Below are 72,089 nucleotides of genomic sequence, written 5' to 3' on the forward strand. Positions count from 1 at the left end.
GTTCATTTCTTTGGAGCAAATGCTAGTTCTTTTAACATCTTGTGTTCTCCAGGGCTCATTAGAGTCTTTGGTTGGGTCCTGGGGTATATGTTAAGGCGGTAGGTTCTAATCTCTAAAGGTACCAAAGGAGAGACTGGGACTCAGCGAAAAGACGCTTGATTGAATCTCAGAGCAGTGGGTGGGCTAGAGCCTTACACTCAAACTGGTGTTGCTGCCCTTGAAGAGGAACCCCTTTTGAGGTTCCAAGGAATTGGGAGAGAATCATGAGATGGGTAGTTGAGCTACCAGCTCAGACCTGATTCCTGCTCTCAATGTGGGGGCTGGGGGAAAGGACGCTGTTGAAAGGAAGCTGATGAGAGGTTGAGAGTGAAAAATTATACAGGAGGTGGCTTGGTGGGAGTGAAATACAAATGGGTGGCACGTGGGGCCAGTCAGGCAGACCAAGAACTACAGGAAGGAAGGGGAAAGGGAGAAAGCCAGGATGATGTTAGTAAAGGTGAAACAATTTCAGGAATACCTTCTCCCCCTCCCTCCTTGCAGGTTTTCTTACCTTGATTATGCAGAGGGCAGCCCATCTTGGCACCAAAGGCTGAATCCCCTCTTCCATGGTCTGGGGTGATCCCATGCCTGTGACCCAGTGTGCTGAGATCCTTGGGGTGGGGGGCTATAGGAGGAGGGCATTGAGGGTTGGAAAAGAACTGGGTCAGGGGAACTTCAGTGGAGGGCTGGGCGCTGGGAACCAGGAAGAGTGGGGGGAAGAGCAGAGCTGACTCCAGAGGCGGATCTTCTGGCTGAGGACAGAGCTTGCATTGTCCAACCCGGAGGTTGCTGCAGCTGGGCGGGAGCAGCACAGCTTGCCTCTTCCAAACCCCTTTCTTTTTTGGTGAGGTGGGAGGGTGAGTGAAGGCGAGTCCCCCCCCTTCACTTGTGGCCCTAGGGGCTACGATGGTTGCTGAGAAACAAATTTTATTTGAGAAATAATGCTTCCCAGGAGCAGATGTGTAGCTATCCCACTTCCTGAGAAACCAGATGCTGTGAGCTCACTTAGCACTTGAGGTGACGCCCAGTAACTGGGACCCTCATTGCCTTGGGATCCAGAGCCTAGTGCTTGATTCTGTTTAGGCGACACTAGGCTATGTGGCCTGTTACACACATGGGACTCAACCAACCTAAAATTGATCCTTGTAAAGTAGGATGCCATACCTACACCCTTCCGTTTGCTCAAGATTTGCAGTGGGTTGTCAATCAAGGCTGACCAGTCCTGGGATCCATTTCTGCTGTAGGGCTCCTGAGCGGATGGGGGGGCATACCAGTACCTATCTTTCCCCTTGACTTTCCCCTCTTGGGACGTAGTAGAGGGAGTTCCTTCCTACTCTTTCTGTGCTCAACCAACATGAATCTCCTTCAGGCTAGCCTTTCCCACTTTCCATCACCCAGGCCTCAGTATTGCAGCAAGGGGAGTGGCTCAAAATGAAGGCTTGGAGAGTGACAGGCTGATTCCTGTGGTGCAGAAGCTGCAGTTAAGCGAGCATTGCCTTGTAGGTTCCACAGGCAGCCTGGGCACGGCCGTTTCCCTTCCTACCTAAACCCACACGAACAGGCTGCACACTGAGCTCTTCTTATCCCTCATCTTTGGAAAGATCAATGTGCCAGCAAGAAAGGAGACCAGCTGCTGCAGTTGGCCCAGGGGAAAGCCACTTGTGTAACTATGCTCCCAACTCCCTTAAATTGCTGACAGGTTTCCTGGGCTTTCTGTGCTCCACCCCCTTGTGACCTTAAGGATTCTCTGCCATTCTCCTAACCTCTTTCCTGCCTTGTAACAATGAACAGTCTGTCCCTGCTGTTTGGAAAATTCCCACTAAGTCTGAGTGCTGATTAAAAGTGGTAACCCAGGCCTGGCCAGCATGGTTCAGTGGTTAGCACATTGATGGGCACACTGGAGGGTCTCAGGTTTGATTCCCTGGGTTGCAGGTTTGACCCAGGCCCTGGTCTGGGTACCAGTGGGAGGCAACTAATTGATGGATGTGTCTTTCACTCTGTCGTTTCTCGCCCCTTCCCTTCCACTCTCGGTAGAAATCAATGGAAAAAAATATCTTCACTCCCTGTGAAAAGTGGTAACTCAGCCCTGGCCAGTGTGGCTGTTGGCTGAGCTTCATCCCATGTGCCAGGATATTGCTGGTTTGACTCCAGGTCAGAGCACATGTCCAGATTGCCGGCTCAGTTCCCAGTGGGGGGCATGCAGGAGGCAGCAGATACTCTCACATCAATGTTTCTATCAAAATCAATAAAAAAAAAATCTAAAAAAAAAAAAGTGGTAACCCAGACTCCATTGTGCCTGTGCAGTGCAACCCAGGAAGAGGCAGCCTCTCTCAACAGCTTAAGGGTGGAGGTTTATGGAGGCATTACCTCAAAGACATGAGGCTTTATCCCCAGAGCTCCCATTTCATCTTAGTAAATAAACAGCATAGGAAATGAACTGCAGATACACTCAAATGATATGAAAAACTACCACCAGGCAAAAATGCTGCAGGGGAGTCGACATGAATTCCCAGTTCTCAGGCGACAATGACCAGATGGATTCCCCTTGTAAATCCCACCCTCTGTACTTGCACAAAACGGTACCTGATCAGAGATGGGAAGGCAGGAAAGCAGACTGTTTGTGGGGAGTCCAAAAGGACAGGGAGCATGGAGTGTATTGTCAAAGAATTTCAGCATTATAATGAACTTTAAAGATCAGATTTATTTGGAGAAAACAAAAAACCCACAACCCAAAGGATGGGATTCACATCTCACGACATCTCCCAGGTAGTAAGTCTACAGATTACAAATCATTTTCATAGAAGATATTTTTGTACAAATTTTACATGTATTGAGTAGTAGGACATAAATCCCTGTTTCAACGGGGGGACATGGTAGGGGAGTGGGGGAAAAACGGCTCTTTTGGACACAACTATTTGGAAGTAGACTTGAAGAGGGCAAACCCTACCTTTTCATCAATCTACAGCAAACCTTGGGTATCTCTCTAAAAGCCATTTCCTAGCCATCCCAAGCCAGTTATTAGTTACTTCACTTGTATGTCTTTTATGTCCACTGGGTAAATGATTCATTATGCCCACTGCTGCAGCACTCATAAACGAACACCCCTGCATGGCTGGACAGGACTTACGGGAGAAGGGCTTGCAAACCAAGGTATCATTTTTCTGTAGGTACCAATATTGCCCATAAGGATTCCACCTACTGAGCTCACAGTACAAAGATGCACATAAAAGCAGGCAAGTTAAGCTATTGTGTTGCAAGAGAAACCAGGACCTTGTTAAAGAGTTCTCTCCATTATCATTTATTCTCAAGGGAAGCTAAAAACAAAACAAAACCACACATTGGTCTAGGCCACGTTATAAATCCAAACATTGGTGTGGGATTTTAGTGGAGGAAAGGAAACTTGTAAAAAAACAAAACAAAACACACCCCCCCCCCCCAAATAAAAAGCCCTAAACAAAAACCCCAATCAAGGTCATAAGAAAGGCTCCCAGTTTAACTGTCCCTGTTTATCCACCCCCACTCACCACCTAAGACCATTCTAGAGTCTTCTGAGGTGTAAAAGGGGTCAAAGAAGCAGGAGCAGGACTGAACAGGAGAGTCAAGACTAAGGAGCCAAGATTTACTTGAGAAGAGCAGTGATTCCTCATTTGACAGCTCCCAGGGGCTGATCCAGATGCCTGGGAGACTGGGTGTGGCTTCAAGAGAAGCTGCTTCTTGGGAGGTTACAGGAAAGAGTAGCATGAGGAACAAGACGACAAGAATGTAAATTTTTAAAGCTTCAAGATTCCAACAGAATGTGGGTATTTGAACTTTCAGATAGGATAGTGTTTAAGGGCGAAACCAGGACATACAGAAACTTGGGAATTCCTGCACTCCCCCCCTCCCCCCAAGTGCTTCCTGCTCCAGGAAGTAACCATTCATGTGTTTACTGGAGGTCATACCATTTTCCCCTATTACTGGTGCAAAATAATTCATCACCTCCCCAAAGCTGCTTCTCAAACCACGATTTTCCCACTTATTTTGGTCACCAAGTAGTCCTATTCTTTAGTGGCCCAAAGACTCACTCCCAGCTACCCCCCTGGGGGGTAAAAATGAAGGAATTTCCCCTAGGCTGGCCCCAGTAACTCAGAATTAAATAAGGAGGGGCTGGCAGCCTCCTGGAGACGAAAACTTCAGAGACTAAACCTACCTTTCCAAGGATGGAGAATTTATTCAGATGTTTGAGAATTCATATATGCCACATTAGGAAAGTAAGAATTAAAGGTAGAAATCGCATATTCTTCCTCATACCTGCCTACTGCCCAACCAGATTCCAGACATTGCATCACTGTCACTGTCATTTTCCTAAATGGAGGCCCCTAGGCACTAATCACACAAGCAACTGCATGTGTCATAAAAACACACAACTTTTCCATTAAAATACGTCTTTCTTTCTGGCTATATTGGCGATTTTCCAGTTAGTTCAATACTTTAAAGGCTGCAGCAGCATGCAAAAGAATTTCATTTCATGTCGTTTTTTTGGTTTTTGTTTTTTAAAAAAAGTTAAGAAAGTCTCCAGGAGATGGTGAGTTTTATTTTGTCTTGTCTGGCTAGAGGTTTGGTTTGCTCTTGAATGTTCCAGGGTAGAGAGAGACTCGGAGAAAACACAGGATGTAGAGGTCTATTCGGTGTAATCTTCTCCCTCATTTTCATCTTCACCATCCACAGAGAGAGCAGCATACTTGCTTGCAGAACTAAACTTCTGTAATAGACAAGAGTGATAAAAGTGACCAAGGTCTGGAAATCTCTCATCAAAAGCTAATAAACAGGATTCTGATACTTTAGTCCAGATCGAAACCACCTGCTTGCTAATTAGCATTTTCCACTGAAGCATTTCCACAGCTAGGGAGAGCAGTAGCTGTCAGAGGCAGGCACATGTGTTGTTATCCAAGTCACACACCACCCTTCATCTTGAAAAGGGGATGAAAATAGTGAAAGGTAGAAGAGAGAAAATGCTACACTTTCACTATTTCAAACAAGCAGCAGTGCCTTATTTCCAACCACTCTGTTTCCAGCCCAAATGTAAGGGAGGTTCAACAGGAAAAGCTAAGGGAAGTTGAGGGCAATCCTTTGACACTTACGGAGGCTGGATTTTCTTCAGGTTTCTTTGGCTCAGGTGCAGATCTGGAGTCTTGATCCTTTTTGCCATCTTTCCTGCAGAGGTGCAAGTATGAGACCACATCTTTAGGAGAAGACTCTCCCAACACCCATAGCAATTTTGAGGCACTCAACAGGCACCTCTAGTCAACAGTCCTTGCTATCTGGACACTTTGTTATTTCTAGATGCTCAGAATTGTAACTGTCTGTATTGGTTGACTTTAGTTTGTTCACAGTAGGAGATCTGGCAATGCTTAGAGAACCAAGAACTTCTTAATTACAAAGACATGGGTGTCTAAGCATCAGACAAATGTTACAAATGACTAGAGAGAGAACACGCATACCTGTCTGACTCCTTCCAGTGGTCTTTGTTCCCTCCATCTCCTGGACCACGGCTGGAGTTCCCACTTTGGCCTTTTGGGACACTCACCCCATCTACTTTATTTTCATCTGCTTGAGTGGAAATGCAAAAATAAATTGAAGGCAAGTAAATACTTCCTCTCCTCTCCTAGGTTTCCTAAGGGCTGGAGAAAAATGTGCTCACATGTACTGAGGGAAATTAAACCTCACCCCAACCCAGACTTCCTTCCTAAGCCCTTCTTCCCACGCACTCTCTATATATAACACACACGCCTCCCCCCAAACAAAATCCACGAAAAAGTTCCACTGTAGGATTACGCCACCATGAAAGGCAAACTGGTAATAAGAGCTATGATGCTGTTGTGAGTGACCTTGGCCTTACAGATGGTTGACATTTCTAATCTGTACCAAGCATGTTATTTTCCTTCTGACCCCCCCCTCCCCCCCATCCCGCCTTCAAAGAAATGTTTTACCAGGAAAGGGCAGGGTTCCATGCTTTCTCTAAAGAGACCACTCCTGCCCTCTACTGGCAAGAAAAGGCAGATAATCTAAGAACCTTTAACACAAAACCAAGTACAAAATACACTGGAATTCAGTATGTCATCACTTCTTTATAGGTTTTTTAATTGAGGCCTCTAGGTGAAAAAAAACCTATTCTCCTTTTGGTCTTACCTTTCCTTGCTGGTCCTTCCTCAGATGGTTGAGCTGGAACTACTTTCCCCCCACCACTAGAAGGAAAACATGTAATCACATCATTAGTCATCTTAAGGACGGAAGAGATAAGAAACTTATAATCACTCTCCAAGTGCAGTAAGCTTTACAGAGAACTAAAAATACATAACACCGAGGAACGTTAAAATACGGGAAAGACAACAACAAAAGCAATTACTTGAACACTAAGTGTCATGTCCTCTAGAATCATCACAATCACGCAAGGTTAGTATTATTCTCTATTTTACAAATGAGGATCCTAAGACTTAGGGGTGTAGTTTCCCCCTCCCGCCACTGCCAATATGTGGCTGCTGTGGGTTCTGATTTATAGTATTTGCAGATTTTGAGTAACCAAAGTGATGTCAACTAGCTATAAAAACTCTAGAAAATGGAACAATTGGTGCTTAGGAGCCAGCTCCAGTATTCCAATGAATCTGAACTATGAGAGCAAAGACAGGGATGGATGCTCTCTAAGGCCAACTCCCCATAGGGCATGTTTAATCATGACATCACAATATTTAAGATTCTAGAGCTAACCAACTGCTGCTTCCAAGCTGACTCACCTTGTAGGGGATTGCTGCTCTGTGTCTGAGCTCTGAGATCGAGCAGGAGGGTTAGAACTTCGCTTCACCCAAGCATTCTCCTTTGGTGGAGGGGCTGGCATTACCTTTAGAGGCTGTTCAGGTTTGGGAGGCTTAGAAGTTGGAGAGTGACAGTCTTCTTCCTTATTGAACGTTTCATTTTCTAGAGACTTCTCACTCTCTCTCCTTCGCGCATCTGTGAAGTCAGAGTGGGAGGTCAAATTATCAGGAAAAAGGCTTATTTTATAACCATCTATCAGGATCTCAACAGAGAGGGAAACGGTCCACGTCCACAGTATTGCTATCATTTTTCTTTTTTTTGGTTAACCCTCACCCAAGGATATTTTTTCCAATGATTAAAAAAATAAAAAATAAAATAAAAAATGCTTTATTGATTTCAGAGAGAGGGAAGGAGAGGGAGAGAGAGAAAAACATCAATGTTGAGAATCATTGATTGGCCACCTCCTGCACGCGTCCTACTGGGGAATCGAGCCCACAACCCAGAAATGTGCCCTGACTGGGAACTGAACCATGACCTCCTGGTTCATGGGTGGAGACACAACCACTGAACCACAATGGCTGGGCTCCAGTGATTTTTAGAAAGAGTGGAAGAGGAGGAGAGGGAGAGGTGGAGCAAAAAAGACAGACACACTGATTGGTTGCTTCCTGAATGCGCCCAGGCAGGGCCAGGGATCAAACGTGCAACCCCGGTATGTGCCCCTGACTGGTAATCCAACATGTGAGCCTGCTGTCCACAGGCTGGTGCTCTAACCACTGAATCACACTGGCCAGGGCTATCATTTTTCTTAAATACAGACTCTAACTTGGCTCCCAAAATATGAGAAAATGTTTTACTGATGCAAAAGAAATTGGAAAAACAACTCTCCAAGGATAGCCTTGGACCTTTCCTTAGGAATGAGCAAGTATTCTTTATTTTAGGATTATAGCTTTTCTATCAAAATGGTTGTACTTGGAGAATGGGTGTGTGTGTGTGTGTGTGTGTATAAAAATAAAGGGGACCTATGTTAAATCTCAAACTCTAGGAACCACTGATCAACTTAGAGGCTCAACACACACAGATACATAACTAAACACGACATAATCAAATTTATACACTTATGAAAGCCAGAACGTACTCATGTATTTTTTTAAAAAGCACCAAGTGTCTCCTCAAAACTACGAGCTTATTGTCCTGGCCAGTGTGGCTCAATGGTTAGAACGTTGGCCTGCGGACTGAAGGGTCCCAGGCTCAACTGCAGTCAAGGGCACGTACCTCGGTTGCAGGCTCGGGCCCTGGGTGAGGCAACCAATCGATGTGTGTCTCTCACATCGATGTTTCTCTCTCTCTCTTTGAAATAGCAATGGAAAAATAATCCTCAAGTGAGGATTCAAAACAAAAAACTGAGTTTATTTTGTCAGACTCTTTTTACATTTTAAGGGCAAGCTCTTCAAAAGTAGGGATACAAATCAACCCCTCATCATACTCCTACGTGGGTACAAAGAGGCATTACATCCTGTTACTAAGAACCTACTCCAGCATGAGTAATTTCCAGAAAACTTATACAACATGTGGACAACTATTTCCAAGTTAGCCCAGCCCTGAGCCATGTTTTGAAATGCTCAAGTACAAATCAATTTCGAAGTAGGAGAAGCCTTAGAAAACCACGCTGGCTCAATACTAAGGGAAGGAAGGGGTTTTAACTGAACCATTCAGTTTCCAAAGCACTAACCATGCTTGGGACCAATCAGTAAATTCAAATGAGGAAGGATCGCAAGCAGAGTATCATCACCCGAGACATTATTCTGAATAAATAAAACTCTGAGATTTCAATACATAGAATGTAGGGACAAATGTAACAGTCAAGTATACTCTTTAGTAGAAAATTATTAAACAGATCATTTAAGTCTCTCTCTGGTGCCCATTTCTCAGATTTTTCAGAGCAGGAGATATAAAACTCAGGTCAATCCAGGGAACCCAAATAAAGAGTCCAGGACTGAATTTAACACCCCAAAGTCTCTGCATAATTTGGTTATGGATACGTTATGGAAAAGGGCAATAATATGGTACCCACCCTGGTCTGACTTACTTCTGCCAGAAGTGGCCGAGGTCCCAGTCTGTGATGACTCACTTCCTGTCCTTGATCGTTCCCGTTCCTGAGTTTCTTCACTTCGCCAGCTTGGGTGTCTGTATAAGAGATTTAACAAAATATATATGTCCAGCTCAGTGAAGACCACCTTGAACTCATGCTTACCCCTCAAGAACCATCACTTAATATTTTTTCACACTTGCTTTATCTATGGGCATGTGCATGCATCTGTCTCTTTTTTCCTTAAACCACTTGAAAGCTGCAACACTAAGATACTTTGGCTCCAAATATTTCAGCAAGCATTAGCTAGGGTTAAGAACATTCTCCTACATAATCTACAACACTGCACTCCCTTACGGATAACATAATTCTGCAAGTCATTCAAAACTGGGCTTAGTTGTCCAGAACATTGTTATAGAAGGTTTCTACCCTATAAGAGCCAATGCCACCTTTTAACAATAAATATTCTGTAATGACTCGTTTAGTATCCTATGTAACACTTAGCTAGTATAACCAACGTACACACAAGTAAAAGTAAATGTTTTCTCTCTACTTTATCCCTAGTAAATTGAAAAGATGTAAATCTGCCCACCTCACCATGGTGGGGGTTTTACTTTATATACTACAACCGGGCTTGCAAAATTTTCTCAAAGGCCCAGATAAACTTTACTTATAAAAACAGGCCCAGATCGTAATTTGCTGACTCCTGTATTAAAGTACCACCAATTTATATTTGTTGCAGATTAAACCAATTAGGCCTTTTGAAAACTGTGAGGGATAGGCAACGTAACTGGGTTGAACTGTCCATACACTACAGACCACCTGGCAGCCCCAGCCCATGTACACTAGATGCTGATAAATGACAACCAATTAACATCCATGCAAATTTCCCAAGTGCCCCTGGAGATGTAATGCCCCCACTGGATTCAGAGATGGAAATTTATACTGATGGTAACCTCACCTCTCCCGAGGCCGCCGTTCTAGTTTTGGCTCATCCAGCTGACGCTGCAATTTCTCCTGTTCCTTCTGTAGCCGCTCCTCTACTTCTCGTTCTCTAGCAGCCGTGTCAACAGGCTTTGCTCCTCCAAAGATAGAGGCTGCTCGACTGGACTGGGAGGTGCTAGCAGAGGAATCATCTTCCTTAGGAGTGCTCCGAGGCTTTAGATTCAGTTTGGGTCTTTGGGGGGGACCTAAGTTAAATAAAACTCTAAGTAATAGGTTTTCAAAATCAGAAGCTGATGGCTGAAAGCCAGATTCCCAGACAGAGCTTTTACATGGGATTCAGATTAGTGGCCTAGCCAATCCAGCAGAGAAGGTAAGAGGGAGATTAGAAAGTGGGTGGTTTAAATAACCAAGTCCAATCAATCTTTCCACTACTACATCCATGATAAAGTACCAGACTAAGGGAAAAACTAAAAATCGTACAAATTTACATGATAAACCAATTTTTTATCATGGTTACTATTACCTGAGAAGAAATTTTCAACTACAATAAACTACTACATGGAAGTATCTTGTTCAAATGTCAGCTGGAAGATGGATTACTGTAGTAGGTTAAGGGCTTGTAACAATTATGACAGGGCAGACCTTAGTCTTACACTCTTGTCTCTGTGCATAACAGAAATCTGATGGTGATTCACAGAGCAAAGTATGCAACACTGAATATCTGACTATAAGCTCAAAGGGAGTTTGATTTCTTCCTGGATTCAAGTGGTCAGCATATCTCAAAATAAACTTGAGTGTTTCAAGAGAACTGTGTTTCTCAAATTCAGTGTTTATCCTAAATATTTCAGACATACAAAAGATACAGAAGGTAAAGAAAGCCTATGTGCGCTCTCTGTCCCAGGTGCAAGCTTTCCTTCCCCCACAGGCATGCATCTCCTAAACTCTAAGGGACCCCATGAGGCTTGTAACCAGAGCGCAATGGGCAGTGCCAGCTCATCCCAGGCACACCCTGTGAACCTGTCCCACAACCCCCCTTTCTCTGACTTCTTGTTTCACTGTCCCCAGCTTGAATAAACGTCCTCTAAAATTAAAAAAAGAAGAAAAAAAAGAAAAGCCTTTGTGTACCAACCACCCTGATGTAGTAAAACATTCTGAAAACCACTGAAACCTGAGTACCCTCCCTCTGACGACATGCCCAGCTATGCTGCCTTCTCTTAGCCACTATACTGAACTTGGTATTTATCACTCCCATGCATGTCTTCACACTTACCAAAGGTTAGAAATCTTTATTATTGAAGCAACTCTTACTGCTCTTCCCCCTTTCATAACTTCCATTTATTCATCTACTCAACAAATAACTTGCGCACCTATATTTCAGAAATTGTGCTAAGGCCAGAATTCAATGGCTGGGAAGTTTTTAGTTCCTGTCTGCAAGAAGCCCAATTTAGTGGGAGGATCAGTTAAAAAGAATATAGTATGCTAAGTTCTACAAAATAGGACTTTATCCATATGAAAGGTGTAAGACTGGGGTAGTGTTTGGGGAAGCCTATAAAGGCTTCAAAGTGCTAACATCTGAGTCTTGAAAACTGAACACACAACCACCAGGGCAGATGGGGAAGGGATGGGAGACAACTGAAGAGGTAAACTGAAGGCAGAACAGTGAAGGCCCTTGTATATTACAAGTATCTTTCAAACCATGGAGATACTAGGAAGGTTTTTTTGTGTTTTTTTTTTTAATTAAAAAAAAAAAAATTTTTTTTGATTTTAGAGAGAGGGAGGAAGGGGGGAGAAAAAGAAACATCGATTTGTTGTTCCACTTACTTATGCATTCACTGGTTGATTCTTGTATGAGCCCTGACTAGGGATCAAACCTTCAACCTTGGTGTATAAGGATGACACTCTAACCTACTGAGCTGCCCAGCCAGGGCCTGAGACTAGGAAGATTTTTAAAAGGAGAATAATCTAATTAGATCTTGTTCCAGAAAGACAATTTGGGCCAGTGTGAAGAATGAAGTGAGGCAGAGAAATCTGTTAGTAATGTGGGCATAGCACTGAAGCCTGAACAAAAGCAGTGGTAGTGACTCGAGAGACAAGGGGGTAGGTCAGAGAAGGGAGTAGGTAAGGTTACCAGAAAAAAACCCTCAGGTGTACAGCTATTGGGGGAGGGAATGGAGTGAGAGAAATAGGAGTCAAAGACCTGACGCACACATCTGAGCCTTCACTTTTCTCACAAGTGAAGATGGTAACTGTACCTACCTATGCCAGAAAGAATTCTTATAATTAGATAATACTTGTATGAGAACTCAGCTCAATGTTGGTGCAGAGTAAATGCTTAATAAATGCCAGCTATTATTTATAGGTTTCTTAAATGGAAATAGATAACAACAATGCTTTTAAGAATAAATTAAAAGCTTTGTAAAAAAACTGGAAATGTTATTTTTGTTTGAGGGAGGAGGAAAAAACTTTACTGCAGTGGCATTTCAACACCCCTGTGTTTTGTTAGTTGTCCAGGTCTACTGTCCTTACTTGAAATTACAGTCGATGATGTATATAAAACACCTGGTACCAAGACAGGGCTGACAAAAGGATGTTAATTTTTTTAAATTTAATTTTTATTTAAAATATGTCTTTACTGATTTCAGAGAAAGGAAGGGAGAGGGAGAGATACAAATATCAATGATGAGAGAGTGTTATTGATGGGCTGCCTCCCGCACACCCCCTGCTGGGGATCAAGCCTGCAAGCCAGGCAATGTGCCCTGACCTGGAACTGAACCACGATCTCCTGGATCATAGATTGATGCTCAACTGCTGAGCCACACTGGGTAGGCTGACAAAAGGATGTTAAAAGACTGGTGTTGCTGTCTAAAAATTCTGGGCTAGCCTGGCCGGCATGGCTCAGTGGTTGAGCATTGACACATGATCCAGAAGCTTGCGGTTCCTGGTCAGGATATATTCCTGGGTTGTGGGCTCGATCCCCAGCAGGGAGCGTGTGGGAGGCAGCTGATCAATGTCTCGTCACTGATATTTCTATCTCTCTCCCTCTGAAATCAGTAAATATATATATATTTATATATAAACATATAAAAAAATAAATATATAAATATATTTATATACAAATATATTTATATAAATAAACAAATAAATAAAATAAAATAAAAAAAATTCTGGGCCAGTTACCTTACTTTTTCAACGATATCACTAAAGTCAGAATACAAATGGTGGCCATTTAGTAATACTTTCTAAGAGGTCAGATTTGTAACTCCAGGTTTTTATATAAATGTTATAATAATAGGGTCATAATTTTAGAAGAGGTACACTGGCATCTTAGCATTAATTAATAACTACTGTGGTAATTAATAATGGCATTAAAATCAGCAATGCTTAGTTTTGAACCCAATAGTGTGAATTACTGGCTATGAGACTGTATTATTGCCTTCATTAGAAAGATGGGAATAACACTACCCAATTTAAGTGTAGTTTATTAAATGAGATCACATCATAAAAATGTATGACAATGTTTTTTTCCTTTCCTACTTTGTTTACTCAATAAATTTTAACTGAAAAATCTATATATTAAGGGAAGTTAGAAATAGACTTTGCTTTATTTCCATTATGTCACCTATATCCAATGCTTTCCATTACGCTCTGCTGCACCCTTTACAATATGTAAATTCTACCTGTGCCCATTTAAGGGGTTTGAACATAACTGAGAATTTTCCCATCAGTTTATTCAGTGGTCTGCACCATTAAGCAAGCAAAAGGAAATGATTACCTCTATCATCACGCCTATAATCATCCCGGGAGTAATCATCTCTGGAGCTCCAAGACCGATCATCACGTCTCTCATATCTGTCCTCATAGCGGTCCCCGCCTCCTCTGTAGTCATCGTCCCTACGGTACCCACTACCAAATGCTCTTCTGCCACTGCCTATCCTGGAATCATAGCCTGTAAATAAATACACCCTAAACTGTGATCATCACACTGGAGACGAGAAGGAATTTAAAACAAAGTAATTTAACTTAATGATGTTTTATAATGACCTCTATCATAGTCTCTGCTGCCTCTGTCATCATAGCGATCCCGGCCACTGTATCGATCCATGTCCCGGCGTGGGCCATCACGATAACTGTCCCGATACCCATCACGGTATCGGTCTGAATCATAACGATCTCGATCTCGATACTCTAAAGGGAAGAGAGACAAATAACACCATCTTTTTTGGACACTAAAGAAACAAGAAAGCCAATTAGGTCAATTTGGTTTCATGAGTTTATATTCACTGCTGTATCCATTTTTATAAAAATAAGTTACATTATATAGTGGAAGAATTTGTATTGAATTAAAGTATTCATTTGACCTAAATTTTATCTCTAGTAATCCAATACACATTGCTGGGCTAATTAACAATTTTGGAGGAAGTTAGGGGAGAGAAAAATATATTCCATAATGAATTTCCAAGATTAAAGATTAAAATATTAAAACACATAAACACAAAATATTAGAAGAAAATATAGTTGAAATTTGAAATCTTCTATCCTTGGTGCCAAAGATCCAATCAGAGATCACTTAAAGTTTAGCATGAAAAAACAATATGCACATCACAAATCTGAGGCAAAGAAAGTGAGAAAAACATATGCAACACACGACAATGAGTTGTCTATTACTAAAATGAATAGGGCATCATATTCTACTACCAAAATGGCAAAGATTAAAATAAGTGATACATCTTGTGTTGACAAAGTTTAGAGGAGAAAGTCAAGTCCCACACTACTGATTTTAAAGTAGTATAACTACTCTCAAAGTTGTTTCAGAACTATGTATTAAATTATGTATACACTCTGGGCCAACAATTCAATTTCTAGGAATTTTTCCTGAGCAAATAACTAGACACATGTACAAAAGGAGGTCCATTGTAATGTTTTCTTACAAATAAATTAGGAGGCACCCATACAAAGCAACCATTAAAAACCGAATGAGAAATGTAATTACAAAATGTGTTCACAACATATTGTTTGAAAAAAGTACATTATAAACTATATTTTACACACATATACAAGAATATCAATGCCAGAAGACTCTAAATGCCAGAAATTTGTATAAAGAAATAGTAGCTCAATTGGCAACTGTGGAAAGTATAACTCATTTATAAAAGGGGGTACTGGTGATTTAGCTTCAGCTGACTTGCTAGATCTTCCAATTTTCTGAGAGAAGCTGGGAACCCAGATTTTTATATAAAAAAATTTCAATTTCTAAACATGATTAAAAAACCCCCAAAATACTTTGAATTTAATAATTGATGTGTATATGCCAAAGAGGGACAATAATTTTATGACTGCTTCCTTTTAAACAATCATTTCATTTTGCAAAGAACATAATTTTGTCTATGTGAACAGACATTCTGTGGTAGTTTAAATTTATAAATTAAAGCACATGCTAATGCTAGTCAAGTAATTATATACAGTAGAGCATCTAAAACAGAATTCAAAAAACATACAAAAAAATCTCCTGTGTTTATTTTGAAATATATTTTTAATTTCAGGAGAGGCAGTGAACTCTATACACAATTTTGTTTCGATAATATTAAAATGATTATAAGCTTGTACTACTCACTAAGAAAACAGGGATTAACAGTGAAGAAAAGAAGCACATTAGTACACTATTACTAAGACAGCCAGGAAATATACAAGTTTTTGCTGAGATTTCGCAGTATTTCAGAGTGTGTTTTATGGGCCCAATACTTGGGATAGGAGTCTCTGATCTCTTCACATGTATAGTTTAACATGCTGACAGAGCTGACTATGGGGCCATAACCCAGTCCAACAAACTTGGCAGCTTTGGATAACATCACATTCAACTCTTTCTTGGTATCCATCCTACTTCCTCTAAATTCAAGCTCTGAGGTGAGAAAACAGTTGTGGCCCTTGATTAAAATCAGGACCTTTGGTCTGCACGTCTACTTTTTCTTTCAAAAGCCATTTCTTCCTGTTAACAACAGAACATTTTGCAAAAAAGCCAAAGTGAAGTACCTCAGGTAGTTCTCTCCAAGGCTTTGTTGGGTCATGAAGACTTCACCGTAAAGTCAGATATAAAATTAATTTTGCTGTTCCCTCCGCCCCATCTTTAAACTTAAAAAGCAGAATAGTATTTGTAGTTAAAGGACTCCCTCCACCCTCTATCCACAATCCTGGGGGTGGTTATATCACCATGCATGCATTTTTACAACTTACGTATTAATACTATATTATATTGTTTTCAAATTTCTACATTTTTGCCCCCTCAAAAGGTTTTGAATTTTATCCCCACTGTTACATGGATGCTATGCTATAAAGTAGTCATTACAGGAACAAACCACTACTTAGCCATTTCTTTACTGAACAGTAGGTTCTTTCCATTTTAAAAATACATACATTGATGAGTATTTCTTCACGTATTTTAATCAAGTTGCATAATTTTCTCCACAAACGTTTTACAAAGCTTTTGTCGGACTTAGGTGGTATAGGTCTGACAAAACTCCTACCCCATGACATTCTTTATTCCCCTTCTCTAAAATTATCTTTTATTTGCAGATTGTATAAACAATGTCCAATGAGGACAGGGTTTTTGTCTGTTTTGTTCACTGTTGTAGCCTGAACTTAGAACAATGTCTGGCACATGGCAGACATTTAGTTTCTTTGAAGTGAGTGAATTTTGTTATTTTAAAAGGTATGTTTAAAAATTTACATTTTGACTGATTCTCCTTTCCATTCCTGGTGGGGAAACAGTGCCCTGGAGGAGGAAGGCAGTCCCCCAGTGCACTGCCACTTAGGGAGCAGGGGGACAGAATGTCCTTATCCAAAGAAGCACTGTGTCTGACCATCTGTTTAGAGGAGACAGAGAAGCCAGGAGAGGAAAGGAAGGCCACGAGGTGAGTCAGTGGTCAAGCATGGACGGGGGCCCAGAAGTCCCAACTCCCTTCAAGGTGCATTCCTGCAGCCTCTTAGATGGATGGGGGCAAGCAGCCAGTCCATGCTAACTACAACAGCACTCATACTAGCCCCCCACACCCTCACCTTGCTTCCTGCCCCCTTAGCCCATTCTCCACAGTGCACCTCAGTGACCTGATCTCATTGGTTCCCTATTTAAAATCCTGCAGTGGCACCTTCTGACCCTCAGGATAAAAGTCAGACTCGTCCTTGCCCTAGCCAGTTTGGCTCAGTGATTAGAGCATTGGCTCGAAGGCTGAAGGGTTCCGGGTTTGATTCCGGCCAAGGGCACGTACCTCAGTTGCACGCTTGATCCCCAGCCCTTGCAGGGAGGCAACCAATCAATGTGTCTGTCTCCCTCCCTTCCACTCTCTCTGAAAAGCAATGGAAAAAAATACCCTCAGGTGATTTAAAAAAAAAGTCAGATTCCTCTGGGGCCCACATGGCCTGACACCTGACCCCCTGACTACCTCTCTAGCCTATACCCCGCCATGTCCTCTCTCTGGGCCTCGACCATGCTTGTCTGATCAAGCACTCCAAGCTCTTTCTGGCCTCTACACTTTTGCACATGCTGTTTCTTCTACCTAGAACAATGTTCCTGTCCCTGCATTATGTGTGTCCTCTTAACCTCAGGTCTCAGTTGAAATATTTCTTCCCCAGGGAAGCCTTAACGTACCTAAATAAGAACGCCCACCAATCCAAAAAAAAAGAAATTACATTTTGACTGTTTGCTGCTAGTAATGCAACCAATCTTTGTATAGCAGGTTCTCAATAATGTGGGAACTTAACTCTGTTTCTATCAATTAGCCTATGGTAAAACTGGTTTCATTATATGCTGTTTCACTTAAAGATGCAGAACCCATTGACAACATCAAGTGAGGACTTACTGTATACCACTCTTAAACCATCAATCTTGCTGAACTCCTGTTAATTCAAGTATTTTACTTTGTAGAATCTCTTGGGTTTCTTTATAAACTGTCTCCAAGAAAAGAGAGAAAGAAACACAGAAAAAATTAACTTGGTAAAAATGAACTTACTGTCTCCAAAGCTATCATCACCTCTTCTAGGTGGGTAGTCATCAAAGCTGTCTGTGGCAGGACGGGCCCTCCAGTCTGTATCTGTTTTGTCAGAATCCCGATTTCTATCTCGGCCGAAAGAACGATCATCCCTGTCTATAGATATATAAAACAAAATAAAAACATAAGTGAGCTCACAAAAACATTTTGTGCAGTATTTCTCCCACACACAGAAAACTACCCTCAATTTACTGTATTTCTTGCTCACACCACAGCAGAGTCCTGAAGTTACCCCAGACACCATAAGTACACTCTCCAACTCAACTGAATGATATATTTCCTCATATTTACTCCTACTGGCTTAATGCTTATCTGTCTTAACTTCTGTATAAGGAACCCTGATATATACATAAATTAGGCCTCTTTTGTGCTCAATGTGCTATTGGGTATCTAATCTATTTATTATACATTGAACATTCACCTACCTCAATCAGGGTTCCTCAACCTCAACACTACGAATATTCTGAGCTGGATAATTATTTCTTGTGGGGGGCTGTCCTACGCACTATCAGATTAGTCCCTGGCTTCTGTTGTAGGTCAGTAGCACTCCCCACAGTTATGACAACACAAAATGTCTCCAAACATCAACGAATGTCTCCAGGGGCAAAATCATCCTTAGTTAAGAACTACTGCTCTAGATTAAGGTAGGAAAACCATGATCTATCTTGATTAACATTTTCTGGGAAAGGGCATCCTGCTTTGTCATCCTAGGACAATAACAAAACAGGAGAACTTCTGTCAGCTTTCTTACCTTTATCCTGGGCTTGATCGGCAACGTCCACTCGAATTCTCCTGTTACCTAGAGACTGAGAGCATAGGACCATATTAACCAACCTTTTGCCCCATTATGCACAAATCCCATGAGTGACCTTGAACATCTGGGCATAGCAGAAGCACTGGGGGAAGGAAGATAAAGGAAAAACACTGTAATCTACCCAACACTCCAATTTGTTGGCTAAAGAATCTTTTATAAAGACCTGAAAACTGAGATAACCCCTTAAAATTAAAGTTAAGGTGGGCTTAAATGATGTCAGGTCAATTAACTCACTATTTTTATAAAGCCAAATTTCACAGAATATAGTTAATTTAACTTTTCACCTATCAAAGGCAATTTGATATCAAGTACAATAAATTAAAAATAATTCCCAGACAACTAGCTAAATAAAAGACACATTTGGGTCCAGAGTAATTATTTATTCAAGCACTTCCCGAGCCCTTACAACTATGTATCACAAAGTTGCTTAAATCATGGTCTCTGTGTATAGTCTCAAGTTCTTTCAGTTAATATTACCTTTGGGTAAATCAGTTCCTCCAGGATACCCTCTGATTTCCCATTCCCATATCATTATTTATATACATTGAACCCAATTAATTCTACTGCTGATTTTTCCTCATTTCACAGTAGAATCTATAGTTGAAGAAGGATAACAGTGAATTTTAAAGTATCCAGAATTATATTAAATACTACTATAATAAAATCTCTAAATACAAAGCAATTCCTTAGTCTAGAGCATGGCAACATTTTAATAGTTAATCCAGCAAACTTCAGATAATTGTATGGTATAAAAAAAAAATTATCTTTATTGTTCAAAGTATTACAGATGTCTCCCTTTCCCCCACTGATCCCCTCTCACACCTGTCCCCGCTATGCTATTCTTTTTTAAAATCCAGACTGAGAAGTTAAAAATTAGTAATGTTAATAAAACCTAAAAATGATCTAAGAAATACTTTGGAATAACTTCAGCTTTTCATATATTTAACTAAATAAGTAAATTTTTACTTCTAACTAACATTTTCTTCAGATTATCAAAGTGGTACTCAATTTACAAGACAGGAAAAATTAAGAGGTGTTGATTTTAATCATGTCAAATGGCCGATCTGGACCATAGAATTATGGCACAAATGGCACTGGAAATTATCTTCTCAACAGAGGGATTTCTGGAATTAAAAGAAATTAGAAACTTCCATCACTAAAAGGTAAATAAATGCTTCAATATCCTGCTTGGGCTAGCCTAAGAATCACTATATATAGCACCAATCACATAATAACTGTATTACAGTTAGATTTAACCCCTATTTCCCCCTCTTGTATTAATATCTGAATCTCCTCTCCCTACTTAACCTCTAATGTGTCTGGACAGAAAAACATCTATGGGCAATGTTAAAAAGCAGAAGGACTGAATGTTTACTGTCATTTTTCTGTAAAAGATTCCTAAGAGCATGTATTTATTACGAACTACATTCAAGTGAGAAATGTTTCCGAACCCTCTGAAAATCACAACAAAACAGCATTACTTCCCTGAAATGAGATAATGCCTTCTAACACTAACTTGATTAATATGATTTTTCTACTTGGCTTGATCTGGTCAGATTATTTTGAAAAAGCAAAGCCAGGAGAGCTGAGGCAAAGCTGTAAGTGAATGACTTGGTATGGTGAATTTCTTTGACAATTTTCCACCTAAGTACCTCCCTGAATTATTGGGGCCTGCTGAACTTGAAGTGAGCTGTGACACTTAAGTGTTACATTGCTAAAAAACCCAGGCTTTTCTGCGTAGATATTCTGGGAAACTTTGAAACAGCTACTGACCCAATTAAAAAATACCAGTTTGATAAACACCAGGTTTGTCAGTTCTCACCCTTCAAACTCCCCACTCTTATTTTCTTTACCTCTTCATTGAGGCTCAGGGCATTGAACAAGGAATCCAGGTCCTCAAACTCAGCATAACCAAAACCTTTCAACCTCTCTGGATTGCTGGGTTCACGTGGCAAACGCACTGCACTGATCTGGAGTAAAGAAACAAAACAAAACAAAACAAAACAAAAAAGTTTCCCAAATCAATGTTCTGGTTCATTTGTCTCTTTTGACCACTGTACATTAAATGCAATAAATTTCTTTAAAAACACAAGAACCTGGTTGTCTTCAGGCAGAAAACCACTGCAAATCAGAATAGAACACAGACTTCATTGTATGCCTTATTAAACATCTTTAATCTGAATATGAATTTAACCCTTAAAAATAAGAGTTCAGTAGTTTTTAGTTATTTTGCAATTAATAGCAACTGCCAGTTCCACAATTAGCTTATTTTAGTCTTCTCTTTATGTCTTTACTTTAGTTCATTTAAATACATACTTCCAATTTTTATCTTTCAGAAAGTCAACTCAATTATTGCCCCAAATTTTCTGGGCAGTATATTTTTCAGAAACCTTACTTACCTGAGAACCATTGTCTTCATGCATTAATGAAAGTTTGGTAGAATCAAACATTGGATTGTAAATTCCCTCACCCCTACCCCCTCTGCTGAATTCTGAGATGGCAAACCACTGAATTTTTACTTTTTGAGGAACAGGAAAAACCTTACACTGACTAGGTTTTTATTTGAGGTTAACTTGTGTTTTCTAACTGTAAATGCAGGATTCTTTCCTTTAAAGTTTCATAGAACATTTCCTGGCACTAATTTTTATTTATTAATTATTTACAGCAGGTTACGTACTCTTCATGTCCAATTTTGAAAGTGTTTTCAAACACTTCTGATTATTTTCTTGCCATCTTCTTCCCATCATTCACATTTGTTTTCCTTACCCTTTTGCGTTACTATATTCAAGTTTATCTTCTGGATCACTGATCTGATATTTATTCTGGCTCCTGAGATATAGATTTTGTTATAGTCTTTTAAAAATTCTAGTTTAATTAAACTAATGAGACAGTAGAAAAAGGAACAAAATATGAAAGGGGGGAAGTAGCTAAAGACTAGTTCCAGAGTGTGAAGGTGAAAAGCCTGAATAGACCAGAGATTTTATTCAACATTCTACAGAAGGAGGCCACTAGAGAGAAATCAAGAACAGGTCAGCCCAGCCAGGCGTGGCTCAGCGGTTGAGCATCGACCTAGAATCCAGGCGATCGGGGTTCGATTCCTGGTCAGGGCACATGCCCGGGTTGTGGGCTCGATCAATGACTCTCTCATCATTGATGTTTCTGTCTCTCTCTCTCCCTCTCCTTTCCTCTCTCTGAAATCAATAAAGATATATTTAAAAAAAAAAAAAAAAAGAATAGGTCAGCCTGCCTGGCCAGGAGTGGCTCAGTGGTTGAGCACTGACCTAGGATCCAGGATATTGTGGTTTGATTCCTGGTCAGGGCACATGCCTGGGTTGCGGGCTCGATCCCCAGTCAGGGGTGTGCAGGAGGCAGCCGATCAATGACTCTCTCATCATTGATGTTTCTATCTCTCCCTCCTTCCCCCTTCCTCTCTCTGAAATCAATACAGATATATTAAACAAACAAACAAACAAGCAAACAAACAGAAGAGGTCAGCCTTCTAGTTGGTCTACATAATTAAACAGGAAAATGTGTAGGTGGCAATCAAAAATAATCACATCAAAATACCAACTACAGAACAGGAGGGAGCAACCTCTTAGAAGAAATGTACTTTTTTTTTTTTTTTAAATACATCTTTATTGATTCCAGAGAGAGGAAAGGAGAGGGAAAGAGAGAGACAGAAACATCAATGATGAGAGAGTCATTGATCAAGCCCACAACCCGGGCATGTGCCCTGACCGGGAATCGAACCCTGATCGCCTGGATCCTAGGTCGATGCTCAACCACTGAGCCACGCCCGGCCGGGCAGAAGAAATGTACTTTTTAGTGTTTTCTCATTGGCAAAGACTGGAGAAAAACATAATAGAGTAGAAACCTATTTGTTACTCATTGTTTCATTTTTTTAAGTCCTAAGTATTTTTTTTAATCCAAGTTTGAAAAAAGAACTTCTGAACACCTCTATACTCTGGAACTTTCTAGAACAGCATTTTGAAATATACCATACTACTCAGCCATAAGAGATGAAATACTACCATTGCGACAACATTGACGGACCTTGAGAGTATCATGCTAAGTGAAATAAGTCAGTCAGAAAAAGCTAAGAACCACATATTTCACTTATATGTGGGATATAAAACTGAAACTCATAGACACAGGCAACAGTAGGGTGGTTCCCTCTGGTAACCACCCTACTATTGCCTGTAAAGGGGACCAAATGTATGATGACAGAAGATGATTTGACACAATGCAACGAACAGACCATATCATGGAAATGTACACTTGAAACTTATATAATCTCATTAACCAATGTCACCCCAATAAAATTAATAAAAAATAGTATCTTAAGCTTTTAAAACAAGTTTATAATCACTGTAAATTCTATCATATGTGAGCAAAACTTGTTAATATAAATATATATCTGCTAAGTTAAATGTATTCTTATAAAAACATCAGTAATTCTAATATAAGCCTGAGTGTCATTATCAGAATGGCTGAGTTCAGAGAAACTTTATACCTTTTAACATTTAACCAGGTACCTCACCTTAAGTTTCTTTCTTTCTTTTTTTTTTAAAATATATTTTTATTGATTTCAGAGAGAGGAAAGGAGAGGGAGAGAGAGATAGAAACATCAATGGTGAGAGAGTCATTGATTGAGCCCACAATCCGGGCATGTGCCCTGACCGGGAATCAAACCCCGATCGCCTGGATCCTAGGTCGACACTCAACTGCTGAGCCACGCCCGGCCGGCACCTTTAAGTTTCTTAACGAGGTTTTCGGCTCTCTTTGTTTCAATAAGGTACTGTTAATTTTTCTAAGATTGTCTAATTGGTGTCGGATGAGAACATTCTCAGCTGTAGAGCCTAAACATTTAATCACACATCTGCTTCTTCCAAGTCTAGACACAGCCTTAGAATCTTTCTCAACACGGAAAATCAGAGATAGTCACTATCAATATGCTACCCCCCATATCTAGTTAATTGCCTAAACCTTTAGACTTACATTTAATCCTCTAAAGAATTCCTTAATGGAGTCTTCTGTCACATCATAGGGCAGGTTCCCTAGAAAAGCAGTGTAGGGTGGTGATTTGGGAAGACGGCTCCTGTCAATATTGGGTTCCCGAGCAGCCCGTGGAGCAGTGGGCAGGATGGAACGGTCAATTGGAGGTGCCCTATACACATCATCATCATTACTGTGCCAAGTGGTTGAAACTAGGATAGAAAAGTGGACATAAATTAGAGGAAACTTCCCTCACTGCCACTGTAGAATAAGACGACCTATACTAAGTGCCAACTATTAAATAAGCTACCCTAAGAAACAAACAAGTAATGTAAGAATCAAAATAGCAATGCAGAGACTCAAGTCTATTTGTTTTTAAGTATTTCAAGGCCCAGGGTTTTGTTAACAGAATCCCTTATTCCTTATGTAGGAAAAAAAGAGACCATCAACTACTACTTATGGAATGTTACTATGTGCTAGGTACTTCACATTCATTACAACCCATCTTATCTTTTTAACAATCCTGTGAGACTGTTCCTCGTTCTACAAAGAAGGAAGCTCAGATTTCAGTAACTTGCACAAGGTCACAAAGATGGTAGAGCAGTAGATAGTAATCATGGTAGAGCCAGGATTCTGACCTGGGTCCCTCTCACTCCAAACGCATTTAACCACTCCAACTGTTCTCACTCTTACCTTTCAGCTAAAGAAAGTGTTTTCTTCATGGTTTATTCTCCCTTTATTCTTTTTTAAAAAAGATCAATTCTGTCCCTATGGCACTGCCCATGAATATGCACTTCAGGTATCAACACTTATGTAAAGTACAATCAGTGAAATTTATTATGAAAATAGGTTATAAAAGAAAAAGTATTCTTTAGTCTACAATGAAAGCTTTTAGGAAAAAAAAAAAGGGTAATCAGATTTACGCCATACCCAATGATTTAATAATATAGTTCCTGCCAACACCTTGAAGTATAGAACTTGTCTGAGTGACACCCCAATGACTTCTTTATTTTCCCACCATAATTACTATTCCTATTCCCTTTCCTCAGATCACTTTTATTTATCCAGGAGCACTGTGACTTCATACTAACAGCTCCTAGAATTAATGATTCCTTGGCTCTGAGTATAAAAAGCTTATAGATTACATTGCAGTATCACTTTATGATATGAGGACATCATAGAAGTTTAGACTCAAAAGGAAATAATCTAGTTCTTACTTTTCAAACTAAGAATGAGACTTAAAAGGACATTACCGTAAGAAAAATCTGTTAATGCAAGAGCTAGAACTAGCTCTCCTGAATCACTTTAGTCCCTATTACAAACTCCTAAAGCCTAAACCCCAAATTCCATAAAATACATAAACGCAGATTTCTGGTTCTACAAAATAAGTTCCTTTCAAATTACAAGTGTGAACCACTACTATGGGATAGGTTTTATTTAGAAGGTAACAAAAATTCCAAGAATGATGGAAAATAAAAATTACCATCTCCTTCCAAGTCGTCAGTTTCATCAGCCCAGCTGACTGGTTTGGGGACATAGGTGCTTCCTCCACCAGTCCCTCCATCCTCAGCCAGAAAGTCTGTTAGGGAGATAGTCTTCCCCTTCTTATTCTTCTTTTTTGCTGTTTTAAAAAGGCCAGAAAGATTATTCATCAATACCTGGGTATTTGCAGGGTTGTACAATGCATTACTGTTAAATATATTTATAAAGAAAGCAACATAGCTCCAGTTGGTGTGGCTCAGTTGGTTGGGCCTTGTCCTGTGCACTAAAGGGTTGCTGGTTCTATTCCCCGCCAGGGCACATGCCCAGGTTGAGGGCCCAATCTCTGGTAGGGGACATGCAGGAGGCAGCCAATCGATGTTTCTCTCTCTCTCTCACAAATAAAACAAATACACAAAGCAACATAAAAGTCCATCAAAGGATTGATGATGGCACATTTATATGAATACTATGCAGATATAAATAAGGAGAAAACACAATACACTGGCACAGAAAGTCCAACGAGAAGTAAAAAAATAAAAAGTTGCGGAATACATATTATGTAAGCCCTTTTGTTTAAACACACATTATCCTGCATGGAAAAGGGTCTAGAAAGATTTTCAAATGTGCCTTCTGTGGAGAAAGGCTGGGGTGGGGGCAACCTTTTATTTCCTACTATATTCACTCATATATCATTTGAGATTTTTAATTTAGCAACTACTTGCATTTTAAGACAGGTCACTACATTCACTGCTCCTGGGATACAAAGAAACAAAAACAAAATCCCTACCCCTATAACTTTCTGCATGACATTTTTGAAGATTGTTTGATACTTGTAAAATAACCACAGAAGGTAGGAATCACTGCTATCAAAATTTACAGAAAAGGAAACTAAGACTCAGAGAGATGAAATGATTATGCTGAAGTTACAGAACTATCACATGGCAGAGCTAGAATGAAACCCAGGGTTTTGCATACCAAGTCTTGAGCTTTTCCCACAGGAGTCCCAGCCTCTAAGAAGCTTGTTATTAGTTCTATGGCAGATTATAATAATTGTGGTAAAATGCTGTACTCACTGTCATTTGAAAGTGTTAAAATAGTAAGATTCATATAAACAGCTGGATCTCTCTGCCCTCTAGAAAAAAAATTATCTCCTTCCCTATCTTAATACCACATATGAAAACGAGATATTATACTAAAGGGAATAAATAAGAAATCCCTAAGAATCAACACATTTAAATGTTTTCCATGGTTATGAAATCTTCAAGAATCTCCAACTGACTCCATTTAGTGGACTGACTTTGGCTCTTAGACTATCTAGTCCTCAGAACTTCTGATGGCGCCAATCAACAGCTAATGTAGAAGAGCTGAAAGGACTAATTGAAGTTCTAGAACCGGCCCCCAGAGCAATCACTACATGGTTAAGAAAAAAAGTAAGAGCTTTGTTGTAACCAAGATTAGTTTCATGGTTTTTATAATCATGAGTTCCTCCTGCTATGTTCCAATTCTCCTATAATTTTCAATCCAGAAGACTAAGAATTTGTAACTTGATGTACCATTTGCTTAACTAAAAAAGGCACTCTCTCACTTGGTACTTGCCTTTCTTTTAAAATCCAACTTATTCCTATAAAGTCTTGTTTGCTATGAACAACCTCTAGGACACAATAAGAACTTGAAGTATTATGGTCTCAATGTGCAAACCAGATGAACTTAGCTGCAATAATACAGGGAAAAGATGGCCTTGAATGTGAAGTTTCCATGCCTCTCTCAAGTGAACTAATACTACTCCTGCTCCAAAAGTATAATTTATGATCAAGCAGGTTATATGTTGGATCTAGTCTATGCTTCCATAGAAAGTGGTTATGCAGAGGTTGGGTACTATAGCAGTGATACTGCTCCTGGCTCATACGCAAAGGCTAGGGGAAAGTCTAAAAAGCTAATTTGAGTAAGACATAAAACATACCTGTGAGGTAGAATGCTTATAGTGTATAGGCTTATTTTAGTTTTCTCTACATCCTAGATCTAGTTGAAAAATAGTGTCTGGGACTAGTAAGATGCTAGCTAGAGAGCCTTACTCTCATAGGACTTAATTTAGTATCATTAGCTAACCCAATTATTAACCTGCCTGGGCACTGGGACAATCAGAATAGAACTAGGTGTTAGTCCATACAATGAGGTCAAGTTCAACATAAGATTATTAAGAATTTGATTAAGGTATCCCTTTCCCCTTTGTTCTACATACATATCTAATAACAAAACCGCAGAATCCGAAATTAACTTGCCCTCTGGCCTGATTTTGACTTAAGTCAACTTTCTTTATCAGGATTTCTCAATTTTTACCCCTTGACTCTTGATAAGTCTCCTGCCATCCTTTAATGTTATTTGAAGTTTTGAAAATAAACTACATATGACTAAAAAAATTATAGCACTGTTTTAGAATACCTTTTCAAATCATACATCTCCATGTCCCCTGATTGTGTCACTGCTCCCTCTAAAAATTTCTGGTTGAGAAATCCATGCTGGATGATGATAGATTTCATTTAAAGACAGGTTAAAATTCTTTCACAAGATTTCTAACTTAAGTTCCTTTAAATCTAGCAGCACTGACTCAGTCACAATATAAGCAGCAGATTTAAAGGAACTAGCCTGTAAATAGTAAAATCAATAAATCCAAAGTGGGTGCCAATGTTTGCTTTACTCCATTTTATTAAAAAAAACTGAGAAACAATGTTATCTAAATCCTCTATGCCCTTTGCTCCTCCAATATATAGGCCCACAATATGTTTAGGATTTCAACAATGTTCTCTTCTTTATAAGTAAAACATTATTTAATACCCTAGGTTTATCAATCTCCTGCCACAATGATTGAACTGATCCAACTCTTATTTTTCTTTAATTGAATTGGTTAAAAAGTTAAACCAACAACCTCACAAAAGAAACAAAACATGCCCCAATTTAAGATCAAACCCACTTGGACTAAGGTGGGGGGGAATGTATGTCCCAGAAACGTTATCAAATCCTCTAACTGCCCGATGCCTCAATTACAATTGTAACTTATTGATCAAGCACTAGGTACAGTTATCTCTAGGTATCCATGGTGATTAATTCCAGCCATGAATACCAAAATCCTCAGATGCTCAAGTCCCTTATATAAAATGACAGTATTTTAAATCATCCTCCAATATACTTTAAATCATCTCTAGATTCCTTATACCAAAAACAACGCAAATGCTATGTAAATAAACTGTATTTAGGGAATAATGACAAGAAGAAAGTGTACTTTGTCTGTATAGATGCAACCACTGCGGACTTAATTACATAGTACATGCCAGCAAACATAACCTTTTCTCCCCTAATATTTTTTCTGTGAGCGATTGGTGACATCTGCCAAAGTGAAACCTGTGGATATAGAAGGCCGAATGTACTTGTGAAGCTCTTTATATACTCATATTGGTTAAATGAAAGATCTTAAAAAGAAGGGATTTTTTTCAAAACTAAGACTATAAGACCTTAAACAAGAGACAATACATCTGTAGCCTAAATAGTTTGTTATGATATATACAAAAATAAATACAACCAATCAACTTAACTCAGTCAGTTTCTCAATTTCTACACCACTGACATTGTAGGCTAGGTAATTCTGTTGGGGGGACTGTCCTGTGCATTGTAGGATGTTACCAGCACCTCTAGCTTCTACTCATTAGATGCCAGGAGCAAAGTCCCCACCTGACTGTGAGAACCAAAAGTGCCTCCAGACACTGCTAAATTGACCCCAGTTGAGAACCACTGTTCTAAGTGTTATTTTCACATCAATAAATAAAAAGACAAATAAAAGGAAATGTTAGCCCTACATAAAGTATAGTTGCAGAAGTAATCACAATAAACCAAGTATTCAGGATTATCAGGCTGCAGCATGTAAAAAATACACTTTATTTTTCTCAGAATGTTTTCCTGTTATTACTCCATTGTATTGGTAATAAAAACATCAATTGGCAGATATTGGAGTGATAAAATCTATAGACTGGCTGCCAGTTCTATGCTTCAAAACAGAAGACATCTTAAAGTACTTATAAGCAATCAAGCTTTTCAGATGTACAATGCTGCCCCACTCCTGCACCTTTCTTAATCTAGTACTTCTTATTTAGGAAGGGGAATTCACATAGCTCTTAACATTCAGATGAGGCTTTGTCAAAAATTATGTTTCTTGCCAGGCTAGGTGTGGCTCAGCAGTTGAGCATTGACCTAGGATCCAGGAGATTCCTGGTCAGGGCACATGCCCGGGTTGTCGGCTTGATCCCATCAGGGGGGCGTGCAGGAGGCAGCCAATGACAGCTCTCTCATCACTGATGTTTCAACTTTCTCCCTCTCTCTGAAATCAATAAAGATAGGTTTAAAAAAAAAAAAATCAAGTTTCTTAATTTTAGATCTTGTCAGAATAAGTCCCACTTATTTTATAGGGTTATCAACTCTTCTGAATGTTTCAGTAACCACAGCCCAAGAAAGTCAGAAAGTGTCATAAAAACCTGTGTAAGATCGTAGCAGCAGTATTCATAATAGGCAAAAAACCTGGAAACAATCCAAATGTCCATCATCTGATGAACAGATAAACGGCCAGACAATGTGGCAATAAAAACTGAGTTCCCATACATCCTACAATACAGATGAACCCTGAAAACATGCTAAGTGAAAGAATCCAGCAACAAAAGCCCACATATTGCATAAGATATTCAGAACAGGTAAATACAAAGAAACAGTAGATTAATGTTGGGAGGAGGGGTGAGGATAAATAACTGCTAATGGATAAGGTGTTTCTTTTAGGAAGTGAATCCTGCCAAATCCTCCAGAATTAAAACTTATTAATGGTTAGCAAATGTTTCCTTAAAGAAAAAGTATTGTATAAACGCAATCAATGCAACCAAATACAAGAGTGCCTAGAACTAGAGTAATTATACTGTCATTTAGAGCCCAGACATTAAAAGAGGTTTCATACAATGCAGTATCATGATGTTGAGAGGCCTCACCTTTACCGCATTATAGTTCAGCGTAGTAGAGAATAAAGACTAAGTCAGGACTAATAAGCTCCACCACCTTCAACCCGTGTTCAGTTATATATGACCCCCTTCTCTGCCCAATTTCATCTTGAAACGTTCTAAGGAAAATGTCCACTGCCTTTTCCTCACCTCCCAGACACTCAATGATAATTTACATTAAAAAATAAAAAACAAGCACCTAATACACATCATGCTAACCAATACACAAAGTACTTGGAGCATCTCTGTAAGAGAGGAGCAATAAAAATTCAAGAAAAACTTCTTGCTTTGGGCATTTTCCTACCATTAGGGCCATAGCAATATCTATCACAAATCTAAGAAACTGACTTTGGTGTGTCCATTTTCAAATGTACATTCACATACTTAATTACAAATAAGTGCTTGGTTAAAAAACAAACAAACAAAACCACCTGAAGTTCATTCTTCCCCACACTACCATGAAAAGAGAGAATACATTCTAGGATGTTTTGAGACCAATACCAAGTAGTAGGGTATTCTATCGCAAACCATACATATATGGGATGTAAATTATATGTCAAAGCTGTTTAAAAGTATATATTTAAATGACATTACTTAAAAACACTTTTACTTTGACACTACTCTCTGTATTTGTACTTGAATTTTCATAAGGTGAAGTATATTGAAATTACACTCTGAAATTTTTATAGTTTTATCACTACATCCATAGTGGTTGAGAGACCAATATCTGGGAACACTGGTCACTCAACAAAGTCAATGCGATTGATTGGAAAAGATTCAAAGCGGGGAAAGAAATTTGACAAATCCCAAATTCAAGGGCAGACTGTCAGATACTAGCATAGTGTCCCTTACACATAGTATACAATCTGGAAAGACTTATGGAATTAAAGGAGATGAGGGCTTCCAAGGAGGTACAGTAAATATGGAACAGAAGGAGGCATCACTAAGCAAATCCCGTAAACCAGTCCCGTTTTCACTCAGCTCTGTAAAATGAATGACACAAATTATTAACATGTCTTCCACTTCTAAAAATTCCATAAAAGTTACCAAGAAAGGGAGTATAACTTTTTCACTAACTATGACACTAAGCCCTCGTGATGGCAAATCCAGGCTGAATAAGCACTTTGCTTCACATGAAGCTTTTGGGCAGCACCCCAAACTTATGACATGGAAGCCAACCTTGTTATTTCCAAGTTGATAATGGAGAAGAGTCAGGAGTCTCAAAGATTTCGACTTTGCTCTGCCACCTGCATACAGTGTGACCTTGAACAAATAATTTCATCTTCTTCAGCTGGGAGATACCACCATCTGGCTACATTTATCTCAGCGCATCAAATAAGACAAGAGACATAAAAGTTCTTGGTTAATTGACTAGTGCTACATCAATGAAAAGGTATGATGTTCAAATGCACCTCAATTCCCTCAACATTTTCCAAAGACATACACAATCCTTAGTCTCCTATGTAATAACAACAGAGATGATAGGTTCTCGGTGATAAACGAGTGTCCAGAGATAGCAGGGGTTCAATAAATGTTTTGTATAATGCAAGATGGTGCCAGGGAAAAGGAACTAGTCGATCCTTGGTACTGTAGGGGGTAGGTTCCAGACCTCTGTGGATATCAAAATCCTCATATGCTCAAGTCCTTTACATAGTATATTGAATGGCACAGTATTTGCACATAACCTTCACACATCCTCACACATCCTTTAAATTATTTCTAGATTACTTACAATACCTACTACAATGTATATGCTATGTAAGTAGTTATTACACTGTACTGTTTAGGGAATAATGTAAAAACTCTATATATGTTCAGTACAGATAAAATTATCATAGGCTAACTACATAGCACAAGTCAGCAACAAGACATCTCCCCCTACAATATTTTCCATCCCCGTGGGTTGAATCCTCAGATTTGGAATGCCCACTGTATAGGCCCAAAACTAAAATTAATGCTACAAAATGTTGCATAGCTCACTGCTAAGTTCATTAGAAATGCAGAGACTTGCATGACTTCTTCCCTCCCCGCAAGAAGTCTATAAACAGAAAGCAACTCCAGCAACTAGTATTAATCTAAAAATCACCTCCTACTAGTTGTGCAATTAGCTTAGAAACTTTTTTTAAAAAGAGCTCAATCCCACCATTGAAGCTATAAAAATTCAACCAAAATGGAAGCAAGCTGTCAAGGGATCTGATCTTGTTCACCATTTTATCTCCAACACCATGAACCGTGTCTAGCGTAGTTTGCGCTCAGTAAAAATGTGTTGAATTAGAAGAAATCTAGGTCTCCACCCTTGCTTCCTCTTCTCCAACACGTGGAGCACCACAGTGGGTTTGCCACTCCTACCTAACACTAGTAACTTCAACCTCCAAACCTAACGCGTACCCTTGCAATATACAGGCCAGGCCACACTCTCAAAGGGGAAGAACAGAAAGTGGAAGGACATAAACGAAAACACAGACGCGTGAAACCTTGCCGTCTACGCTCTCGCGCGTGCTTTTAAGGCGCGCCCGTCTCCACTACCCTCGGCTCTCCGACCGCGCACGCGCACCACTGCCATTCCCCCCGCTCCTCTAGCGACTCGCGCTCGCGTTCTAACTGCCCCCCCCTTCATTCCCCTGCCCCCACCCCCGTCCGCAACGGCCTCGCGCCTGGGAGACCTAGGCTAGTGTGCACCCGTCCGCGCGCTAACCGCCTTCTTTCCTCCACGCCTTCACGCTGGCACTGTGCTTCGCGTCTATGAGAAGGCCTCCGGCCTCCCGCAGATCTTTCTGTGCCTCCTCTTCATTCCAACTCAAGCCAGAGTCCATCATTACTCCCCGCTCCAACCTCGCGCAGATGGGGTGAAAAGGGTGTGAGGGGGAGGGTGTCCTTCCCCTCCCCCCAAATATCCCGAGGCGATAACCTAACAGGGCCAAGTCGCCAGCCTGCCGCAGCCCCCAAATCCGAAGGGAAGCAGTGCCGCCCATTCCCCGACTCCAGGGAATCAGGAGATCAGGCTCGGAGTGTGGCTCGGGAGCCCGGTCCTTGGACGCACTCGGCCGCTCACTCACCTGAGGCCGCCATGTTGAGAGAGGGAGAGAGAACGCAAAGGACCCGGATGAGGCGATCACGTGATTATAGCGGGAGCGCCGGGCTAGGAGACGCGAAACTGGGAGGGGGCGGGGAGGTGAGGAGTGAGACAGGAGGCGGGGCGTCGCTGCTCTAGGTTCGTAAAGCAGCGCGAGGAGGTGGCGCGGCGTCCTACTGGAAGACCTGCGCGACATGTGGCCTGAGGGGTGGGGCCTGGGCTGTCGCGAACCCCGTAACGCTTTACGAAGGATTACGTGCCGACCAGGGGCAGGGTGTGAGCTGGAGGCGGGATCTCCTGATCCGCGGACTTCCTGTCGGTGGGGTAAGCGGAAGGGGCGGGGCCGAGGTGGTAGGGCCGTGTCTCTGAGACCGAATGGCAGCGAGCTGGAACCCAGAATGGGTGTACCGCAATTGATTTTCTGAAAGCGAAGATTCTGAGTTTTTAAATTTATTTTTGTTGAAGCAAAACAAGCCCATGATCCTGGGTAAGGATGGTCTTAATTGGGCATGTTTAGAAGGAATAAGAAAGTAAAAGATATAGAACACAATTGCCAGGGGCTTTGACCTCAGCTAGGTTCAGTCACACTCAAACTCAAGCCCCATTATTTCACAGACGAGTGCTATCCATGCTTCTCCAGCGAATGCTACATTGTATCGTATATTATTTGTCATATTAGCGTTTCATTCAATGAAAAATTTCGCTGAGTATCTACCATGTGTCAGACACTGATTGACTTTTTTGAGTACAAGAGATAACAAAACGCGCACCAAAGCAGGTTATAGTCCAGTGAGGTGAAGATAACTACTTTAGGTAATTAAGGTGATTTTGATAAAAGGTGACTGGATGCAACTTTAGTTTGCCTTGTCAGGGAAGGCAAGCCTCTGAGGAAGTGACGTTTAAACTGAGGTCCGAATTACAGATAACCAGCCCTGTGAACACCTTTAGGAGGAGCTTTAGGAGAAGGCTGAGGATGCGCAGCTAGGTCAGAACTCCAAGGCAGGAACATCTTGGGAAGTTGAAGAATTTAAAGGCTGGTAGCTGGAGTATGGTAAGGGAGGGGTACAAGATAAACTTTGAGAAATAGGTAGGGTTTGGATCACCTGTGGTTTTGTAAACCAGGTTTAGGAGTTCGATTTTATTCCAAATGGGTTGGGAAAGCATGGAAGGATTTTATATAAGGGAATGTCATGACTTTTTTGAGAAGGGTATCTGGATATGGTTGGTGGTTATGACTGTATGTTTATGTAAAAATTCATCACATAGTACACTTAAGATCTGTGCAGTTTACTTACAGAAGTTATACTTTAATGCAAAAAACAACCACAAACCACAACAAGATTATTCAGGCTATTGAATGGAGAGTGGGTTATACAGATGCAGTAATGGAAGAGAAAGACCAGTTAGTTAAAAGGTTGTTGCTGCCAGAGCCCCATTTTTACTTTTCCTAGACTCTAGGCACTTTTGCCTTCATAGACCCCTTTCTCCATAAAAACAATATTAAAAATATTATATTTTATGATTGTTGGTAGAAAAACAAATATATTAACAGTATACATGAAAACATTTTCTTTAACCTGAATGTTTGTTTTTTTCTCATAACTTAAAAATAAAATATTTTTTGACGTCTCCTAAAAGCATGGTGGGGCCTAGGCACTGTGCCTGCTGTCCTACTGGATAAGTCAGCCCCAGCTGCTATAATCCTGGTGAGAGAAGATGGTGGTCCAGATGTGAGTGTAGAGGTGGAAAGGGATAGATGCAAAAATGTTTTGGAAGTAGACATGGTAATTGCTTAGATATGGAGGGCACAGCAGAGGGAGCTATCAAAGAGGACTCCCAAGTTTTCGGCATGAACACGTGGGTGATGCCATTTACTTAGATGGCAAAGCCTGGGGTAGAGCAGGTTTGGAGAGGGTGCGTGGGCTCTGTTTTGGCCATATTAAGTTTGAGGTAGCTACCAGTTCAGTGCTTCCCACATTTTAATGTGCTTACAAATCACCTGGAGAATTTGTTAAAAGCCATATTTCAATTTAGTAGGACTGGAGTGAGCCTGAGATTTTATTCTGGTTTGGATCATTACAATGGAATGATATCTGAGAATTAAGGAAAAAAAGCATCGACCCAATTACCATTGGGGACAGTAGATTTCAGAAAGTTATGAGGAAAGTCAAATAATATAGGGACATATAGGTTAGGGAGAGACTTTCAATTACTAAGCACCTATATATTTCACAATAATAAAGGCATTTAAAAACCTAGTTTGTGTAGTTCTCACAATGGGTCTCTAATGTTAGTATTATTAATACTGTTTTAAAATAATGACTCAGGCCCTGGCTGGGTGGCTCAGTTGGTTGGAGCATCATCCCGTACACCAAAGGTTTTGGGTTTGATTCCTGGTCAGTTCACATACCTAGGTTTTGGGTTCTATCCCCAGTCTGGGTGCATAAGGAAGGCAACTGATCAATGTTTCTCTCCCACATTAATGTTTCTCTTTTTCTCTCTAATTAAAGAACATATCCTCAGGTGAGGATTAAAAATAATAATAGTCCGGCCCGCATGGCTCAGTGGTTGAGCATAGACCTATCAACCAGGTCAAGGTTTGCTTCCTGGGCAGGGCACATGCCTGGGTTGCTGGCTCAATCCCTAGTGGGGGCATGCGGGAGACAGTCGATCAATGATCATTGATGTTTCTGTCTCTCTCCCTCTCCCTTCCTCTCTCTGAAATCAATAAACATATTAAAATAATAATAATAATGACTTGGGTTCAGAAATAGTAAATACCTTACCCAAGTGCACACAGCCAGCAAGTTACCAGGTAGAGCAGTGGACCCAGAGCTCACTGCTTCAGGTCCACATTCTTTCCAGTTTCTCAGAGATGTCTTCCCCCCCCCCCCCAATTTTTAAAATTTATTTTTAGAGAGGAAAGGAGAGGGGGAGAGAGAGAGGAACATTGCTGAGAAACATCATCAGTTGGCTGCCTTCTCCTCACCCCCTGCTCTGGACTGAGCCTGCAACCTGGGCATATGCCCTGACCAGGAATTGAACGGTGACCTCAGTTCCTAGATGGATGCTCAACCACTGAGCCACATTCGCCAGGCTCCCAGAGACTTCTTAAAAAATAAAACTGTTCCCCTGGCCAGCGTGGCTCAGTGGTTAGTGTGTTGGCCCACGCATGGGAGGGTCTCAGGTTCGATCCCAGCCAAGGGCTCATACCTGGGTTGCAGGCTCGATCCCTGGCCCTGGTCAGAGCACTTGAGGGAGGCAACCAGTCCATGTGTCTCTCTCACATCAATGTTTCTCTCCCTCCCTCCTTCCTTCCCTCCCTCCCTCCCTTCCACTCTCTCTAAAAATCAATGGGAAAAAATATCTTCTGGTGAAGATTAACAAAAAACAAAAACAACAACAAAAATTGTTAAAATCTCAAGATAAGTCTAAGAACAACCACTTTGTAGCATTTGTTCTGAAGAAATCCAGAAGAAACAAACTGGTAGTTATCAGTTGCTGTATAACAAATTACCCTAAAACAACAAACATTTATTATCTCAGTTTCTGTGGGTCAGAAATTGGCTATTGAAAATCACTCTCCAAGTCCTGACATTTGCAATGTCTCTGATATTATCCTCTTTTCCATTTTCCTGTTATTTCCCTTGTCATTTTTCACCCTGACCACTGTATTAGTCTCCTAATGAGTCTCTCTGCCTGCTGTCTTTCCCTGCTTCAATCCATGTAATGTATAGCTACCAGATTTATTTTCCTAAAGCATAGATCTGAATACATTCTCCTGCTAACAAACTTTACATGACCCTGTTCATGGCTTAGGCAGACATTGAAGACTGGTATACTCCAGCCTCAAATCACGTAGTTTCTACTCTCCTCCCTTGTCTGCAGGTATGTTCCAGCCATGCACATCTGTGCTTTTCTAACTTAGTCTTTTTTTGCCCTTTGCTCTTTCTTCTGCCTGGAATACTCTTCCCTCCTTCACTACCAAATGAGTCAACAATACAAGGGCTCTTCAGATGTCACCTTTTCTAGAAAGATTTTTCCGAGCTTTCTCTGAACCCTACCAAGACTCGGCCTGTATCTTCTTTTGGCATTTGTCACTGTCCTCCTTGAATTGCCTTCACTTCTCCTTCAGCTCCTCAAGGGCAGAATCTATGTTGATTATCTGTGTTTTCCATGCATTAGCATCTGGAACATTGTTGGTGCTCAGGATATATTTGTTGGTGCTAAAGTCATACTTTCAAGGAATTCCGTTCATTGAGAAGGTTATCATAGCACATATTGATTTATATGCCTGGATTCATTTAGTGTTCATAGAACTGGAAAATGTAGCCCTTAAAGGCAATGGTTTCTTTCATAGGAAGAAAGCAAAAAAGATTTCCTGCTTTAGACTTTTTCAAACTGAAAAATGTTTGGAAGCTAAGTTAAAATAAAGCAAACCAGTAAATGCATGTAAGTTTATTTGTTTTCCAGAGTCTGAATTTACTAAGCTAATTGGCTTAATATTTGAGGTTCTTACAATAATTTGGTTGAAATTGTCCAAATTTTCTTTTGAAAACCATGTTTTTGAAAAAGTACATATTATTGATTTCAGAGAGAGGAAGGGAGAGGGAGAAAGAGATAGAAACATCAGTGATGAGAGGGTCATTGATCCGCTGCCTCCTTATATGCCCCTGACTGGGGATTGAGCCTGCAGCCCTAGCATGCGCCCTGACCGGGAATCGAACTGCAATTTCCTGGTTCATGGGTTGACACTCAACCACTGAGCCATGTCAGCTGAGCGTAAAAACCATCTGTTTTTACACACACACATACATAAATAACACAAATAATTATACCTGGCAGTTAAAAAAGTCTCAACTACAGCCTTGACTGGTGTAGCTCAGTTGGTTGGAACATCGTCCTATACACCACGAGGTGGTGGGTTTGATTCCCAGTCAGGGCAAATACTCAGGTTTCTGTTTGTATCCATGGTGGGTCAGTGGGGGCATATGTGGGATTGATGTTTCTCTCACCTACCTCTCTCTCTGTCTCTTTCTCCTCTTTCCTCTCTCTAAAATCAATTTTAAAAAAGCCCATGTTTCCTTTCTTTACCAAAAAAAATCTCAATTACATTAATAAATTTTAGTTAAATAAAGCATTCTCTTGTCCCTCTCTGAGCCTTAGAATTCTAATCTGTAAAAGAAGGGCATTTAACTAGCTGATTTCAAAAATCCTTTTTGTCATTTTATGAATCTATGATGCTAATTGTGGGTATCATGATCTTCCTTCTGGTAAAGCTGGCAAAGACATTCTTCAGATAACCAGTACTAAGCTAATCCATTAATAAGAGGATATGGTTCATATGCCAGTTACTTCTATTTTGTTCAGCTTATGCAGCTGAAATAATAAATTATCATTGTTTTCAGCTCTATGTTCACACAATCCAAGCAAAGCATATCACAATTTTAATGATATGTATTTCTCTAAAGTAAGTCTTTTTATCACTGAGTTTTGAATGTGTAAGATTAATTTTAAATGTATATCAAGATTATATAGGAGTTCTATTTTTAGTATGGTAAATAAATTCCCAGTAGATCAACCCTCTCATAGATAATAATAAACTCTGGGCAAAAATAAAAAAACAAAACCCACATCTATGTGAAAGCTGTGGAGAAAGGCCAAGTAGATTTTGGAGGGGAGATGAAACTTGGAAGAAGGTACTGATGTGGGGTGGCATAGCCCAGTGTGGCTGAAGCCTCCCTAGAAATCCTGCCCCATTTCTGCCGTTAGGAAGGCATCGCTCAGGGCAGTCATTTTCTGCTCTCAGAAAGTGTGTGTGTGTGTGTGTGTGTGTGTGTGTGTGTGTGTGGTTGGGGGGCACGGGCGAGGAGGTGGGAATCCTGTAAAGAAGAGAGCCAGAGCTCTGCTGCAAACAGTTCAGCCGAGGAAAGAAAAAAGAATTATACAGATTTGAACTGCTGCTATCTACCGCAAGTGAGAGAGAGTTTGGGTCTAACCAATTTAATTGCTTGTTAAAATAAAAGCACAAACATCTTTGGAGGATGTGTTAGTTTCCTGTTCCTGCTATAACAAATTACCACAAGCTAAGTGGTTCAAAACAACACAGATTTATTCTCTTACAGCTCTGAGGGTCAGAAGTCTAAAATGGGTTTCACTGAGCTAAGGTCAAGGTGTAGGTAGGACTGTGCTACTCCTGGAAGCCCTAGGGGAGGATCTGTTTCCTTGTCTTTTCCAGCTTCTGTATACTGCACACGTTCCTCTACTCGTGGTCCCCGTCCTCCATTTTCAAATGCAGAATTATCAGGTCGAATCCTTCTTATATTGATCACTCTGACTCTCACTTTTCTTCTGCCTCCTTCTTTCTCTCTTAAGGACCCCTGTGATACATTGGGTCCACCTGCATAATCCGGTATGATCTTCCAACTTTAAGGTCATCTGGTTAGCGACCTTAATTCCATCTGTAGCTTTAATTCCCTTTTGCCATGTAACATAACACACAGGTTCCAGGGATTCAGATATGGATATCTTTGAACATTACCATTATTCTGCCTATCACAGAGAGACATAACAGAATCTAGAGTCTCCACCACGTAACATTCACAATGTACAGGATTCAGTCAAAGTTATTTAACATATGAAGAACGTGGAAAATATGACCCATTCTACAGGGACAAGATAATCAACAGAGGCTAATGCTGAGATGATCCAGATGTTGAAATATGATCATACAGGGACTTTAATGCAGCTATTGTAACAGTGCTCATTGAGATGAGGTAAAATATACTTGAATGAAAAGGTAGGAAATCTTAGCAGAGAAATAGAAAATATAAAAAGAATCAAATGCATATTTTAGAATTAAAATATCTGAAAAAGCCTGGCCGGTGTGGCTCAGTTGGTTGAGCATCGCCCCATGCACCAGGAAGTCACCAGTTTGATTCCCCAGCAGGGCACATGCCCAGGTTGCAGACTCAATCCCCAGTAGGGGGCGTGAAGGAGGCAGCCGATTGATGTTTCTCATTGATCTCTCTCCCTCTCCCTCTTCCTTCCTCTCTTTGAAATCAATAAAAACATATTTTAAAAAAAATCTAGTCATTTCCCATTAAGAGCAGAATAAAGATGATAAGAGTCTCTATACCTGAGGGTCAATCAATAGAAATTATCAAATCTGAAGAAGAGAGGGAAAAAGTGGACAGAGCCTTAGAGACCTGTGGGCAATACCAAAAGATACATGTTATTGAAGTCTCAAAAGGAGAGGAAAAGTTGACATGGGGTAGAATAATATTTGAAGAAATAATACCTCCAAGCTGCCCACATTTGGTTAAGAATGAAACTCAGCAAACCCTAAACAGCATAAATATGAAGGAAACTGGATTGTCTTGTCATAATCAGAATACTAAAAACTAATGACAACAAGAAAATCTTGAAAACATTCAGAAAAAAAGTGATATCACATACCAAAACCAATATGAATGACCATGGGCTTACCATAAACTCTGGAGGCCAGAAGACAGAGGAACAAGATTTTTGAAGTGCCAGAAGAAAAAAAAAATTGCTCTAAGGTGTAAGCACCCTGGAATTCTGTATCCAGAGAAAATATCATTTGGCAATAAAAAAGAATGAAGTATTGATACATGCTACAACATGGATGAAACTTGAAAACATTTTGCTAAGTGAGAGAAGCCAGTCACGAAAGACCACATGTTGCATAATTCCATTTATATGAAATGACCAGAATGGTAAAATCCATAAAGATATTATGTCAGTGGCTGCCTAAGGCTGGGGGATGGAAGTAATGAAGGATGACTGCTGAAGGGTGTGGGGTTTCTTTTTAGGGTGACACAAATGCTCTAAAATTGTGATGGTAGTTGCACAACTCTATGAACTTAACTAAAATCCACTGACTGTGCACTTTAAAATGGGTGAATTATTTGGTATGTGAATTACATTTTAAAGTTGCTAAAAAGTGAAGGCAAAATAAACACATTTTCAGATTTAAAGAAAACTACGAGTTCATTGTCAGTAGACCTACATTACAGTGAAAGCTAAGGGAGTTCTTCAAGCTGAGGGGAAATGATACCAGAGGGAATTTCAGATCTTCAGGAAAGAATGGAGAGTATCGGAAATAGTAAATTGCTGGGTAAATATGAAAGACTTTAATATACATCTGACTGTCGAGCCCGGCCGGGCGTGGCTTAGCGGTTGAGCGTCAACCTAGGATCTAGGCGATCAGGGTTTGATTCCCGGTCAGGGCACATGCCCGGGTTGCGGGCTCGATCAGTGACTCTCTCATCATTGATGTTTCTATCTCTCCCTCTCCTTTCCTCTCTCTGAAATCAATAAAGATATATTTAAAAAAAAATATATATATATATATACATCTGACTGTTAAAAGCAAATATTAGAACATTGTCTTATGGGCTTTATAATGTATTTAGATGTAATGCATGTACAGGGCGGGGCAAAAGTAGGTTTGTATGGAAAATAATACAATAATTAATAAATAATTATACAAGAATAAACTGTGCTTTGCATACTCACAACTGTAAACCTACTTTTACTGCACCCTGTATTACAACTATAGCATAAAGATGATGATTCTTCTATCTGAAGAGATAAAATATTAACCCTAAGTAAGCTGTGAAAAATTAAGGCTGTATTCTAAACCTTAGAACAAGCATTTAAAAATAATGCAGCCCTAGTTGGTTTTGCTCAGTGGTTAGAGCATTGGCCCATGGACTGAAGGGTCTCAGGTTTGATTCCGACCAAGGGCACATATCCTGGTTGCAGGTTCAATCCTTGCCTTGTCGGGGTGCATTCAGGAGGCAACGGATCGATGTGTCCCTCTCACATCTATGTTTCTTTCTCTCTTTCTCCCCCTTCCACTTTCTCTGAAAAGCAATGGAGAAAATATCCTCAGGTGAGGATTAAAAAGTAAAAGTGAAAATAAAAATAATGCAAAGAATTATAGTTAATTTAACAAGTTAATGTGGAATTCTAAAAATTATTTAAATAATCCAAAAGAAGGCACAAACAAAGGAACAGATACTGATAATAAAAACCCAGAGGGGAAAAATAAGATATATGAAACGAGCACTTTTAAGGGACAACACATACATTGAGTCTCCCTGAGTAACGTTTTTCACGGGGCTCTGTACTGTCCAGAGCCTAGTGATACAGGTTCTGGTTGCAGCTCTGTTCGCAGAACAAGCACAGTGCAGGGGGAAGTAAAGTGGATAGAGTCTAGGAGTCTTCTTGACTATGAGGAATTTGAAATATGCAAATGGTTGTAAGATAAGAACATTTTGAATCTTCACCTCTGGAGAAGAAGCAGGCATTCCTCAGTGGGAATGCCCAGGAGAGTGGGAAAGTATGGCTAGGTCACCTCCCAGGTTCTGTCACAGCAGCTACTTTAGGGGGATGAGGAAGGGCAGGAAGACACCTGGCCAGTGTAGGGTTCTGTTATGATAGCTACTCCCTGGTAGCATTTCATAGGGTTCTCTCTCCAGCCTTCCTCTCTTTTGGTACTCAAGGCGGCAAATGCAAAGGGCCTCCAGGATCCCAGCAGGTAATGTGAATGACTTAAGCAGACTGGTGGGCATTGTGGCATACTGCAAGCAAAGCACATGCTCCCTGTGGCAGAGACATTTACTGCTCACTAGTATCCAGGAGCTTCCCATCTCGCAGCCCCCTGCTGGGGGGCATGTGACTAGTTCTGGCAAATAGATTGTCAGTGGAAGTAACTTGTGTCCTGTCAGGTCGGGAGCTTTACATACTTTTGCTCCCTGCCTATGTGACCATGGAGAACACAAACTGAAATAGTAGAACTATAAGGTGTAAGCAGCCTGGATCCCTGAGTCACTGCTAGGAAGAAAGCTGCCCAGGAAAGTTGCCTGATTCACCCTGGACTTTGCTTGAACAAGAAACAAATCTTCATTGTGTTAAAACCCTTCTATTTTGGTATTGTAGCTTAGCTTACTCTGTCCATCTTCTTTAAAGGCAGTGGTCACAACTCGGCCCAGAATCCTACTATCAAGTGAAATGTGGGCCCAGTGTTGCCAGGTCTTCCACTTTTTAGATCAACCAGAAATAAAGATTTTTGGCTGAAATTCCAACACCTCTCCCCTCCTTACATTATGTACCACCCCGACTGTCTGCTCTAGTTATGACTCTCCCTTCCTCTCTGGACCGCTTCAGGAATTATTCCCCTTCGTCTCCAACCAATCTACTCAGCACACAGCGCCTGGATCAAATTTCCTAAAACAGGGCTCTGTGATGGTTAATTTTTGGTGTCAACTTGACTTGGAAGAGATGCCCAGGTAGCTGGTAAAACTTGATTTCTGGGTGTTTCTGTGAGGGTATCTCTGGGAGGGATTAGCGTTTGAATTGGTCGACGGAATAAAGCAGCACCTTCACCAGTGCTGGTGGGCATCACTCAGTCTGATGATAGCTTGAACGGAACAAGGCAGAGGAAGGGCAAACTCACTGTTTCTGCTTGTGCAGAGACATCTATCTTCTCTTGACCTTGGACATCGGTGCTTCTGGCTCTCGGACCTTTTGACTTGGACTGAATTATACTACTGGCTTTCCTGGTCTTTCTGACAGCAGATCAGGGGACTTCTCAGCCTCCATAATTACATGAGCCAATTCCTATAGTAAGTCTTGTCTTATATATCTCTATATAGCTTATTGGTTCTGTTTCTCTGGAGAACTCTAATATACATTCCATCTCTTTCCAATGCCCTACTCCCTAGCATTGAAAGCACTTCATAATCTGCCTGTAGTTTGCTTCTCCAACCTTATCTGTTGCCCCCAACTTCTGCCTTGCACAGAGCAGACGCTGGGCTTTCCCACTGTTACTATTCTCTTCACTTAGAATAGCTAAACCTTCTCAATTTTGCCAAATCCTATCTATTCCAACACATTGGCCCAAGTCATCTTCTTGGCCTGGTCTCCTATTTAGTTGTGTACTTGGTTTATTGCATCCTCCTAATTAGGTTATAAGCCCCAGGAGGTATTTTTTAAAACAATATGTTTTTATTGATGTTTAGAGAGAGACAAAGGGAGAAGGAGAGAGAGAGATAGAATCATCGATGACATCAATTGGCTGCCTCTTGTGTGCCCCCTACTGGGGACCCAGTCTGCAACCCTGGTGACCGCCAGCTGGGCCCCCAGGAGGTATTTTATACAGGTTTTTTTTCTTTCTCCTTCAAGGTCTCCTACCCTGTAAATGTTCTTTTCTTTTTTTTGGTTAATCCTCACCTGAGTATATTTTTTTCCATTGATTTTTTTTTTTTAGAGAGGGTGGAAGGGAGGGAGGGAGTGGGAGAGAAGGAGAGAGAAAAAAATATAGATGTGAGAGAGACACACGAATTGGTTGCCTCTGGGATGGGCCCTGACCAGGGCCAGGGACTGAACCTGCACCCAGGTAGTGCCCTTGACAGGGAATTGAATCCACTACCATTTGATGTGTGGGCCAGTGCTCCAACCATTGAACACACCGTCCGGGGCTATAAATGTTCTTTTTTAAAAAAATAATAATTTATTTGTCATTGTAATTTATAACATAAATGAATGCATAATTTATTTGGAATGTTTTGCAGTATTCCAGTAAATGTTCTTTTTGATGAGGATTTCTGTTCGAGGAGTGTGGATGTGATTTTTCTTGCCCAAATCCAACCTCCATCACCAAAGATACCATAGTTCCCACTTCCTGGGTTGGAGATTGTTAGTCAAAGGAGGAACTAGGGAGGACTTTGGCTCGAGATTTGCCATGTAGTATTTCAAACCTGAATCCAACTCTGGACCCAGGCAGGAGAGCAGTCCGGGGTTGCTCATTAGGACAGGTTTGTTTGACTGTAGTAGGCTCAAGTTATCTCTCTTTCCCCTTTCACTTTCCAGTTCAGACTTTTTAATGCTTAAGTATGTTTGAGAAACAACTAAAGGCCCGGCCCCTGCCCTCAGGAGTTTACAAATCTACAGTTAATTGTGTGCTTTTGGCAGGAATTGATAAGAAAATAATTCAGCTAATGTTTTTATTAAATATTTTTATGTTATAAATTACAATGTCTGTGGGTAAATGAGAAATGAATAGTGAAGTACTCTTTAATAGACAAATCAAAGGTAAATGCAATAGGGGGCAGAGCTAGGGATGAAATAATCACAGAGCCTGGTCAAGTTGTACTCTTTCCCATCTTGACCTTGCCTTATTTGGAACAATCTTGTCCTTCTCTTTCCTTATCCAAATCCTGCTTGTCCTTCAGCTAACACCACTCCTCCTCCAGGAAGTCATCCTGGATGACTCCAGACTCCATTGGCCTGTTTGAATACGAAGGTTAATAACCTTTGCCACAGTGTCCTTGGTAAGATTAAGATTATAGCTACCTACACATTAAAAATACCTGTAAGTAATGGCTGCATCTGGAGTGAGGTATGGGTCTCGGCATCTGGGCAAGGAGGAAGACTTACTTTTCATTGTATATCTTTTGTACTATTCAACTTTATAATTGTGATGATTAATTTTATTTGTCAACTTGACTGGGCTAAGAGATACCCAGGTAGCTGGTAAAACATTACTTCTGGGTGTGTCTGTGAGGGTGTTTCTGGAAGAGATTAGCATTTGAATCAGTGGACTGAGTAATGATTATCCTCACCAGGGAAGGTGGGCATCATTATTCTGTTGAGGACCCAAATATGGCAGAAAGGCAGAGGAAGGGCAAATTCACGCTCTGCTTGAGCTGAGACACCCATCTTCTCCTGTCCTTAGACACAGGCGCTCCTGATTCTTGGGCCTTGGATTCAGACCAGGACTTATAGCATTAGGCCCTGATTTTTAGGCCTTTGGACTTGGACTGAATTACACCACTAGCTTTTCTGATTCTCTAGCTTGCAGAAGACAGATCATGGGACTTCTTGGCTCCCATGATTGTGTGAGTCAATTCCTGTAATAAATCTCATATATATCTCTATATATCCTATTGGTTCTGTTTCTTTGGAGAGCCATGACACAGTAATCATAGGGCAAACATTACTCATTCAATAATGATACTAATTAACCAAGAAATACATGACTATCCATAATAATTCTAGTAAATATCATATCTAAAAAAATGAAATTATGTCTTTCTCCAGTGGTATACCTAGAGTATTTGACACTTTTTCCTCTAAAGGCCAAATTATTTTTAGAAAGAATCATTATTTTCTTGATTCACTTTTTAGCTCTAGAACAATGAACTATTTAAAAATATTATTTGACTTAAAAGATACTATTCAACCCTGGTCAGTGTGGCTCAGTTGGTTGGAGCATAGTCCTGTGCAGGGCACATACCTAGGTTTTGGGTTCAATCCCCAGTCAGGGTGAGTATGGGAGGCAACCAATTGATGTATCTTTCTTACATTGATGTTTCTCTCCCTCTCTCTCTCTCCCCACTTCCTCCCTCTCTCTATAAAAAAAATGATATTATTAAAATCCAGTAAAACATTTCATGCATGAACTAAAGTTGACATTGTTAAGCAAAAATATACCTTGCAGTTTGCACTGTTACTATTTTTAATTTCAAACACAAATGAAAAGTCTAACTGTCCACATAGAATGGCAGAATTGGAGTAATTAAGAGTTGTTTCTTTTACAATCACTGTGTGTGCAGTTGTGTATTTCTCACCCACTGTTTAAACCCAGTAATATGTATTATCACAAGAGCTGGCTGAGTGAGTGCTTGGATAATTCTGAACTGTTACAAACTTTCTCAAAATGAATGGGTGTAGTGGAAAACATTGGGTATTCACTCTATATAGAATACTATGTTTATAAAAAGGTAAATAATGAAAGTGTGTTAATTTGAAGCTTACCCATTTATTATTAAAACTCAATAGTAATTACAGCAACTGTTTATGACTTATACCAACATAAGATGTTCTCATGGAGTATTTTATCACTGACCTTGTTTAGAATTGCCCACACATGAAGATAATAAAAACAGGCTTTTAATCAGTTTTATTGATAGTTTTAAAATTCTCTATAGGCAATGCACTGGCTTATTTCCTAATCCAGGGTGGACTACTTCCACAGCCCTGCCCTCCTTACAAGGTACTTGTTATTAAAGGTCAACTGGGATGATATTTTCAGGGGTATGAAATTCAAATGCCGTCAGGGTTCAGAGAGTCAAGCATGTGAAGTGATGTAAGTCACCGTCACAGAGTGGTGCAGACTGTGAAGACCAAGGAGTGCACGCCCTGCCTAAAGGCATTCATGCTCAGTGTTCTTATTTGAGACACATCTGTGGGGTGAACTGACAGCTTGTGCACTTGATCAGTGAACAATGCAAACTTAGGTCTGGGCTGACTTCAAAGCTCTTTCCACTATGCCATTTGGCCTTGCCCTAAACCCCAGGTTCCTCTTCCATAAAATGGGGCCCCTAATACCTACCTATCTTGGGAAGCTTAGGGACAATGCATTTCAAATTCTAAGCACAATGTCCGGCACACAGTAAGCACTCAAAGAGTAACTGGTAGCTTCATATAGAACAGTTGATAAACTGCAAAACATTATTCAAGTATTAGGCATTATTATAAAGGACCTAAACACCAGGGTAAAAATATCATCTTACTTTGAAACGAATTTATAGATGGATACTGATTTATGTCCAAGGTAAGAACAGAGTAAGAAATATGGGAGCCCTGGAGCAGCTGAGAGCTGAGGTGTGTGGGAGTTAGATTAGAAGGGAGTCTGCTTGTCCCAGTGCTTACAGAGGGGGGAAGTGAGGACGGACTAGGACTGTATTGACTGGAAATGTGGCTCTGCATCAGGGAAAGAGGCGTGAGTAGGTCTTTCTCTGCGGTCCTCACAGTTTAACAGGGTAATGTGCCATCCACATGAACATTTACAATTTACTTTAAAAATGGACACAAGATGTCTGTTGCAGTTCACTTTATAACAGCAGAAAACTAAAAGCAATGTAAATATCCAAAATGAGGGACTGGTTAAATAAAGTATGCTCTAGCCATTCATTGAAGGAATGCTATTATTTCAATTCTTAAAAATATTACTAGAATCTATGTAGACGAATATTTATTGACGAGGAAAGAAATTCCCATTATATATGTTACGTGTAAAAAAGATTATAAGACGATGAATACAATTCAATCTCACTTTTGTGAAACAGAAACAAGTGTATGTTAAAAGATCTTGAAAGACCTGGCCGGGTGGCTCAGTTGGTTGGAGCATGGTCCTATACCAAAAGGTTGTGGGTTCAATTCCTGGTCAGGGCACATACCTAGGTTGTGGGTTTGATCCCTGGTCTGGGTGAGTATGGAAGGCAACTAACTGATCAATGTTTCTCTCTCACATCGATGGTTTCTCTCTCTCTCTCTCTCCCCCCTTCCTCTCTCTCTCATATCAATAAAAACCAAACAAAAAACACACAACATATCCTCAGGTGAGGATTTAAAAAAAATCTTGAAGGACATACATCAAGGTATTAAGAATGGTTATTTCTAGGTGGTGTTATTCTGGAGATTTTAAACATTTTATTATTTCTGCTCATCTGTGTTGTCTAATTTTCAACAATTAACATGCCCTGCTGTTATAAGGAACAACAACATTTAAAAAAAAATCTTTATTGATTTCAGAGAGAGGAAGGGAGAGGGAGAGAGAGAGATAGAAACATCAATGATGAGTCATTGATTGGCTGCCCGCAACCCGAGCATGTGCCCTGACCGGGAATTGAACCCCGATCTCCTGGATCCTAGGTCGATGCTCAACCTCTGAGCCACGCCCGGCAAGGCAACAACATTTATTTTTAAAAGCGTGGTGAGAGTCAAATGGGCAAGATCAAAGATTGTGTTAATATGACTGAGCTAATCTGGAAAAGTACCCACTGGGAGACCCTGATTTTCCGTGCATGGTGGAGTATGAGAGGTGTGTGGGGAGGACCAGAAGGGGGGAAGGACCAGGAAAGTTGGGATAGCTTGGGTACAAGGGATGTCATGGGTTGGGGGCCCCACTCCTGGCATTCATATTTGCCAGTTCCTTGATTGCTGGACCGTGGTCATTTGCCACTCTAGCCACACCTCTAGCATGGCTCTCCAGAATGAACTTCAAGCATGGGATAAAGCCCTGGGTGGGACTTCAGTCCACTAATGTCATATACACTCTGGGAGGTCATGATTCTATGAACTCTGCCCTTTGGGAACATTGAAAAGAAAGTGGAAGTGAACGCAGGTAGCGAAGCCAACTCTTAGCAGCTCTGGCCAGAGGGTGGTGCTGTAAGACAGACAATCAAAGCAGAGCGCGGTGACGCCGGGCTGGGCGGGAACCGCCGTCGGCACCGGCACGGCCGCCAGGGGGCAGAGGGCGATTAAGAACCGCGCAGCTTCCCGGGCCAGCTGGAGGCAGCAGGGCCGTCAGCCGCCACTCAGTAACAGGGAACATTGTAACGACGAAGCTCCAGGGACAGCGGAGAATGAAACAGGCGCAGGTCTGGAAGCTGAATGCTGAAATGGGCAGCTTAGCGCGCCCCCCGGCTCGGCCCTCAGCCCTCAGCCCTCAGCCCTCAGCCCTCCCCTGCTGGCTCTAAGCTTCACCCTCTCACCCTGTCTTTCCCTTCCCTCCTTCTGGCCTGCCTTCCCGCTCCCGTATTCACCCGCGCCTTCTGCGTGTCAAAGCCTTTAGCCAGGGCCTGGGGAGGTGAGGGAAAGACCCTGCGGAGGAGGTGGGAGGGAGCCAAGTGAGGGGCGATGTGTGTGCGTGGAGTGGACCTTATCAAGGGTGACTGGCAAAGAGGACCACACTCCCGAGCCCTGGCCCTGGAAAAGTGTGGCCGGTTAGAAGAACCAGGTGAAGGCCAGTGGGGCTGAGGACTGGTCATCAAGGGGGAGACTGGAAAAGCTGGGGCTGGAGAGAGTCGGGGGCTTGAGACCATGGAAGGATTCTAAGTAGGTGGGGGACACCGCGAGGTCACATTTTAAAGAGGACTGCGCTGAATGGTGAGTGGAGGCTGGTTAAGGGCTTGCTGGTGAACACGAGGAGACCTTCCGCTAGGGAGGCGTAGTACAGAGGAGAGATGGCTGCAGCCTGGACAAAACGTAGAGGAGGAGAAGGGGACAGGTTTGGGTGTATTTTGGAAGTAGACTTGCACTTCATAATTCATTAGATGCAGGGGTGGGGTAAGAGAGACGGAGGGGTCAAATATGATTCCCTGGTTTTGAGTGTGAGCAATTGGATACATGATATGTTATTTACTAAGGTGGGCAATAATTAAGAAGGAGCTGGTGGAGAGACAAAGGTCAACAATTCAGTTTTGTTTGTTTTTTAAATCCTCACCCAAGGATATCTTGTTTAAATTTATTGTTAGAGAGAGAGGAAGAGAGAGAGATATATATATGTGAGAGAGAAACATCAATCAGTTGCCTCCCATATGTGCCTCAACCTAGGTAAGTGCCCTTGACCGGGAATCAAAACCTCAACCTTTTGGTGTAGGAGATGACGCTCCAACCAACTGAGTCACCTGGCCAGGGCTCAATAATTCAGTTTTGAACAGGCTAAATTTGAGATGCCTAAGAGACATCTGAAAGGAGGCATCAAATAGAAGATTCCATAGACTGTTCAGGAGCTCAGAAGGAAGGTCTGGGTTGGACACCTAAATTTGGGATTCTTTGGTGTATAGAAGATGCGATTACAGCCATGGCAATGGATGAGATTACTCAAAGAAATAGTACACAGTAAGAAGAGAAGAGGGTCCAGGACCAGCCAGAGGAACATCAATGTTTATGAGGAACATCTATGTCTATAGATTGGATAGGAACATCAATGTTCATAGACCAGATAAAGGAAGTGAATTGGGGGAAGGACTGAGAGGATATGTCTGGAAGAAAACCTGAAGTGAGGTGTCAAGGAGGCCAGGGAGAGAAAGTGTTTCAAGGAAGGAGCATTCAGCGGCTGAAAGCTAAGAGGTCTAGGAATATAAGGGATGTCAAGTGTCTGGTGATTTTAACAGCGTGGAGTCTCTGGGAATCTTAGCTAGTGCAGTTTCCCTGGGGCGATAGGAACCCAGGCCGGCCTGGAGTGGGCTGAGGTGTGAACAGGGGCAAGGAAGGGGCGAGCCTGTGAAAAGGGAGAGATAGCTAGAGAAGGAGCTGCTGGGGAAGGTGGTCCAGAAAGCTTGTTCTAAGGTGGGCAGCACTAGAGCATGTTTGAATGCCAACGGGAAGGACCAGCAGAGTGAGAGAGAAGTCTGATGTAGGAGGAAGAGGAAGGCCAATTTATGGTGTCCAGTTCTTTGCTCCTGCTTTACCCTCTGCCTGAGATGCTCACCTTGCATGAATCCTTCAAGGACCAGCTCATATGAGACTGCTTCTGGGGCATCTACAAAACAAAACTTTGTCTCCACCCACTCACAGCATGGTTATAGCTGGATTCTAGCTTTTATCATATATTATTGAGAACGGAGACTCCCACAGAAGTGTCTGTACTCCAGCACTGTGCCTGACACATGTACAGTAGACCCTAATAAGTGGTTTTGAATGGACAGCCGGATGAGGGAGTAGATGAAATGTCAGCATAGTGGACATCACGGTGGTAGAGTAAGAATGATGTGTGTGTGTGTGTGTGTGTGTGTGTGTGTGTGTGTGTGTCTGAATGAGAGAATCTGCTCTTTCTCTTAGGGGCTATTTCTGATTTTTTTTTTTTTCCCTGCAGGAGTGGAGCCCTGATAGTTTCCAGACCCTCTTACATTATCTGCCAAAAAGAAAAAACAAAACAAACTAGCTTAAAGGATCAACCCAAAGTAGACAAAGAAACAGAAACACAGATACAGCCCCTGCTCCCATCGGTCTATCCACATAGCATGCCCAGAGGTCAGAGGTGAGGGGAGCAGGACTGGGAGTGGAGGTCGGGAGAGGCACCTGAATTCCTTTCTCCCAGCACATAGCTGGGATTCTCAGGTATTTTCTAATTAAGGGAAGAAGCAGCAGCTGGGGCCTCTGGAATGTAAATATCAGATAAGATCAGGACCCCTCCTCTCCAGAACTTCGTTGTTTTTTTTCTTCTAGGAGGAGTATCACATTCTTTCCCAGGAACTAGTTTCTGTCCTCTTTAGTCCCTGAAGTTTATCTCCTTCCCTGGGGGGGGGGGAGACTTGCCTCCCATATTCTTTCTGTGTCCCCTACCTCAGCCCTCATCTCCAGCTTTGGGTCTCTCTTTTCCTTTAGGGCTCCATCAACTTGTACAAGGCCTACACTTCTGAACCTGGGAGGAGACCTTTCATTTAAAAAAAAAAAAGAATTTGTTGGAGTGACACCAGTTAAAAAAATTTTATAGGTTTCAGGTGCGCAATTCTACAACACACGAGACTTTTCATTTTAATCATTATGTAGACATCTCTTGGGTTCAGGGTTGTTGACCCCTGCCATGGGCTTCTCTACCCTGTCTCTTCTAGAGCAGGTGCCATGATTGGACCAATACAATGCCCATTTTAAATAATCAATGCCATCTACATATGGGGCCAGGCACCCCAAGTCCTAAAAAACAACTTTAATGTGTGGTGCTAATTCGAGGTGTCCAGAGAAGAAGAGGACACCAGCAGCGGGTGCTAGAGTTATGGGGAAGGTTTCAGGGAGAGGTGTCATTTGTGCTAAGCCTTGAGGGAAGTGTGGGATATAGGAAATAGAGGAGCAGGGGTACACAGAGGAAGGGGCAGAAGACAGTTTAGGAAACCTTGTTTGGGGTCAGTGCAGGTGGAGCAGAGGGTTTAGAGAAGGAGGAGATTGGAGCATTAGGTAGGGAGACAAATATTGGAGTGACCGGGGAGATGGAATGTAGGGGCAAGGAGATCAGATTCTGTACTTTCAACAATGGGAATCCATCAAAGGTGTTTACAGTGAAGGCAGGTGAGCCTTGATAGGGGGACAGATGCGAATTTAAAGATAATTCTGGAGCAAAGTATGGACTGTGGCTCATGGTAGAGAAGTGAGGGTCCCAAGCTCTCTTATCTCCCCCACTCTTTACCCTTAGCTGTTGTCACTGTCTCAGCAGGCCAGGAAGGAGACACGGTCCCTCATCTCCCTCCTAGTCTGGGATTCTCAGACCTTGTGTCTATACCTGTCCAGGGATTTTGTCCACGGTGGAACTTAGACCTCAAAGCCTTCCCTGCCTCCTGGGAAGCAGAGGACAGGACGAACTGTTCTGCTCCCAGGGAAGAGCTCAGTTCACTGTGTGCTACCTGCCTTCTCCACGCTGTCACCTTGGCCCAGCCAAGGAAAGTGGGAGTGGGGAATGGAGGAGCAGAGGGCAGAAATTCAAAAGCAAAGGGGTTGGTTTGGAATGAGCTCATTGGATCTGTGGGGACATCCCAGAGGCTCAGCTCACCCACAGAGGCTCCCCTGAATGTCTCCTTTCTCTCTTTGTGACATCCCAGACCCAGGCCTCACTGCCCTCCACTCCCCTTTCTTCTTCTCCTGCTCCAGAAGCCAGGGTGGGGGTGGGGAAGAGTCCACTGGAAAGCAGACCCACTCTGATTCCTCGGTCTGGGGGAATGCCTCAGAGGAAGGGGGATGGAGACAATGACCTTTCTAGAACTCTTCTTTTGGGGGTGTTGGCTGAGCTCTTTGACTTCTCTCCAAGGATATCTTTCTGGGAATCTGGGACTGGACCATTTGGAGATGCTATTACAGGAAGGGGGGAGAACGAGGTATTTGCATGATTAAATCAGTGACCTCTGCTTTACCTCTGGAAGGGGAGTATTTATGGACCAAGGCAAGGGACTCTCCAAGCCCTTACTCATGGTGCTCCCATCCCCCTCCTCTGCCTCCTACGTTCCACTCATCCTTACCTACCAACATGGTGCCCACCACCTCCAGGAAGCCCCTTCCTCTGCCTGTCCTTCTCTGTAACCTCAGTGTACCTCTCCTCTCTGGCAATGAAGCGGAGCAGAGTCTGCGGGACCTTAGTCCCTCATGGTTTCCTGTGGATGGGTCAGCCACACTTTTCACTCCTCAGGGGCAGCAGCTGCATGCCCCACTGGAGAGGGGAGTGAGGACACAAATTGCTCCATTAACCCCTGCCAGCCCTTGTTGCCACTAAACCCCCACTGATTATATTCTGCTCTTTGGTGTACAATTTGCATTTTATGTTTTATGTGCACAGATGACTAGAGGTTCCCCTCCTTTAACATCCAGGAGCCCAGGAGGACATTTCTGCTCTCCACCCAGGGTCCTAGGCCCCAACACCTCCTTGAAGACTGGAAGTTCCTGTCTCGCTGTCTTCTAGACCTGTCCCAAGGATGGAATTAAATAAAATTGCCACTTGGTAAGATGGCAAATGCTCTGCAAATACCAGGCCTCTCTTGAGGTTCAGCTTATGGAATCCTAGACCCTTTGGATGGGCAGGGACCACATGCTCATCTGCTCTGGCTCCCTGCCCAATGCCCAAACTTTGGACTCCCGCTCTGGGGTGAGGATGAGGCAGGCAGCCCTCCTGACTGTAGAGAACATTTTTAAAAGCCCTTAATTTGAGCAGAAATCTGTCTCCTGTGACTTCCACACTTTGGTTTTGTTTGTACCCCTGGGAGTCACAGAGACTAAGTCCAATTTCTCTTCTAGATAATAGTCCTTCCGACATCTGGCATCACAGAGAGTGGAAGGGAACTGAGAGGAGATTGAAGGCTAAGTCTCCATGTTGTCGACGAGGAACACTGGGCCCAGAGAGGAAAGGATGGTGTTATGGTTGCACAGTGAGTCAGCCTGATCCAGCCTAGGTCTCCTGACACCACCCAGGGCACATTCTTAACCCCCAAGCTTCCTTTTCTCAAGGCCAAACTTGACTGTCCTCTGAAATCTGACTTTAATCTACTCAGCCCAATTTGCTTCTAATTGTATGTGCACATTCTGTCTTTCTGCTTGAGTACACGGTGTAATTTAAGCATTGTCTTGCCCCCAGGGGCCTAGATAGTGCAAGTGGTCAAGAAACACTGGATGAAAGAACAATCCAAGTAGCTGCTACTCACTGAGTTCCTTGAGTGTGCTATTTGCTTCAGTTCCTTTCATCCCCACCCAGAGCTTCATTTAAATGTTGAAGGAAACAGGTGAGGAGATGAGTGTGTAGTCTGGCCCCTGGAAGAAGTGAAGCCATGGCTCCTGGGCAGCTGGTATACCCGAGCTACTCTTGTAAAAGCACTGAAACACCACACTGTGTCCCAGTTGGTAAGTAGTCACTGCCTGAGCTGTCCAAGTCCACCCATTCCACCTTGTCTTCCTGGGAGCCCTCCTTGCCACCAGCTCTGAGGAGCAGGCATTCAAGCTTGAAATCCTTTTGCTGTAAAACCTAAGTCTGGGCTTATGCTGTAAATCCACAATCCCTTCACCTAGCCCTTGGGCCCAGATGACTCTTGGGATTCAGAATTTTTCTGATTTCAGAAAGGACACATAGTGCATATAATGTATAAGGAAAACCACAGTGGTGTTTGAGGTGGCACCTGGAAGCACGGAATCCGACATTAATATTTCTGCAGTGAAATGTATGAATATTCACACTAAGTGGGATACATGGAAACTATAAATAGCCTCGTGTAAGTGATTTACGAAGAACTTTTGGTCTTTAGAGCTTTTTGGAGTTTGGAATTTTTGGATAAAAGAATGAACAATATGCTGCTGCCTTTGAAGGATGATTTGTGTATTACTTGATGGGAGCTTGAACAAGCCAGACAACTTTCTGGGAAGGGCTGGGGTGGGGTGATAGAGGCCTGGAAGTGAGTGGCACGAGAGAGGCAGTTCCAGGGAACCCCAAGAAAGATTTGATTTGACCAGGACTGTGACAGTCCAGCTATCCTTAGCCCTGTCAACACACGAACCTGATAGCTCTGAGGAACAGAGTGTGGCTGGGCCTGGTGCCAGACAGGGCTCCAGGCAGTGCCAAGGCAGGCAGCTGGCAGCAGGCCTTTGAGACCCTGGCTGGGCAGAGCCATGTTCTGCAGGCAGAATGTCACCTTCTTTTTAGGCCTGGGCCTTGGGGCAGCTGGAGAGTTGGCATCCTGGATAGCTGCAGCAGGGACAGACCTTTAGTTAGTGTTTTTGGTGCAGCTCAGCCCCACCTATGCCCCTGCTACTCCTGCCAGCTCAAGGTTATCTCCCTGGTGATGTACTGCCTGAGGCTTGGCATCTGCCAACCCATGCTCTCTTGTCACTGCTACAGCCAAGAGCAGACTCGGATTCTCTAGGGCCCTATTCACTCAATGAACGAACATGTATTTGTTGAGTACCTGCTATGTGTTAGGCCCGCAGTTGAGCCTTGGGGACTTTGTTCTCATCGTCATCTCATGTGGAATGCACACCTCTCCCACTGCACAAGTCCTAGCATTTCTCAGGTGCCTCTTCTGCCATGAATCATGATCACCATCCTTCCTTTGAACGCCAGGAGCATTGAATGCCGGCTGTTCTTTGACTCTAAATTCACCTTGTGACCTTTCTTGTATTCTTGTCTTGTGTTTTGTTGCTTGAATTTTTATTTGAATGTTCTGTGTTTTGAATCAGTTAGGGCTAACCTGCCTCTCCTTCCTTGAACATGTGTGGAATGCAGGGATGACCCCTTCAAAGGTGCCCTTCAGAGGTGAGGTGAAAATGGTGCCTGGGCCATTAAATATTGCACTGAGCATTCCTAAGTGACAGCAAGACTTACAGTTTAGCACCTTCCCATTACAAAGGCTGTCTAAGTGACTGAGGGAGGTTGCAGTAATTCCTGTACCTGGGACATTTTTCTTTTTTAAAATGGTAGTAACTGCATTACATGAATTTAGTATCCATTCCACATGCTTTGATATTCATTCAATAGTTTTTGTAACATACAGGTTTTTCCTCTGGCTAGAATGACTTATGGGGCCTGTTGGAAAGCCCCTGGGATTTCTTAAAGTTGTGAGGGGTGTGAAGTGAGGCAAAACACCAAGGAAGTTCAGCCATTCTCCTGCTAGGTTCTATTTCTTATACAAAGAGGAGCTACAAAGGAAGAAAGATACCTGTTGACAGCTTAAAAATCCCTCTACGCCATGGCCGGCGTGGCTCAGTTGGTTGGACATCGGCCGGAGCATCAAAAGGTTGCCTGTTGGATTCCTGGTCAGGACACATGCCTAGGCTGCAGACTCGATCCCCAGGAGGGGGCACACAGGAGGCAGCCGATCCATGTTTTGTTTTGTTTTTAATCCTCGCCTAAGGATATTTTTCCATTGCTTTTCAGAGAGAGTGGAGGAGAGAGAAACATCGATGTGCGAGAGACACACCAAATGGTTGTCTCCTGCACTCGCCGGAACCGGGGCTGAGCCTGCAAAGGTACATGCCCTTTGGCTGGAATCGAACCCTGGACCCTTCAGTCCACAGGCTGACGCACTAACCACTGAGCCAAACCAGCTAGGGCCCAATCTATGTTTTGCTCTCACATCTCTGTTTCTCGCTCTCTCCCTCTTCCTTCCTCTCTCTCTAAAAATCAATTTAAAAATCTTAAAAAAAGCAATGATCCCTCTACTCTCCTTCTTCCTCCTGCCCTTGGGTGTTCTGCATACAGAACCCCATCCTGGTAGGTTATTTGCTCATATATGTGTTCATCTATTCATTCACTCATTCACTTTATTTTTTTCCACTCATTCATTTTAAAGCTAGCAAGAGCTGACTGTTAAATTCAGGAATTTTTCTTGCCAGAGCTAAACCACTAATAGTTTGAAATTGACCACAGTGGGAGTATTTACACCATGGAAATTGGCAAATGCTACAGGTCAGGGAGGCTTAGTTTTGTCTTAAAAACAACTCCTCTTGCTGTTTAGTTAGTGGTGATTTAACATGTGCTGGAACTGTGCCAAGTCCCAGGGGTACAACAGTGAGCAATATAGCCCAGTTTCTGCCCATAGAGAGCTTATAGTCTAGCACTGCACTGTTCAATATGGTAGCCATTAGCCACTTGCTACTGCTGTGGCTATTTAAATTAATTGAAATGAAATATAGTGAAAAATTCATTTCCTCAGCACACTAGCCATATTTTAAGTGCTCAATAGCCACTTGGGATTAGTGGCTACCATACTGGACAGCACAGATATATATTCCATTACTGCAGAAAGTTCTGTTGGACACTGTGTAGAGGGAGGAGAAGGAGGAAGAGGAACGGACAAGACAAATGGGTCATATATGTAGACTCAGACTAGACCTTTAAATGAGAGAACCAAGTGCTCTAGACTGTGGCTTTTAAACTTTTTTGATTAAAATCCACAGACATCTATCTATTATCTATCATCTATCTATCACCTACCATCTATTTATCTAACTCTATCAAGAGTTTCATGAAACAGTGTAACAGTAGTGTTCACCCTTACCACATGAGAGACAGTCTGATCTAGTTGATTCTACCCTACTTTATTCGTTTTATTAAAAATATATTTATATGCTGGTTAGTCAACTCTTCTGCTCATACTCCTCAGTTTGAAAAATACTGCTTTAGACATTAGTGAGGTGGGATAGGTTGATGGGGGCACAGAATGGAGGAATGATGAGGTGAGGGAGGCTTCCTGGAAGAGATCGCAGTGGCTTTTGGAAGGAGAAGAGGGAAAGGAACAGTGTAAGTCTGGAAAAGGGAACTAACCTGGGGGAAGATCATGGGCCTCAAGGGGCTGAAATTCACTCCCCACCCTTGGGAGGCTTCAAAGCTTCTGTCTAGCCCATCCCTCCCACCGTTGGCTCCCCAACCCTTTTATCTGGCCTTGAGTGTAAATCATTAGCTCTAGCAGTGGAGACAAAGCAGGAATGAAACTCAGGCATGTGTGGGAAAGGCCTTAAGGAAGCTCAACAATGTAAATAAATGTCTTCAGATTGCTGAGAGGGTGATGGGGAAAGGTCACCAATTAGACCCTGCTGTCTGGGGTGGGATCTGGGGAGAACTCTGTGTATGTTAGGCTCAGGGCATTGTAATGCCTTAGAATCCCCAGAAGTTTACCTTAAATTCCTTCTGCTACAGCACCAGTCATTTCATTTTTATTTTTTTTACAGGAAAAATTTTTATTGTATATCAAGATATACCTGTTCTTGATTTATTTTTTATTGTTTTTCTCAGAAATTGAATGGATACAAAAGAGTAATTATACCATGTGTATAAGGTATGATGAATTACAGTAAAATTGACAACCATGTGGTCACCACGCAGGATAAGAAATAGAGTGTTTTGGGCACTTTTGAGGTCTTGCATGTGCCACTCCATGATGTCATACTGCTCCTTCCTGGAGGAAACCTCTACCCTACATTTTGGGTTATCATTCCCTTCCTTTTCCTTGTAGTTTGTCACATATGCTGATACCTTCAATCTGTAGTTTAGTTTTGAGTTGATAGAAATGGAATCACTGATTTCGTCAACAACTTGATTTTTTCACTCAATGTTATTTTCTGAGATGCATCCAACTTGATGTGTGTAGGTATATTTTCTCTTCAACTGCTGTATAGTATTACATTATTTTAAAAAACCCATAAGATGAAAACTTGGCTGTGAAATAGCACACATCTTCAGGATTTGTTGTTTAAGAGAATTTCTATCTTCATTTCCATTTTAAGCCTTTGACTCAACTTTATGTTTCCATTTGCTCATAGCTAGGGTTGGTAGGAGGCCTCTGCTCCACATGGCCATTCAGATACAGCCCCTTTCTTTCCTGTGCCTCCATTCTCCAGGTTCTGGAAATTCTCTTCATCTTCCCTATGAATGGAGTAAGAGTGGAGGATCCACTTCATCATGTTCTGACCAGGGCCTTTGGGAGATGCCCAAGACCTGAAGATCACTAATTCCAATTCCTTGAGATGTCCCTGGGTAGAAAACGCTTCCCCAGCTCATCCCCAGGCACATAGGGCTGAGGCCAGCAGTGGAGCAAAATCCTACATGGTGCTCGAGGCTCCTTTATACAGATTAGGAGAATGGTAACCACTCACATATGAAATCTTATGGAGGTGGGAGTTCTGTGTAACTCTAGTGGGCAAAGCTTGGTCTAGAAGGTTAGAAGGAGGCAGATTTTCACCCAGTAGGAGAAATAATGTTCTAATAACTAGAGTGCCCAAATGACACTATCTTAAAGTGACTTAAAACCTATCTTAAAGTCTTCACACAGAGGCCATATATCAGGAAGGCTATAAATAAAATTCCTATCCCGAGAGACCAAATTTGAATCATCCATTCACTCCACATATTTTTCGACCACCTATTAATATGCACTGTGCTAGGTGCTGGGGCCATATCTGAGTACAAACAGACAAAAGTCCTTAATCTCCTGGAGTTGACATGGATGGTGGGGAGAGGAGCAGGAAGATAAGCACTGAGTGAGTTGGAAGGCCTCCTGTAATTACCGGATTATAGAATGTATGGAACTTTATGGAACTTCATGACTCACTTCCACCTGCATTTTGTCAGGCTGATTGTCACAACCCTTAAAATAGTTAGGGCAGGCCAGGCCAGTGTCATATATATAAATGTATGCTCAAGAAAGGAAAATCTTTATTTCACTCATGAAAAAAATGAGGCCCAGAGGGTGGCTAGCTTGGGGTCACGAAGATAGTGACAGGGCTGGGACAAAGATTCAGATTTTAGAGCTTCCTAGCTTTGCTCATTCTGGTGTGTGACTCAGACCAGGTGAGGTCAGAACATTTGTCTTTTTACCTCTCTTCACCAAGGAGAGCTGAGGAGTTCCCCAGGGTTGGGAGAGGAGAGGCACCTGGGCCAGGGTAAGGGGACTGGCTTCTCATTCTGGTGGACCAATGAGCATAAGGGGATTGTGACAGGACTTCCAGAGAGGGAGGGGGAAAGGGGCAATAATGGAATCTGGGAAGAGGGTACCTGAATTCTGGTGCTTAAGTACTTATAGTAACATCAAGCCTTATACAGCACTTAGTGTGGGCTAGACGGGGTCCTACAGCTTTGCATATATTAATCCACTTAATCCTCCCCAACCCCAAGAAATATGCACTATTTTTAGCTCTATTTTGGGAACAGGGAAACTAAGGCCCTAATAAAGCATCTGCCTAGTCACTCAGCTAGTGAGTGGGTCGCCAGGGATTTGAGCCCTGGCGGTGTAGCCCGACGCCTGCCTCTCGGGGCGCTGGGCTCGGCCACTCGGGGGTCAGGAGCCCGGCCTCACTCCCCATCCCCCTCAGGGGGGCCCGGCGGGCGCGCTGCCCTGGCGCCGGCTGCGCCTCCGCCACCTGCTTACACCCGAGGCCTCGTCCACGGCAGCGTTCCTCGTGGGCGCGCCGCGGGGCGCGGGGGACTGCGGGACCATAAAGCAGCGTCGCGTCAGGGTGGGAATCCCCTGAAAGCCACGGCCACCGTGGGAACCGGGAGGGGTGGGGGGAGCACCCAGAGAAGACGCCGAAGTCCTGGAGCGCGAGGCGCGCGGGGCTGGGCGGCCACGACCTGAGCGGGGACGGGCGGAAGCGGGAGCCTGGATCCCCAAATGCTCCTTACAGAAGCCCCGGAGCTGGGGAAGCTGCTCCCGGCTCCGCGCTGCCCGCCGTCGCGGCTCATTTCCCGAGCCAGCAGCGTGGGGAAGCCGAGTCCGGCCGGCTCCCCGCTTTCTGTCCGCGGCGCTGGCAGTGCACCCGCGGGGCGCTGCGCCGCCCGCCCTGCGCGCCCACGTGGAGTCGGCAGGACGAGTCCAGGGGCACTTGCAGCCTCCTTGCTGTCTCCTAAAATAAGAAGGGGAGTCTTTCCTGTCATAACACTCAGGAGGAAACATTTCGGTGTGTGTTTTAGGGTAAGAGTTGAATATTTTTAAAAAACCTTGAATTTTTTTTAATTTTTATTTTGGAGAAAATAAATGCAAAATATTTTACATATTCATTTTAAAAAGATTAAACTTTTTTTTGGGGGGGGATAATTGTAGACTTGCATTCGTAGAAACAGCACAGAGAGACCTTCATGTACCCTTTACTCAGTTTCCCCCAATGGTGACATCTTACAAAGCTACAGCACTATATCACAGACAGGATACTGACATCGATAGTGTAAAGATAGAAAACATTTCCACATCCACAACATTCCTGGTATTGTCCTTGTATGTCCACGTCCACCTTCCTCTGGCCCTATCTCCTCTTTAACCCCTGGGCAATTACTAAACTGTTCTCCATTTCAATAACTTTGTCACTTCAAGAATGTTATATAAATAAGTGGAATCATGCAGTATGTAATCTTTTGGGATTGGCTTTTTTCACTTAGCCTAAGTCCCTGGAGATCCATTCAGGCTGTTACATGTATCAATAGTTCATTCCTTTTTATTGCTGAGTAGTATTCCACTGCATGGATGAATCCCAGTTTAAGGTTCACTTGTTGAAGGACATCTGGGTTCTAGTTTTTAGTTATTAAGAATAAAGTTGCTTTTCCTGTACAGGTTCTTGTGTGAACATGTTTTTATTTGATAAATAAATAATATAGGATAAATGCCCAGGAGTGCAGTTGCTGGCTTGCATGTTTAGATTGTTAAGGAACTGCCAACCTGAGCCAGATCACAGAGGGGCTGCACCTGGCCCTATGGGCTCCACCTGAAGGCCCAAATCGTTCAGCCTGATCAGATAGGGGCACAAGCAGGGGACAGAAAATAGACACTCAGGAGGCAGAATTCCCTCCCAGCCCGCCACTGAGATGTCCTGCCAGGTGCCTACCACATAGGAAACCTTGAAGAAAATCAGTTTCTAGAAGCTGCTCTTACCTCTTGTTTACAGTTACATATGCTAGATATGAGTTATATATATATAAGGTACCGTTAACTGCTATTAAAAAAAAAAAAGGGGACTGCCAAATTGTTTTCCAGAGTGGCTGTGCTGTTTTACAGTCCCACCAGCAATGTATGAGTGATCCAATTTCTCCACTTCTGTTCCTGTGTTTGGTGTTGTCTATTTATTTTAGTTGTTCTAACCGGTGTGTACTGATATCTCATTGTGATTTTAATTCATACTTGCCTAATGGCTAGTGATATCGAGCATCTTTTCATGTGCGTATTTGCCATCTGTCTATCTTCTTCAGTGAAGTCTCTTCGTGTCTTTTGCCCATTTTCTAATTGGATTGTTTTGGTTTTGGTCATTGAGTTTTGAGAATTCTTTATATATTCTAGGTACTAGTCCTTGTAGGATGCGTGGTTTGCAAATATTTTCTCCCAATCTGTTGCTTTGTCTTTTCAGCCACTAAACAGCTTTTTTCACAAAGCAAACATTTTTAACTTTGATGAAGTCCAACTTATTAATATTTTTCCTTTTATGAATTATGCTGTTAATGACAAGTCTAAGAATTCTGCCTAGCTCTAGATCCCAGATTTTCTTCTATTTTTAAAAAATTTATCTTTATTGTGGAAAGTCTTACAGCTGTCCCCCCCTTTTCCCTGATGACTCCTTCTATCTTCTATTTTTTTTCTTATTTATTATTTTTAAAAAATATATCTTTATTGATTTCAGAGAGAGGAAAGGAGAGGGAGAGATAGAAACATCAATGACGAGAGAGTCATTGATCGAGCCCGCAACCCGGGCATGTGCCCTGACCGGGAATCGAACCCTGATCGCCTGGATCCTAGGTCGATGCTCAACCGCTGAGCCACGCCCGGCCGGGCTCTATTTTTTTTCTTAAAGTTTTGTGTTCTATACTTGCTTGTGATCAATTTTGAGTTAATTTTTGTATAAGGTGTGAGACTTTGGTCAAGATTGTTATTCTTTTTTTTTTTGTCTGTGGATGTTCAATTGCCCTAGTACCAACTTGTTAAAATATATATATATTCCCCATTGATTTGCTTTAATGCCTTAGTCAAAAATCAGTTTGGCACATTTGTGTGGATCTATGTCTGGGTTCTCTAGGGTGTTCCATTGATATACGTGTCTATCCCTCCACCAATGACACACAATCTTGACTACTATAGGTATATAATAAGTTTTCAAACCATGCAGACTGATTTTTCCCACTTTTTCATAATTGTTTTAACTATTCTAGTTTCTTTGCTTTTCCATATAAATTTAGAATAATCTTGTGTATATCTACAAAAAATCGTTTCATTGACGCTATTGGTAATTTGTGTCTTCTCTTTTTTTAAATTTGTCAACCTTGGTAGGGGTTGGTAGATTTTTATTTGCCTTTTCAAATAAATAGTTCTTTGTTTCATTAAATTTTCTCTATTGTTTTTCTGTTTTATTTTTGTTATATGCTTTTATTATTTATTTTTAGAAAGAGAGGAAGGGAAAGGGATAGAGAGATAGAAACATTGATGAGAGAGATACATCACTGATTGGCTGCCTCCTGCACACCCCCTACTGGGGATCGAACCCGCAACCCAGGCATGTGCCCTGACCAGGAATTGAACCGTGACCTCTTGGTTCCTAGTTCGATGCTCGACCACGGAGCCATACCAGCCAGGCTGTTTTTCTGTTTTAAATTTCACTGATTTCAGCCATTTTTATTACTTTCTTCCTTTTGCTTCCTTTATTTTGCTGTTCTTTTTCTAGGTTCTTGAGGTGGTAGTTGAGATGATTAATTTGAGACTTTTCCTCCTTTCTTTCTTTCTTTCTTTCTTTCTTTCTTTCTTTCTTTCTTTCTTTCTTTCTTTCTTTCTTTCTTTCTTTCTTTCTTTCTTTCTTTCTTTCTTTTAAAAATATATCTTCATTGATTTCAGTGGGAGGAAGGGAGAGAAAGATAGAAACATCAGTGATGAGAGAGTCGTTGATCAGCTGCCTCCTGCACGCCCCGGACTGGGGATCGAGCCCGCAACCCGGGCATGTGCCCTGACCAGGAATCGAACCCCAATCGCCTGGATCCTAGGTCGATGCTCAACCGCTGAGCCATGCCCGGCCAGGCGCCTCTTTTCTAATATAGGCATACATTTCCCTCTCAACACTGCTTTACCTGTATCCCACAACTTTGCATTTTAATTTTCATTCAGTTCAATGTATTTTTAAAATTTCCTTTACGATCTCTTCTTTGACTCAGGGTTACTTATTATTATTATTTTAAAAAATATATCTTTATTGATTTCAGAGAGAGGAAAGGAGAGGGGGAGAGAGAGAAACATCAATGATGAGAGAGTTGTAATTGATTGATCGGCTGCCTCCTGCACTCCCCAACTGGGGATTGAGCTGGCTACCCGGGCATGTACCCTGACTGGGAATCGAACTAGGATCTCCTGGACCCTAGGTTGATGCTCACCTGTTGAGCCACACCCGGCCAGGCCTGGCCATGATATTTTGAGGGCTACTATGCTGAACGGCATAGCAGTGAGGGCTGCAGCTCTCTGTTGATAGCTGGTAATGAGTCTTGTCCTCAGCCTCAGACTTCTAAGCACCTGGCTGCTATAGAAACCATGAAAGTGAAGCATATTTTGATTCTACAAATAAAATTGATTTGGTAAAAAAACCCCAACCAATCAAACAAAAAAAACCCCAGACTAAAGAACAGTATGGACAGACCCTTGCATTTGTACAAGGTATAGTAGGAGAAGAAGCTCCTATTATTCAAATTTCTGCTCAACTGAAATATAATATTAAAGTCTGTGAGTACACAGTAAAGAAATTCTAGTACCCCCAAGAAACTTTATTTCAGAACCCCAACTTATTGTTATTAGACCCTTAGAAGTCAACAAACCTGGCTGTGAAGTTGATGACCTTAGGGGTGTGGCCTGAGGTAGTATCTAAAAGGAGCATTAAAGGGGGCCAAGAGAGAGAAGTCAGACCTGGTATTGTTTCCAAAGATAGTGAAAGAAAGAAAACTCATATGTGAACTGATCTTTTCCAAAATTGTATCACTGTTTGTGGAGCATAATGATCTTCAGTAGGCTCCTCCTGGAGGTCTTATTGGAGTTGGAACAAAAATTGACCCCACTTTGTGCCAGGCTGAAAGAACAAACGGTAGGGCAAGTTCTTGGTGCAGCTGGAGCTTTACCTGAGATCGTCACAGAATTGGAAACCTCTCATCTCCTACTTAGACACCTACTAGGTGTGTGCCCCGAAGGAGACAAGAAAGCAGAAATGGTGCAAAAGTTATCTAAGAATGAAGTGCTCATGGTGAGCATAGGATCCCTGCGGACTGGAGGAAGAGTTAGTGCAGTCAAAGCCCATTTGGGTAAAATTGGTTTTAGCTAATCCCGTTTGCACAGAAGAAGGAGAAGAAACTGTCCTTAGCTGAAGAGCTGAGAAACACTGGCGTTTAATTGGTTGGGGTAAAAAAATAAGAGGAGTCAGGCCAACAGTAGATGATGACTGAAGAATTTCAGTTGAATAATACATTTGGATAAAGTCAGGTTTTCTCTTAACAACCTAGGAGTATATTTTCAAAGCAGTACTGGGGAATGGATTTCACAGCTCATTATCTTAGTGGCAGCTGTTATTCTCATTTTTTGGTGATGGAAATTTAACCTCTAGCGTCTAGTACTAAAATAGAATCTACAATAAATGCAAAAATTGGCATAATGCTGGACTGGATCTTCCAGAAATTAATCATCCCCAAATAATGTCTAATTTATGTATCAATGCAGGTTTGAAATGAAACTATTTGCTACAACCAGCTTTTGCTGTAGCATGCATACCATCAAACCTGTTTTCAAACAAAATTTTTCCCCTTATTTTCATGATTCATCTTTGAGTAGCCCTAGGCTTGAAAGGGTTGTTATACCAGTAAAAACCTGAAGACAAATTCTTGAAGACCAGCTTCCCTTTGCCTTATATTTTATGGTTTTTGGTTTTGCAATTTTGAGTGAAGAGAAATGAATAGATTCTACTAAATTTATCCTTTAGAGCATGCAAACAAAAACAAAACAAAACAAAAGCTCTGGCTGGGTAGCTCAGTTGATTGGAGTGCTGTCCCATACACCAAAAGGTTGTGGGTTTGATCCCCAGTCAGGGCACATATGGGAGGCAACCCATCGATGTTTGTCTCACATTAATGTTTCTCTCTCTCTCTAAAAATCAATAATAATAATAATGATAACAAAAAGATATCCTCAGGTAAGGATTAAAAGATAAAAAACCCGCAAAGTAAAACAAAGAAAAGAAAAACATCTCTTACCCGTGTATTTCCCAATGTTGCAGTGAAGGGAATATCCCCTAGGGCCTCTTAGAGAAATTATTTAGGAGCAAGTGAGTGGGTTGTACATGATAAATCTGCTCCAACATATCCCTCTCCCTAATTCTTTGGATTCCTTGCTCTGAATCATGCCGTTGGGTTTCTGGTAACTCAGCTTCGTTTACTGTACGCCACTACCGAGTCCAGGCCTTAGCCAGTCAGTGAAAGAAAGATCGAATCGGTCCAAGTCACTAGAGTCCGAACACTGAGTTTGGAATCTCTGAGCCCTTATAAATAAAGCCGTATCAATACATTCAGCCCCATCTAAAACTGTGTTTCTTCCTTTCTGGTTTAGCACACTTAGGACCCAACCCCACACATATTCCTCAAGTTTGTGTCTGTATAAATCAGCAAAATCTTTTGGTTTGTGCATCTTCTCCTCTAGAGTCAGATTTTGTACTTGTCCCTCTACTTATGCACCCAAGGCATCCATTGCACATTAGCTACCACAGGTGAGGCTCTTAGAGTCTTTTTTTTTTTTTTGCAATCCTCACCAGAGGATATTTTTTCCATTGCTTTTCAGAGATAGTGGAAGGGAGAGAGAGAGAAACATTGATGTGAGAGAGACACATTGATTGGTTGCCTCCAGCACGCACCCTGACCCTGCCAGGTATCGAGCCTGCAGCCTGGGTATGTGCCCTTGGCTGGACTCGAAGCCTGGACCTTTCAGTCCAAGGGCCGATGCTCTAACCACTGAGCCAAACTGGCCAGGGCTGGCCCTTAAAGACAGAGAAGGAGAGGCTATCCTTGCCAGCCAGTGAGATTTAGCGAGGTCTGGGTAGTTAACATCCTGAAATATATCCCAAAGCCCCTTTGCCCATTCTTAGGATCCTCCTCAAGGCCTTGGATTTAATGTAAGACCTGCTTGTGATTTGAGCTTATGATGTAATTCAACAACCTGCAGCATCCGGTTTCTAGTATATCGGCCCTGTGACTGCAGGAGTTGAGAGATTCATTTAGGAAGTCTTCGAAGCAGCCCGATCCTCTTGAGCCAAGAATTTAAAACTTGGAGCTTTCCATTTGCCTTCTTTGAGCTCACCTGTGCAGCCGAAGCAGCCAGACCACAGCAGAGCCCTCGATTTCCTTTTCCTCGCTGTGGTCTATTGTAACAGCCGTGTAGTCTGCCAAAGCCTTGCCTTCCAGGCAGCCCCAGGTGGTAAATTAAGTTGCTGGTTTTGCCATTACGTGTGGTAACTGCCTTCAAACCCAGTCAAGTCGGATAACTGCTCCCAGGTCTCCTCCTTGAAGGTCTCCTACCTGACTCTAGTTGCAGGAAACATAAACCACTCTAGCATCAGGAAGCTGGCTGACCCCATGGACATACTCCTGCAGCCGTGACCCATGGGTCAGGAAGCCGCTACTTCCCCCTGCTACAGCTGCCCCTCAGTACTCACAAAACAAATGGCCCTGGCTGGTGTGGCTCAGTGGTTAGAGCGTTGGTCCGTGGACTGAAGGGCCTCGGATTCGATTCCTGGTCAAGGGCATGTACCTGGGCTGCAGGTTCGATCCCCGGCCTCAGTTGGGGCGCGTGTGGGAGGCAACCAATCGATGTTTCTCTCTCTCTCCCCCTCCCTTTCTCCCTCCACTCTCTCTAAAAATCAATGGAAAAAATATCCTCGGGTAAGGATTAACAAAAAACAACAGCAACAAAAAATACAAATGACTGACCTCCGGACACTGCTCCAGCAAAACTCAATAGCTCCATGACCATGCTTGCCAGCAGAAACCACAGCAGCAGGAGAGGATCTTTGTCTCATTTCCACCTTCCAAATATGATTGAATTGCACCTAATGAGTGGGACGCAATTCACACCCTGGTTGCAAGGGTGTCTGGGAAGGGTACCTTTTAGCTTTATGGCTTGTGAAGCAGGAAGGCACGGGTTCGGAATGGAGCTGAGTGACAACCCATCCCATCCCCTGCGTTTGGATTTTGCAGCCAGTTTGCCTGGTTTGTATTCTGGCTTTGTCAATTATTTAGCTGTGTGACCTTGAGAAAAATCAGTTCACCACTCTGAGCCTCAGTGTCTTCACCTGTAAAATGAGGCTTATGAATAGGGTGGTTGTTAAAATTAAATTAATGTGTGTAAAGCACTTAGCATAGTGCCTGACACATAGAAAACATTCACTAAATGTTAGTTATTATTATAATAATTGCCAGTGCTGTTATAATCCATTCAGGATGAAACAAAGTTGAATAAAACAGGGTACCTACCTTCAAGGAATTTACAATCTCATGGGGGAGGTGAGAAATAAATAGCTAAGTATGCCATGTGGCAAAATGAAACAAAGGCAGTTGGAAAACACGGTTCTCAAGCTCCAGAGAGACCAGGATTGGAGATAAACATTGAGCTATCCGCTCAGAGATGACAGTAAAGTCAAAGAATAAAAATAAGCTTGCTGAGGGAGAGGAAGGGCTGAGGCCAGCCGAGAGGCCTACGTCAGAGGCCCAGGCGGGGACGCAGACAGGCAGAGGTAGCAGGACGAGGGAGTGCTGTGGCCTGGGTGCCAAGAGCAGCAGGCTTCAGGGTCAGGTGCCACAGGGTGAAAAGATGAGCAGGTAGAGGAAGCTGTTTGGACTCAGACTGGTGGCCTTTGAGGGGCTTTAGTGGCAGTGTGCAGGAGGGAAGTGGAGAGAACTTTGGGGTGAGGTAGGCTGACAGTCTACCCTTTTCCAATCCCTTTGACCTAAAGGCACACACAAGTGGAAACCTAAATGTGAGGGTCAGGGGCAGAGGGATGTCTGAGGCAGGTTCTCTCCTTACTCCTGCTTCCCTAGTTACGCAAGGCTAATTCCATCATCTTCAGTTTTGACTCAAAAGCCACCTTCTGTCCAGGCTGCCCAACTTAAAATTGCAACCTGCCTCTCCCCTCCTATGGTAGGCAAAATAATTACGCCTCTCTCAAAAATGTCCACGTCCTAATCCCCAGAGCCTGTGATTATCTTACCTTATATGGCAAAGGGAATTTGTAGACGTGATTAAGGTAAGGATCTTGAGATGATCATGAATTGTGGAGCCAATGTAATTCAAAGGACATTCTTACAATGGGGAAACAGGGGAATCTGAGTCAGAGAAGGAGACGTGATGACATGGAAGCAGATTCCAGAGAAAGAGATTTAAAGAGGTAATGCAGTTGACTCTGAAGATAACAGGTGGAGCAGAACTCAAGGAATGCAGGTGGCCTCTAGAAGTTGGAAAAGGCAAAGAAAATAGATTCTTTCCTAGAGCTCCTGGAATGCACACAGCCCTGCCCCTGCACTGATTTTAGGACTTCGGACCTCACAAACTGTAGGATAGCAAATGTGTGTTGTTTTAAGTCACTGAGTTTATGGTTATTTGTTACAGCAATAATGGGAAACTAATACATCCCCCAACCCCTGATTCCCCATATCCTGTTCTATTTTTTCCCCATAATGTTGCTTCTAACAATTATATAATTTACTCATTACATTTATAATTTATTATCTGTCTCCCTCTGCTAGAATGTAAGCTCCACAAGAGTAAGGATTGTCTGTTTTGTTTACCCCTGTATCACCAGCCCCTAGAACAGTTCTTGGCACATAGTAGGTGCTCAATAAATATTTGTTGAATGAATGGGATGAGATAGAAACAAAGATGGGTGCAACACTTCCTTCCCTGGGGGCTGTAGGTTCCTATGCCATTATAAAAGTTAACAAAAAAAATTTGTTTTGTATTTGAATTAGCATTATATGATTCAAAAGGTGCAAAGGATATGCAAGGGAAAGTATGTCTTCCTCCCACCTTGATTTCTCCTACGCCAGTTTCTTCTTCAGAGACAATCATTATTTCCAGTTTCTTGAATATCTTTCCAGAGATCTTTACATATACAAGGATATATACATATGAATATTATCTGGATATATATGTGTGTGTGTATACACACATATATATACATACACATATATATAGTTGTTGTTTTTGCCTTTTATTTTATTTTTAAAATATGTCTTTATTGATTTCAGAGAGAGGAAGGGAGAGGGAGAGAGAGATAGAAACATCAATGATGAGAGTCACTGATCGGCTGCCTCCTGCTGGGGATCAAGCCTGCAACCTGGGCATGTGGCCTGACTGGGAATCGAACCTCTATCTCCTGGATCCTAGATCGATGCTCAACAGCTGAGTGACGCCCGGCCGGGCTGTTTTTGCCTTTTTAAAAAAAAAACAAATCACAGTATACGATACCTGCCATTCTGCCCCTTCCAGTACCATTTATTAGTTTAGTATCTGGCTTGGATTGCACCTACAGAGAGGATGAGTGAAATGGGACAGATAATTCCATACTATATTCTTGGAATTGCTAATTTTCCCCTTTGGCACTTGGGGGACTAAATGGGCCACCCCTCCCAAAGTCATCTTCTCACAGGGATGAGGAAGGTTGCCCCAAAGGCATCGAACAGTGTGCTCTTTAAAACAGGCCCGTCGGTGGCCTGCATCGGGAGGGCAGGTGTGCTGACTGGAGGCGCAGCTTGGATGACTCTCAGCCTTGCCTGCCTGTGGGAACCCCGCAGGGAGCTCTTTCAGCATTTGCTGGGAGTCTGCCGCCCCTCCCCCAGGACAATTCAATCAGAGTCTCTGGAGATGGGGAGTGGGCCTTGGTATTGTTTGTAAAACTTGTCTGGTGACTTGAATTGCAGCCGGGGCTGAGAACCCCTGGGTTAAGCTATAATATATGGAGGACAGGGCGTGGGACTGGGAATCGG

At 42.1% G+C, this 72,089-nt stretch overlaps 1 protein-coding gene and 1 pseudogene across 5 annotated transcripts; one reads left to right on the forward strand and one right to left on the reverse strand.

Moving 5' to 3' along the window:
- Window positions 1-2,720: 2,720 nt before the first annotated feature.
- On the reverse strand, window positions 2,721-33,523 carry EIF4B (eukaryotic translation initiation factor 4B). 4 transcript variants are annotated; one of them, XM_081127599.1, is made up of 15 exons: window positions 33,273-33,523; window positions 25,191-25,328; window positions 23,711-23,919; window positions 20,566-20,682; window positions 18,650-18,704; window positions 17,860-17,994; window positions 13,901-14,044; window positions 13,632-13,805; window positions 9,876-10,104; window positions 8,915-9,012; window positions 6,810-7,023; window positions 6,208-6,263; window positions 5,520-5,628; window positions 5,160-5,232; window positions 2,721-4,780 (listed from the first exon to the last, which is right to left on the reverse strand). In XM_081127599.1, the coding sequence occupies exons 1-15, from the start codon at window positions 33,283-33,285 to the stop codon at window positions 4,700-4,702; spliced, it is 1,845 nt and encodes a 614-aa protein (XP_080983725.1). In that variant the 5' UTR covers window positions 33,286-33,523; the 3' UTR covers window positions 2,721-4,699. The 4 variants fall into 4 exon arrangements, with proteins under 4 accessions (XP_080983725.1, XP_080983726.1, XP_080983724.1 ...); XM_081127600.1 differs by having other exon boundaries at window positions 5,520-5,625; window positions 33,273-33,492; XM_081127598.1 differs by having other exon boundaries at window positions 5,520-5,625; window positions 8,900-9,012; window positions 33,273-33,370.
- A 31,965-nt stretch (window positions 33,524-65,488) lies between these two features.
- On the forward strand, window positions 65,489-66,512 carry LOC308552861 (eukaryotic translation initiation factor 2 subunit 3B pseudogene; annotated as a pseudogene). Its single transcript has one exon. The product of its transcript is annotated as a eukaryotic translation initiation factor 2 subunit 3B pseudogene (transcript).
- The last annotated feature ends 5,577 nt before the right edge of the window (window positions 66,513-72,089 follow it).

The sequence above is a fragment of the Miniopterus schreibersii genome (genome assembly GCF_964146895.1).
Source record: "Miniopterus schreibersii genome assembly, chromosome: 2".
In the NCBI taxonomy this organism is placed as follows: Eukaryota; Metazoa; Chordata; class Mammalia; order Chiroptera; family Miniopteridae; genus Miniopterus; species Miniopterus schreibersii.

What these genes read in the sequence shown, in the direction of transcription:
- EIF4B (XM_081127597.1), bottom strand. An exon ending in AATTCTTTAGAGGATTAAAT is followed by an intron (nt 20,683 to 23,710) that starts GTAAGTCTAAAG and finishes TCTTTACTCCAG; the next exon opens with ATCAGTGCAGTGCGTTTGCC. An exon ending in GAACGGCGGCCTCGGGAGAG is followed by an intron (nt 9,013 to 9,875) that starts GTGAGGTTACCA and finishes TCTCTTATACAG; the next exon opens with ACACCCAAGCTGGCGAAGTG.